The sequence below is a fragment of the Haematobia irritans genome, chromosome 5 (assembly GCF_050003625.1).
Source record: "Haematobia irritans isolate KBUSLIRL chromosome 5, ASM5000362v1, whole genome shotgun sequence".
Classification (NCBI taxonomy): domain Eukaryota; kingdom Metazoa; phylum Arthropoda; class Insecta; order Diptera; family Muscidae; genus Haematobia; species Haematobia irritans.
The window spans coordinates 52,921,901-52,993,989 of NC_134401.1; the positions used below are offsets into that span (position 1 = coordinate 52,921,901).

At 34.3% G+C, this 72,089-nt stretch overlaps 5 protein-coding genes across 6 annotated transcripts; 2 read left to right on the forward strand and 3 right to left on the reverse strand.

Moving 5' to 3' along the window:
- Positions 1 to 4,870: 4,870 nt before the first annotated feature.
- LOC142239690 (pickpocket protein 28-like) lies at positions 4,871 to 9,140 on the reverse strand. Its single transcript, XM_075311475.1, has 2 exons — positions 9,029 to 9,140; positions 4,871 to 6,174 (listed from the first exon to the last, which is right to left on the reverse strand). Exons 1-2 carry the CDS (start codon positions 9,138 to 9,140, stop codon positions 4,871 to 4,873), a joined length of 1,416 nt encoding a protein of 471 aa, XP_075167590.1.
- Positions 9,141 to 12,774: 3,634 nt separating this feature from the next.
- LOC142239290 (uncharacterized) lies at positions 12,775 to 15,927 on the forward strand. Of its 2 annotated transcripts, XM_075311075.1 has the most exons (6): positions 12,775 to 12,871; positions 14,744 to 14,839; positions 14,906 to 14,977; positions 15,046 to 15,108; positions 15,156 to 15,336; positions 15,405 to 15,519. In XM_075311075.1, the coding sequence occupies exons 1-5, from the start codon at positions 12,865 to 12,867 to the stop codon at positions 15,290 to 15,292; spliced, it is 375 nt and encodes a 124-aa protein (XP_075167190.1). In that variant the 5' UTR covers positions 12,775 to 12,864; the 3' UTR covers positions 15,293 to 15,336; positions 15,405 to 15,519. The 2 variants fall into 2 exon arrangements, with proteins under 2 accessions (XP_075167190.1, XP_075167191.1); XM_075311076.1 differs by lacking the exons at positions 12,775 to 12,871; positions 14,744 to 14,839; positions 14,906 to 14,977; positions 15,046 to 15,108 and adding an exon at positions 15,626 to 15,927 and having other exon boundaries at positions 15,235 to 15,336; positions 15,405 to 15,558.
- On the forward strand, positions 12,895 to 14,703 carry LOC142237701 (uncharacterized). Its single transcript, XM_075309099.1, has one exon. It carries the CDS (start codon positions 12,994 to 12,996, stop codon positions 14,701 to 14,703), a length of 1,710 nt encoding a protein of 569 aa, XP_075165214.1. The 5' UTR covers positions 12,895 to 12,993.
- An 11,843-nt stretch (positions 15,928 to 27,770) lies between the features above and the next one.
- On the reverse strand, positions 27,771 to 29,043 carry LOC142239691 (pickpocket protein 28-like). Its single transcript, XM_075311476.1, has one exon. The coding sequence runs from the start codon at positions 28,950 to 28,952 to the stop codon at positions 27,771 to 27,773; it is 1,182 nt and encodes a 393-aa protein (XP_075167591.1). The 5' UTR covers positions 28,953 to 29,043.
- A 20,534-nt stretch (positions 29,044 to 49,577) lies between these two features.
- On the reverse strand, positions 49,578 to 50,849 carry LOC142240458 (pickpocket protein 28-like). Its single transcript, XM_075312157.1, has one exon. It carries the CDS (start codon positions 50,844 to 50,846, stop codon positions 49,578 to 49,580), a length of 1,269 nt encoding a protein of 422 aa, XP_075168272.1. The 5' UTR covers positions 50,847 to 50,849.
- Positions 50,850 to 72,089: the final 21,240 nt, after the last annotated feature.

The window sequence follows — 72,089 nt, forward strand, 5'->3', positions numbered from 1 at the left end:
GCAAGCTAAATTTGGTGGGGGGGAGGCTATACGTAAAAGTGGACCGATATGGCCCATTTGCAATACCATCCGACCTACATCATTAACAACTACTTGTGCCAAGTTTCAAGTCGATAGCTTGTTTCGTTCGGAAGTTAGCGTGATTTCAACAGACGGACGGACATTGTTAGGTTAGGTTATGTGACAGCCCGATGTATCAGGCTCACTTAGACTATTCAGTCCATTGTGATACCACTGTGGTGAACTTCTCTCTTATCACTGAGTGCTGCCCGATTCCATGTTAAGCTCAATGACAAGGGACCTCCTTTTTATAGTCGAGACCGAACGGCGTTCCACATTGCAGTGAAACCACTTAGAGAAGCTTTGAAACCCTCAGAAATGTCACTGAGGTGGGATAATCCACCGCTGAAAAACTTTTTGGTGTTCGGTCGAAGCAGGAATCGAACCCACGACCTTGTGTATGCAAGGCGGGCATGCTAACCATTGCACCACGGACGGACATGCTTAGATCGACTCAGAATTTCACCACGACCCAGAATATATACATCATGGGGTCTTAGAGCAATCTTTCGATGTGTAACACACGGAATGACAAAGTTAATATATCCCCCATCCTATGGTGGAGGGTATAAAAAGTACTGAGAGCGCATAGATCAATGCTTCGTACTTTAGGAAAATACACACGAAAATTAATTTTGCGGTGTATGCCAGACTACGACGTCAGCTACAGAGGGTTAAATATGCTGAATTCTCTGTTCATCTTAAACGACTTCCCAGTAACCAACTCTTTACAGTTAAAATGCCTACCTTCAACCATTTTTCCTTTCCTTTTCCTTCCGTAAAAATATTCCTCTCACTTTTTATCATCAAGTGAACTATCTTTCTCGAAGGAGACCAACTTTCTCCGTCGGCTACATCTAAAGAATTTATGCTCGATATCATCTGTTCCCGATATGGTGCACGGTACCGATCGGAACTTTCGAAAGTAGCCCTGATAAGAGATCATCTTAGTTATGTAGTATTTTACTTTCCCATGTCTCCGCAGTTTCTCTCCCGCCATAATTGTATGTCAGTTATAAGTCCACATGCCCAAATGTCCTTTGTCTTGATGAAGATCCCTTGATACTGTACGGTATACTGAAGTGATTCTCAGAACTGATTTTCTTTGAACTCAAAGCAATTTGTTCGTGTGGGCACCGAGATCTCACAACCATAATAAAGTATGCTATGGGCACCGAGATCTCACAACCATAATAAAGTATGCTGTTACTCAGGACCATGAGTATCCTTCTTTTGCTTGGAAGTGCGCCTCCAATGTTCGTCATTAGCCTGCCCATTCATGTCCTTATTACAGCAACCATTACGTACTCTATCTGATTGGACCACGTTTTGGAGTTTTGAGGTCAGACTTAGTCCCGAGTAGAGGTGTGCACGTGACACGAAATTGTCGGGACTCACGAAAATTTTCGTGACTCACGCGTGAGTGTGCGTGAGCGTGATTAACCAATCAAATGTCGTGTGTGAGCGTGAGTCACGAAAATGGTATCGTCGTGAGTGTGCGTGAGTACCAAATTTCGGAAAATCACTCTCACGAAAATAATCCCGCTTACGAACATAAAGTCCTTACGAGTTGAGTTCATTTATAATTTTAGTGACATCCTAGGTGTTAAGAGTTTTATTACGCTCTCGTTTTTAATCATACTCGTGTTTTTAGTCAGGTTCTATAGGTAAATTACTCATAAAATTATTCGTGAGTCACGAGGTTTTTCGAGAGTCACGACATTTTTCGTGAGTCACGACATTTAAAAGATTTTCGTGCGTGAGTGTGCGTGAGTACAAATTTTCTTTTCGTGAGCGTGAGTCATACCTAAAAATGTGTGCGTGTTCGTGAGCAAAATATTACTCACGTGCACACCTCTAGTCCCGAGTACTTGATTGACTTGTTTGAATTGGATTTCTATATCTAGGTGGTTTGCTACTATTTGCACAGAAGCATCGAAACCGGCATTGAACCCCCTATCCTTTATATGGAAGGAGGGAAGGCTACATCTTCCCTGCTATTTACCCCTGTTCTCTTGTTGAATGTCCGGTATTAAATTCTTCCAGCCTTGTTGTTTGGCCTTTAATTACTTTTTTCCTCTTAATTGCTTCGAGGTCTATTGGGATCGCTGCTGCTATTACCAGTGTAGCTCTCCCTGATAGGTTAGGTTAGGTGGCAGCCCGATGTATCAGGCTCACTTAGACTATTCAGTCCATTGTGATACCACAGTGGTGAACTTCTCTCATATCACTGAGTGCTGCCCGATTCCATGTTAAGCTCAATGACAAGGGACCTCCTTTTTATAGTCGAGTCCGAACGGCGTTCCACATTCCAGTGAAACCACTTAGAGAAATGTTGAAACCCTCAGAAATGTCACCATCATTACTGAGGTGGGATAATCCACCATTGAAAAACTTTTTGGTGTTCGGTCGAAGCAGGAATCGAACCCACGACCTTGTGTGTGCAAGGCGGGTATGCTAACCATTGCACCACGGTTGCTCCCATATTGTAGGTCTCCTGATACTGTGCGATATGCTGAAGGAATTCTCGGAACTGTTGTTATTTGCACTCAAAACAGTTTGTTTGCACTAATTCGTCTCGGTAGGGCTGTTACTTATCTCCATGAGAATCCTTCTTCTGCTTGGAAGATGACCTACAATGTTTGCCATTAGCTCGCTCAGTGAAGTCATTATCATAGTAGCTTTTCGAGTTGCGTACTTTATCTGTTTCGAGTACGTTTCGTTTTGAATCCAGCCTTAGTCCTAAGTTTTCGATTTGACTGCCGAGTTGGGATTACCATGTCTTCTAAGTGCACCTCTATATCCAGAGGTAGATGCCGTCCTGTCAGGATTTGCAGTTCGGTTGTTTACATGACTAATTGTAGGCCACGTAGACACGCGTGATCTTCCCACGTATCACGGTTTGGGGCAGTTTGCTTTGAGTTTCGTCCGTGTTTCTCCCAGCGGCGTAGCTCACAAGGCGGGTATCGTCTGCCATAGGAATCTTCAGTATTTCATCGTATGTTGAATTCCAGAATCAGAACGGTGAGATTAGTTTTGATTACTGAAGATCGATAAACCACTGCTGAAAAAATTCTTGATGTTCGATCGAAACCGGCATTAAACGTACTACCCTTTGTATGGAAAGCGGGTCTCTTGGTCTTGGTCTGGTATCTTTTTGAATGTCCGGTATTAAGTTTTTCGCGCCTTGTTGTTTGGCCTTTATTACTTATTTTTTCCTCTTAATTGCTTCGAGGTCTATTGGGATCGATCGTGCTATTACCAGAGTAGCTTTCCCTGATACTGTGCAATATGCTGAAGGAATTCTCGGAAGTGTTGTTATTTGAACTCGAAACAGTTTTTTTCGCACTAGTTCGTATCTGTAGGGTTGACACCGAGATCTCACATTCTTAGTAGATTATGCTGTTACTTAGCTCCATGAGTATCCTTCTTCTGCATGAAAGAGGACCCCCAATGTTTGCCAGTAGCCCACTCAGTCATATCGTTACCATAGTAGCTTTTTCCGTTCCTATGTGCACCTCTGTTGGCAGAGGCAGATGCCATCATGTTAGTAGTTGCAGTTCGGTCTTTTGCATAGCTACGCGTGTCTAACCAGTCTTTCGCGGATGGTTTGGTGCAGTTTGCGTTGAGCTTCTTCCGTGTTTCTCGCTTTTATCACATCAGCGTGGACAAGAAGGAGGGTATTGTCGGGCATAGGTACCATCAATATTTCGTTATATGTTGCATTCCAGAGACTCCCAACGGATGGTTCCACGTTACGGTGAAAGCACTTAGAGAAGCTTGGAAACTCAGAAATGTCACCAACATTACTGAGAGGAGATAATATACCGCTGGTCTTTGGATCCAAAACTAGGCTTAAACCGACGAGCCTTTGCCAACGTAGACCAGTGCGCGACGTTGGCAATATTTGACTTTAGCTGCAAGCCGATAGTTGTTGCTAATTTCCTCTATGAAATATTCATCTACCGCCATTCGCTATGGTTGCATTTGCAACATTAGTAAGTACACGCAGAGAAGGAATATGATAACCTCAAACATGTTTTAAGAGCAAAATGTTATTTTTGTATGGCGACCATGTAACATGTTTGTCACTAAAATGTTATTTTCTCGTCAAATATAACCTGCTTGCCGAAATCAGAAACATGATTTCCGAGAAAATAACATGGTTGCGAAAACCATGTTACATGGTCACCACCCAAAAATAACATTTTGCTCTTAAAACATGTTTGAGGTGATCATGTTCCTTCTCTGGGTGTAAGCACATTTATGGGCAAACATTTTCACTTATTCACACTTCATTTTAAATCCCCACCATTCTATACAATAAAAACATGCAATTATTTCTTGTTTGTGGTTTTATTTGAAAGCAAAATTATTGATACGTGGCAAAGCAACAACAATATGCGAATTCAACAATATGCGAATAATCGGCAACACTATGTCATTTGCCTTTATGTGAAAAACGAATATCTTCATCTATCTCCGTAAATAGGGTCTCAAACCCAGGGATGTTAACTTATTTATGCGAAATGATATGCCTGCCTACTTTTTCGCGCGAAAAAATAGGCAGACGTATATGTTGTACAAATATGTGTGAAAATGCTCAAAACAAAGATTTCGCGCTAACGTTTTTTCTATGGAGTATAACAGTTTATCGTGCGAAAACGTGATCTTAGTACTAGGCTTTAGGGAGTGGAATAGATATTTAATTTGGCTACCCGCCGCTAGTTGGCGTACATTTTCTAAACCTACCGCCAGTTACTCTGGTAGTGCTTACACCCTAAATACGACACAGAGTTCTGTGCCACCTTTAAACTCGTCGCATATTAGACCACAAACGCAGTGTGCAATGATAGAATATTTCCACTATACTTAATATGGAAATACCCATAAATAGGCCAAAAACACCACCAAAATTTGCCAACAGCTCTGTGATACCATACAACTCGGAACGGCGAGAGGTAATGAACTCGTTTTCCTTGAAATAAATCAAAACTAAAGACATACGGCCACCAGGAAAATCTCGATTGTATTCTTCGAGACCATCAAAAGCTTCCAGAGTGTTGACAATATCGAAATGACCCTCAGAGAGTTCAGTTTCATATTCCAAAGAGGTACAAGAAGGCATGCAATTACAGTCAACTTGGCTCTGCTTCATCATATTGGCCTTACTCTGTAAACCTACAGAGAACTGCTTCAATAACAATTGATCCTTGGCCTGACGATAGCACGAGATTTTATCTGCACCACATACAGGCATCTCTATCGTTCGGGGCATTGAGAATCGAACACAACCACAGGCCTGGTAAGTGAAATTTGTCAAACACTCCCGTTGACAATTGTTTTGGCTGTAGATCTTGAAGAATCGCAGTTGGCGATCCTTATTCATAAAACATCTTCGTTTCAAGGGATCATAGGCTGCTATATCCTCTGAGGTGGTTATCATTTTGGGTTTCACAGCAATCAAAATCTCCTTATCCATGGCAATGCGAACAAAATGTTTCGATACTGAGGGTACATCATCGGGTGAGTGTAAAAGTATCTTGAAGCCCTGAACAGCTCCATTGCAGGTGTAGTCCATTTCATGCATAAAACTTTGTATTTGCAATTGCAAACCGGCTGTAGATCCAGAACTTAGGACACGAGCTGGAAAAGTCTTTAAATCATTCGTGGCATCGTAACCTTCTTCCAAAGACCAATTTGTAGATTTGTTCCATTTGCGCTCAGTGTACCTGGACGTATTTAAACTTTTTTGATGCTGTACAACATTATCTCGATACAAATCAGTGACATTCAAACTATTGAAGGTATAGCACATACCACCATCTGTATAGACTTTGGTAAACATTGCATTACATGCAGACGCGTTGCCAAACCATTTGCATTTGTAGAAATATTTTTGAAAACTTGGCTGCATTTCATCTAGAATTTTTGTATAATCCTGGGGTGTATTTTTCAGTTGAGGTATTTTCAAGAATCCATCAATTTCCGATCTACAAATATGCATTAAGGCCAAGGTATGATGAAGATCTCGCGAGGTAAAATTTTCATTAAAATTTTCTCCATTTTCCACGTAGGTCATCAGGTTCTTCAAAAGGGTAGAATATTTAGGATCTGTAGAAACGAAAAAAAATCAAATTAAAAATAATAAAAACAAGTATATATGGCCGTAAGTTCCGGCAGGTCGAATCTTATGTACCCTCCACCATGGATAGCGTAGAAACTTCTTCTAAACACTGCCATCGAATTACTTAAGTTGCGGTAACGCTTGCCGATGGCAAGGTATCTTAAAACCTCCTAACACCATCTTCTAAATTGTATGTAAGTCCATGCGTGGTATATATTAAATCAAAAAAGATCGATCCAATACGTATATTATTCAGTTTGACAAAGTAGACATACAATTTTGTCAAAATTTTCCACAGAAATAAAATTTTAACAAAATTTTCTATAGAAATAAAATTTTCACAAAATTTTCTATAGAAATAAAATCTTGGTAGATTATTTTTGGCTCGAGTGGCAACCATGATTATGAACCGAATAAAATTTGAACAAAATTTTCTATAGAAATACAATTTTGACAAAATTTTCTATAGAAATAAAATTTTGACAATGATGAAAATTTTATTATGAACCCAATAAAATTTTAACAAAATTTTCTCTAGAAATAAAATTTTGACAAAATTTTCTATAGAAATAAAATTTTGAAAAAAATTTTCTATAGAAATAAAATTTTGGTAGATTATTTTTGGCTCTAGTGGCAACCATGATTATGAACCGATATGGACCAATTTTTGTGTGATTGGACCAATTTTGGTATGGTTGTAACACCAAGTTCCTAATTTGAACCGGATCGGATGAATTTTGCTCCTCCAAGAGGCTCCGGAGGTCAAATCTGGAGAACGTTTCATATGGGGGCTATATATAATTATGGACCGATATGGACCAATTCTGGCACGGTTGTTAAAGATCATATACTAACACCATGTTCCAAATTACAACCGGATTGGATGAAATTTGCTTCTCTTGGAGACTTCGCAAGCCAATTCTGGGGATCGGTTTATATGGGGGCTATACATAATTATGAACCGATGTGGACCAATTTTTGCATGATTGTTAGAGACCATATACCAATATCATGTGCCAAATTTCGGGCGGATCGGGTGAAATTTGCTTCTCTTTGAGGCTCCGCAACCCAAATCTGGGGATCGGTTTATATGGGCGCTATATATAATTATGGACCTATGTGGACCAATTTTTGCATGGTTGTTAGAGACCATATACCAACACCATGTACCAAATTTCAGCCGGATCGGATGAAATATGCTTCTGTTAGAGGCTCCACAAGCCAAATCTGAGGGTCCCTTTATATGGGGGCTATACGTAAAAGTGGACCGATATGGCCCATTTTCAATACCATCCGACCTACATCGATAACAACTACTTGTGCCAAGTTTCAAGTCGATACCTTGTTTCGTTCGGAAGTTAGCGTTATTTCAACAGACGGACGGACGGACGGACATGCTTAGATCGACTCAGAATTTCACCACGACCCAGAATATATATACTTTATGGGGTCTTAGAGCAATATTTCGATGTGTTACAAACGGAATGACAAAGTTAATATACCCCCATCCTATGATGGAAAGTTAGTTGGTGAACTTTTCATTAAGAAGTGTCGGTAACACCAGTGTAAATTTACTTCTTCGACAGATTTAAGTCTGTCCCTAGACCCTTTCTTGTAATCCAAAAAAAAAATCCAGGCTCTCCTTGCCCAGTCATAAAACACCAAGAAATTTTGGAATATTGGAATATCGAAAAATTCGGGTAAAATTGCTGTTATCAACGAGACCTATCATTTTTGACGGAATCGAAGCGATAGGGTAGGTTTGGTTCTATGCCAAGGGACCGCCTTTTTGGTACCCAAGTCCGAACGGTGTTTCACATCACGTTGAAAAAACTTAGAGAAACCTTGAAGCTCTAAGAAGTAGCACCAGCCTTAATGAGATATTTTTTAGTATTCCTTAGAAAACGGTATTGAACCCACGACCCTTTGTATGGAAGCTAACCATTGCATCGCGATGCAAGGATCGCATCAAATGTAAGATCTACAATGAATCAATGGGAGCCACCGTGGTGCAATGGTTAGCATGCCCGCCTTGCATACACAAGGTCGTGAGTTCGATTCCTGCTACGACCGAACACCAAAAATTTTTCAGCGGTGGATTATCCCACCTCAGTGATGCTGGTGACATTTCTGAGGGTTTCAAAGCTTCTCTAAGTGGTTTCACTGGAATGTGGAACGCCGTTCGGACTCGGCTATAAAAAGGAGGTCCCTTGTCATTGAGCTTAACATGGAATCGGGCAGCACTCAGTGATAAGAGAGAAGTTCACCACTGTGGTATCACAATGGACTGAATAGTCTAAGTGAGCCTAATACATCGGGCTGCCACATAACCTAACCTAACCTAACCTAACCTACAATGAATCAACTCCTAGGTCCATTTTGGCCTAACTGTCCGTCCGTTCGTGCATTTATAGGTGAAGTTGGGGTAAGGTTGAGATAAGGAGTCAGATTTCCACGTCTAATATCAGCTAATCTGGCTTTTGGCTTGTTTGGCATTCTTTCCAACCTACATTCATCCTTCCTAATCCTATGATCTCCCTGTCTTTTATGTATACCCCAAACTACACTGGTATGTCGGGCTGAGACTCCCTTCTCCCATACTGAAGATGTGATTGAATTTGGAGAAGAGGATTAATCTTATAGCTGTCCTCCTCATTAATTCTCTTAATAACACCTATACACGAGAGGGCACTAGCGAAATATTGGTTCCAACTTGTAATCTTCAAAATCGCTAAAGACCTGAATCCATAACGAAATAGCTGTTCGGATTTAAAGGAAGGTGAACATCTTTGATCCTGACGGAATAGACGCAGATATCATTCAAGAGACCCGCAACCCTACTTGATGTGCCTAATAGAAGGAATAGAAGATGTGTAGAAGAACAACGATCAGTTCTGATTATCAAGGGCAAGGGCGACCAAGGATCGACGTTGCTGTAATGACCATTGTTCATACTGGACACATCTGGAAAGCTATTCGAAGGGCTCATCAAACCAAGACTTGACGATATTTTAACAACCTAAGGCGGCCTAGAAAACACATAGGAGGCCCTTTTCCAAGCAAAAGAAGGATTCTCATGGAGATATGCAACAGCATACTCCTCTATGGATCAGGGCGTGGACCCTACAGAGACGAACTGTAGAAACTGCTTCCAGTAGAGAAAATACCAGCTCCAAGAATCACTTCAGTATACCGCACAATATCGGAAGACAGCGCAATTTGTAATGGCAGGAACGATTTCAATAGAACTCCAGGCAATTGTGTGAAAAAATAGCATTCGAGGCCAAACAAGAAGGCGCCAGAAACTTGATACCGAACATCCCACAAAGAGAAACAAAGGCATATATATGGACACACCGACTTATTACAATTATGGCGAGAGAGAAGACATGGGGACATGTTATACTACATACCTCAGATGCTGTCAGGCCATAACTACTTTCGAAAGGAGCTATATATTCACGAAGAGAAAGAAGCCCACAACGGCGGGAATAGCTTGAAGATGAAATTGGGCATGTATCTTGGGTCTGCGCAAGAAGAACGACGCGACGACAAGATAAATTGAAGCTTTAGACGCAGACTAAAATGAGATGGTCACGGACCACTTGAGGGACCACCTTGAAGTAATACGAAAGCGCTTCCGTTGTGAACTTCTCTCTTATCAGTGAGTGCTGACAGATTCCATGTTAAGCTCAATAACATTCCGTTTGTAACACATCGAAATATTGCTCTAAGGCCCCATAAAGTATATATATTCTGGGTCGTGGTGAAATTCTGAGTCGATCCAAGCATGTCCGTCCGTTCCTCTGTTGAAATCACGTTAACTTCCGAACGAAACAAGCTATCGACTTCAAACAAGCTGTCGACTGCCAAGCACAAGTAGTTGCTATTGATGTAGGTCGGATGGTATTGCAAATGGGCCATATAGGTCCACCTTAACGTATAGCCCCCATATAAACGGACCCCCACATTTAGCTTGCGGAGCCTGTAAGTGTAGCATGTTTCACCCGATCTGCCTGAAATTTGGTACATGATTTAAGTATATGATCTTTAACAACCATGCAAAAATTGGTTCATATCGGTCCATAATTATATATAGCCCCCATATAAACCGATCCCCAGATTTGACCTCCGGAGCCTCTTAGAGGAGAAAAATTCATCCGATCCGGTTGAAATTTGGTACGTGCTGTTACTATATGGTCTCTAACAACCATGCAAAAATTGGTTCATATCGGTCCATAACCATATATAGCCCCCATATAAACCGATCCCTAGATTTGGTTTGCGGATCCTCTAAGAGCAGCAAATTTCATCCGATCTGGCTGAAATTTGGTACATGGTATTAGCATATGGTCTCTAACAACCATGAAAAAATTGGTACATATCGGTCCATAATTATATATAGTCCCCATATAAACCGATCTCCAGATTTGATCTCCGGAGCCTCTTGGAAGACCAAAATTCATCTGATTCAGTTAAAATTTGGTACGTGGTTTTAATATATGGCCTCAAACACCCATGCAAAAATTGATCGAAATCGGTCCATAATTATATATAGGCCCTATATAAACCGATCCCCAGATTTGATCTCCGGAAGAGCAAAATTCACCCGATTCGGTTGAAATTTGGTACGTGATGTTAGTATATGGTATCCAACAACCATGCAGGAATTGGTTCATATCAGTCCATAATAGAGGTGTGCGCGTGACACGAAATTCTCGTGACACGCGTGATTCACACGTGAATCACGTGAGTCGTCAACAAAATCCAAAGCAAGTCTCGTGAATGTGCGTGAATGGGACTAAAATAAATATGTCGTGCGTGAGAAATAAAATCGGTTCGTGAATGTGCGTGAATAAAATAAAATAAAATTTCAAAAAATCAAGATTTAATTCGTACTCGTATGTTAAATGAAATTAATTTAGCTCTCGAACTATATTCCATTTTTGAAGTTTGTTACCTTTGCTGATTTCCGTTTGGAAAATGTCGTGAGGCTCGTGAATTTGTCGTGAATCACGAGAATTGTCGTGAATCGTGCGTGAACGTGAGTCCTTAAAAGTAGTTCGTGCGTGAGCGTGCGTGAGTACTGGTTTTCATTTCGTGAATGTGCGTGAGTGGGATTGGCTACATCATGTATCGTGCGTGAGCGTGCGTGAATAAACATTTTGCTTCGTGAATGTGCGTGAGTGTGAGTGAAATTTCAGTCCCGCGCACACCTCTAGTCCATAAGTATATATAGCTCCCATATACACCGATCCCCAGATTTGACCTCCGGTGCCTTTTGGAGAAGCAAAATTCATCCGGTCTGGTTGAAATTTGGTACGTGGTGGTAGTATATGATATTTAACCATCCATAATTATATATAGCCCCCATATAAACCGATCCCGAGATTTGGTTTTGGAGTCTCTTGGAGGAGCAAATTTCATCCGAGTGAGTTGAAATTTGGTACATTGTGCTTGTATATGGCCGTTAACAACCATGCCTAACTAGGTCCATATCGGTCTATAGTTATATATAAATCGATCAGATAAATCGATCCCCAATCACACATAAAATTGGTCCATATCAAGTGCATAATTCTATATAAGCGACCCCCGTATTTCAATTCTGGCTCTCTATGTACCGTGCAAAAAGTCCATATCGATTCCTAATTATTTGTAGACTTAACTTTTCTCTCTAATATATACCACGTATGGACTAACTCACACTTTAGAAAACGATGTTAAGAAGTTTTAAGATACCATAACCCAAGTAATTCGATTGTGAATGACAGTCTTTCGTAGAAGTTTCTACGCAATCCACGGTGGAGGGTACATAAGATTCGGCCTGGACGAACTTATACCCAGTAAAAAATTGCACATTCTTTTTGGAGTACCTTCATTAAGAACCACTTGCTTTTTCGATTGCTAAAATTATTTTCTCGCTTCCAAAACCTGTTCTATAGAATTAGTATTATACATGATTACACAGAACATGTTTTCGAATTGCTCCGATCGTCAGAAATTGAAACATTATCTGTTTATAAATTGCAACCTTAATTCTATGGAACTACTAGAACAAGATCTATGGAACTACAAGAAAACAATCAAAAATAAATCAAATGTGTATGCGCCTTAAGCAACGCAATCAATTGCAATATTGATTCCGTTTTCCTCAAAATAGAAGCGAGTACGAAAGTGAACTTTGGGGATGTTTTTCTCAATCATTGAGAGTAACGTACAAATAGAAGAGAGTGAGAGTGTAAAATTCCATAGTATAGAATTGCCATGTCTTTTCTATTTAACGTATGAGGATGATTTTTTTGTTGTGAGATTTGGAAATTTTGTATTTATTGATAAAAATATTGAATAGGTATGTTGAAATCATTGAAATATAATAAAAAAACTTTTTGTGTCTCTGGATTATAGTCATTACGGTTCGTTATGACTTTGCGATATCCAATGTTGGTAATTGTAGCAGAAACCCAACTGCAGTTTTAATATTTTACAAATGGTAACTCTAGTTGGAATATGCAAGGGTAGAGTGGCTTCATCCAACAACAAAAGTACTCATAGTTAACGGTACTTGAGAAGTAAGTATGTTTGAACTTTAAACATCAGTAACAATTTGTCGCGTTAGTGTACAGACATAAAAAATAATTTGGAAAAGTGAAGTAAAAAGGAAAAAATATTTAAAAATGACAAGTAAGTCAACATATTATAGGAATCTAAAAAAAGAAAAAGAAAAATTGAATGATCTATTGTGTATTTCCCAGTGCGCAAAAACTATTCCGCTACAAAATGAATTTGTCGAACAAAATTCGACTATGAGAATTAATGAAATTTGTTCACCTATTCCCCTTCGCCAAAAGCTCAGATCTTGGGTTTTGGAATACAAACCCTCAGTAGCCTCATGTCGGCGATTATTTTCCATTTTAAGGGAAGAGAATCTAGATGTGCCTTTGTCCGTGGAAACTTTAACTGCCCAAACAGAAAAATGTTATATCCGTACTGTCGATCCTGGTGAATATATCCACATTGGCTTAAGAACTCAAATCATGAAAATTGTATGTTCCTGCAATACTGATATATCTGAAATATTTGTGGATATTGGCATCGATGGATTACCATTGTACAAAAGTTCTAACGTGGGGTTGTGGCCAATATTAGGAAAAGTGGTCAATTTAAAAGAATTCGATGTTTTTCTCATTGGAAGCTATATTGGACCTTCAAAACCCTCTCGGGTTGACATCTTTTTACATGATTTTTTAAACGAAGTTAAAGAACTCAAAGAGCATGGCATCGAATTCAATGGGAGAAAAATTCAGTTTTCCATTCGCGCTTTTATTTGTGACGCACCCGCACGTTCATTTATGCAAGATATTAAAGGGCACACATCTTTTAAGGGTTGTTCAAAATGTCATCAGATTGGTAAACGAATTGGATACACAAATACATACAGCCTAAAAAAAGGCATTCCAAGGTCTGATTACAGCTTTTCCAATAGATTGGACATTGAATTTCACCAAAAATATTCTCAGAGCTTTAAATTAGGTTTGGAGGAAATTGGGATCAAAATGATATCCCAATTTCCTATTGAACCTATGCATATGTTGGACTTAGGAGTTATGAAGAAAATTTTATTATTATTGTTAGACAACCAAACTAATTTAAAATTAGGTAATAGAGAAAAAACTGAGGCCTCTATAATTCTATTGTCAATGTCACCTCACATTCCAAAGGAATTCAGCCGTAAACCAAGAGATTTCAATGAAATTCGAAAGTGGAAAGCGACTGAATTTCGAATGTTTCTCTTATATACCGGAGTTGTCGTCTTCAAATATTTACTTCCACCAGCAAATTATAATCATTTTTTACTACTGCACTGTTCCTACAGAATTCTGTCAAGCCCACAAGCTCTTAAAATAGATCTGTCGATTGTTGACAAAATGATTAAGAAGTTTGTCGAAACATTCCCTAGATATTACGGAGAGTCGAGTGTTTCTTATAATGTCCATAATTTGTTACACTTGGTGGAATGCGTAGAACAATTCGGATCACTAACCGAAATATCAGCTTATCCTTTCGAAAATTTTATGAAAACTTTGAAACAAAAGATAAAAAAGCCCAAACACATAGGAAAACAAATATTTAATAATTTTAAAAATGCACCAGTTCGTGTAACAAAAAACATTGTTGGTCCAAAGAAAACCCGCGAAGGGTATGTAGCCTCATTTAGAACTGATACGTCATACTACGCTAAAACAGCTCCCAATAATGTCTGTTTAATCAGTGATAAATGCTATTTAATTGAAGAAATTTTTGAAAATGGTGAATTTATGGGAAAACAGTTTATGCGCACAGAAAACTTTTTTAAGTATCCAATGAAATCAATAGATTTGTTAATTTTTTTAGTTAATCCAAATGAATTAGGACCTGCAGAAAAACTATCTTTTGATACGGTAAACTACAAATTTTTGGCACTTCCATACAAAGATAAAATGGTCCTCATTCCTTTGATACATTCTTTCACATAACTTTATTAGTTTTTTTTTAACAAAACTCGTCCCATTTTAGCAAAGCCAAAATCTAAAGGACAATTAAAATGGGACTCTCATTCGGAAATTTCGAGTAAACTAGATGAAATAAAAAACTCTTTAAATGAATTACAAAGTGAGTTCTTACTTATATAACATATGTCAAAGATTTTCTTATATACTATTTTATTCCACCTTACAGAATCTCAATCACAATCAAGCGAAATACTTTTGAAACTAGAATCTATAAACTCAACTTTATTAAATATTAAAAGTAAGTATATCGTACTTAATTTTTGGGACTCATTTTTACAAAAAGAAATCAAAATTTTCTTTTAATAGATTTTCAAACTCAACAATCCGAGTTCAATTCTAAAGTTTTATCAACGATCGCTAATTTGAAAGGTACATTCTAGAATCCAGTATACCAGTTTTTAAGGATTTTTTTACAGATACTATATCAACCCAGAATAACGCTCTAACAAATGTTCTTTCCGAGCACATCGTTGGTTTAAGAATGTCTTTCAAGGCGCATTTGAAGCTCCAAGATTCGCAGAATTTTTCCCAATTAAGTCGGATAATGAATTAAAAAGCATCGACGAAATGATAAACGATGATAATAAGAGCGAATTTGTAAGTACCAGCATATATATATTATTCAAAACAGCTACTATATATATCAATATTATGTATCTTTTCAGGTATCAACCCTAAGAAGAGTAATAGGAGCCAAAGGGTTACAAAGAGGAATCACAAATGTTTTTTCCAATGATATTATTCTTAATTACAACGCCCGTGGAATTCAAGGAGAAAAGAGGCTTTTAGATTTCAAAAAACTTATTGATGTTCTCTTTTGTAAGTAAGCTTTAAACGACGGCGAATTAAAGACTAATAGTCTATGTTTGTTCTATTTTTGTTCCAGTGGCAAGCACTGCAGATGGATGCACTGAGTATGAATTTATTGTTGCTCTGCGCAATGCCTTAAAAGCCGCCAAAAATAAACATTTCAAAACCAACTGCCTCAAGAACAAAGTACAAAAGGAAAACCTGCCCGATGAATAAAACAAGAAGGCCGCTTTATAAATATATGTAAAATATGAATTTATTTTTATTTTTTTTTATAAGTGAACTTAATTAATTTTTAGTTTTCGTAACAATAATTTTATAAATCGTTCTAACAATATAAATTTAAATAAACACTCTACTTCATTCTTGTGGTAAAAATTGGAATTACTTTTTTTAGAAAAGGATGGAACTAATTGAATATATAAAAAAAGGAATAAATTCTTTTTCCAACCTCAATAACTAATTCCAGGAACTGACATTAGAATGCATTCTTTACTTCAATATTGGAACAACTTGAAATATGGGTATGGTAAAACTAGTTCCGGCAGTGTCATACCCTTATAAAAAGAATAGGTTCTGCAAGTTAGTTGGGAATTAGTTCGAAGCAAACTGCTTAATTCCGCACTCGATTGCCATTTTGACAATTTTTTTACTGGGTACTTATATACTTGTTTCTATAAACTTGTCGGTTGAAAATGCTCTTTTCGGATCAAATTTTGCTTCATTCACTTACCTGTTTTATTAATAGTCCTTTTGGTCTCAGGGCAAATGGTCACTGCTGGAAATGGTATATTCCATATAGGTGTAGATCTTTCAGAGAAACTCACAATTACCGGAGATTCATGCCATTTAAGATATATTTTAATAATAATCGAGCTGCAAAAATATATCGTGACAAAAAAGACCATAATCCAAAAGACGACTTCCTTCCATGGTCTTTGTTGGCCAAAATATTGAAAGCCATGTATTGAAGTATTTGAGAAGAATTCTCTGTAGATTTCTTTGAGGCCTTCATAAAGGGATTTTCTTTTTGGAATCGCCTGTGGGGTTTCTTTAGTGGCTTTTTTAGGTTGGGTCTCCATAATGATTTCATTTTGTTTACATTGCCCGCAAAGCATGATTATCTATATTGGGAGAAAAAACTGTAGAGGAAACAAAATAAAGGAAGAAAATAATTAAATAATTATGCAAATTTTATGTTTTATAGGCTACACTGAAAAAAAAAATAGAAAGTCTTTGGACTAATTAGAGACTAGGTTAGGTTAAGGTGGCAGCCCGATTTAATTTTAGGCTCACTTAGAGACTACATTCTACGATGTCGCTTATAGCAGCTATTTTGTTTCTAAAAAACAAATGCGTAAAGGGAAAATGAATGATTACCGGAACTATCTGGTGATGGTGAGTCATTATTCTCAAGCAAAAGTGATATATAGAAAAAATGACAATTTTATTAATTACTGAATTTTTTTATTGTGAATTTATTGGAATTTTATTTTATTTTATTTATTATAAGTTAAGATTCCCTACATTTTACTCTGTATACTTCACACAAAATAGATATGTTTTGTCTTCAATCACGAAATTAATTGATCTATTTAACTTTTAATTGAAATGTCTTCAATCACAGAAATGATACTATCAATTAAAAAAAAATTAATTGATACTATTAATTTTTGTTATTGATTTTTGTTTCCATTAAAAAACTTGTTGTATCAATTAAATTTTTAATTGAATATTTTTTAAAACTCAATTAAGACTTTAATTGGAAAAATTTTCGGGAATTTTTTTCTGCGTTTAGAAACAGATAAAATATGTAAATACAATTTGAATTAATTTTTTAATATAAATAAATTGTGTTACATTTCACTTTTATTTATTTTTTATTAATTAAATTTCTAGTAGAATATTCTTTAAACCTCAATTAAGACTTTAATTGGTAAAATTTTCGTGAAATTTTTTTCTGTGTCTAGAAACAGACAAAATATATAAATACAATTTAAATTAACTTTTTAATATAAATAAATTGTATTAAATTTTATTTCTCTATTTTTATATATTTTCTTATACCCTAAACCACATAGTGGTCAGGGTATAATAAGTTTGATCGGCCAAAAATGTGCCTACCAGAAATATTGATTTTAGACCCCATAAAATATATACCGATCGACTCAGAATCACCTCCTGAGTCGATCTAGCGCTTGGTGTCCGTCCGTCCATGTATTTGTTGTTCACAGGATTCCGGCCGCAATTATTAACCGATTTTGATGAAATTTGGTACAGGGAGTTTTTTTTTTGGCACAATGACGAACGCTATTGAATTTGGAAGAAATCGGATCAAATTTAGATATAGCTCCCATATATATGTATCGCCCGATTTCGACAAATGGGAATTTGGAAGAAATCGGATCAAATTTAGATATAGCTCTCATATATATGTATCGCCCGATTTTCCCAAATTTTGCCACAAAACCTTTATTTATCATCCGATCTTACTCAAAGTTGGCTAAATGTAATCTTATATAGCACTAACTATATGTGCAAAAAATCATCGAAATCGGTTCAGATTTAGATATAGCTCCCATATATATGTATAGCCCGATTTTCCCAAATTTGGCCATATAAACCTTATTTATTAACCGATCTTACTCAAAGTTGGCTTGATTCAGTCCTCTGTAGTACTAATGGTATGTGCAAAATTTCATCGAAATCGGTTCAGATGTAGATATAGCTCCCATATATGTATCACCCGATTTTGAAAAATTCGACCCTAATAACCTTACATTACCTTGACCATACAGGCCTCATTTCTTAACTGATCGTACCCAAATCTTGCACAAGGTAACCTTTTGTGGTAATAATCAAACCCGCAAAATATTATGCAAATTGGTTCAGATTTAGATATAGCTTCCATATATATGCATCGCTCGATTTTCCCAAATTTGACCATAGTACTCTTATTTATTAACCAATGTTACTCAAATTTGATGTACTAGCCGATCGTACTTATACGTACTTGTAGCTCTTATATAAGAATATTGCTCGATTTTTACAAATTTGTATTTATTACCCACACTAATTTAACGATTTTCTCTTTTTTAATAATGGGCTCAATATTAGTGGCATACTAACTCCGTAGGTGCAATATCAACACAGCCAGTGTTGCTAGAATTAGGGGAAATTCCCTATATGTAGGGGTTTTCTAATATTTAGCGTCTTGTAGGGACGTAGGCCCATAATGTAGGACATTTTCACTCAACACAATTTGTAATAATTTTTACATTTTGGTGGCTCTAGAGGAGGAAATTAGAAGCCGGCAAGGTTTGATCTTTAACAATGTGTGGTAAACTGTACTCCTGTAGAAAATTTTGTCAACATTTTATTTCTATAGAACATTTTGTCAAAATTGTATTTCTATAGAATTTTTTTTTCAAAATATTATTTCTATAAAAAATTTTCTCAAAATTTTCTTTCTGTGGAATTTTGTCTCAAAATTTTATTTCTATAGAATTTATTGTAGAAATTTTATTTCTATAGAAAAATTTCTCACAAAAATTTGTTTATAGAAACTCTTTCCAAAATTTTATTTTTAAAGAGATTTAACAAAAAAGGTTACTAATTTCTATAGAATTCTACTAACTGTGGCAACCGTTGTGGTAGTACAAATTTATATTCCAAGTTATATACGTTGCATATTCATGTTTTAAGATAATAAAGTACTTAGAACCATTTTTGTTTTGTAAATTTTTTAAATTTAACGAAAACAAGTAAGCAAAGTCTAAAGTCGGGCGGGGCCGACTATATTATACCCTTTGTAGATCTAAATTTTCGATACCATATCACATCCGTCAAATATGTTGGAGGCTATATATAAAGGTTTGTCCCAAATACATACATTTAAATATCACTCGATCTGGACAGATTTGACAGACTTCTACAAAATCTATAGACTCAAAATTTAAGTCGGCTAATGCACTAGGGTGGAACACAATTTTAGTAAAAATAAATATGGGAAACATTTAAATCTGAAGCACTTTTAAGGAAACTTTGCAAAAGCTTATTTATGATTTATCGCTCGATATATATGTATTAGAAGTTTAGGAAAATTAGAGTCATTTTTACAACTTTTCGACTAAGCAGTGGCGATTTTACAAGGAAAATGTTGGTATTTTGACCATTTTTGTCGAAATCAGATAAACATATATATGGGAGCTATGTCTAAATCTGAACCGATTTCTATCAAATTTGGCAAACATGACTATATTACTAATTGTACTCCCAGTGCAAAATTTCAACCAAATTGGGCCAAAACTCTGGCTTCTGGGGCCATATAAGTCCATATCGGGCGAAAACTATATATGGAAGCTATATCTAAATCTGAAGCGATTTCAATCAAATTTGGCACACATGACTATACTACCAATTGTACTCCTTGTGCAAAATTTCAAGCTAATCGGGATAAAACTCTGGCTTCTGAGTCCATATAAGTGAATATCGGGCGAAAGATATATATGGGAGCTATATCTAAATCTGAATCGATTTCAACCAAATTTTTCACGCATAGCTACAATGCTAAATGTACTCCCTGTGCAAAAGTTCAACCAAATTGGGCCAAAACTCTGGCTTTTAGGACCATATTAGTCCATATCGGGCGAAAGATATACAGTCGACTCCGCTTTACTGAAACGTTAAAAATGCAGCCATTTAATTTCAGTTATCCGAAGTTTTTGCTAAAGCGGACTACGGATAACTGAAAAAAACTTCCAGTAATGCGAACTTCGGATAACTGAAAAAGTTTCAGTAAAGCGGACTCCGTATAACTGGAAAAAAATCCACTCAATTTCAGTTAACCGAACTTATGACCAATGCTATGTACATAAAATAATAAAAACAAGGTGTTTGATTCCGTGTGTGTGCCATCTACAATTTTACCTTTCAGTTGATTTTATTTACAGAGTGATTTAAACTGTTTTGAAAGTGCCATCTTCACTTGAAATAAAGCGTTCTCAATACGGAGAAGAAAATGTACTCTCTCTCAATAGCGAGAATGTGGCATTTTCAGTAAAGCGAAGTCATACTAATGTGACGAAACTCATTTGAACACAAAAAACTTTTCAGTAATCCGATTTTTTCAGTTAAGCGGAGTTTCACTAAAGCGGAGTAATTTAAATGAAATGGACAGAAAAAACAACTGGGGAATGCGATCGATTTCAGTTATCCGAGGTTTTTCAGTAAAGCGCATTGCGCTAAAGCGGAGTCGACTGTATATGGGAGCTATATCTAAATCTGAACCGATTTCTTCCAAAATCAATAGGGTTCTATTCTGACCCAAATAAGGAACATGTGCCAAATTTGAAGGCGATTGGACTTAAATTGCGACCTATACTTTGATCACAAAAATGTGTTCACAGACAGACGGACGGACGGACAGACGGACATGGTTATATCGACTCAGGGACCCACCCTGACCATTATTGCCAAAGACACCATGTGTCTATCTCGTCTCCTTCTGGGTGTTACAAACATATGCACTAACTTATAATACCCTGTTCCACAGTGTGGCGCAGGGTATAAATATAGTAGGGAAAATTGTTTGGGAATGTATAGGAAAGTAGGAAACTTTTTTTGTCCTTGTAGGGTAAACCGAACATATTCCTTGGCAACATTGACTATGAGCTATAGTCAGATTGACACAAAGCACCCATAGACATGTACCCCTTAAATACCCCTTAAAGATGCAACTGCGGTTTATCTCCCAGACCTATATGTTACCCCACAAATGCTTATGATTACTAATTCTGTAATGGTGGTTTAGGGTATATATATGTAGTCGGCCCCGCCCGACTTTCTACTTTACTTACTTGTTTAAATTACTATTAATATATTTTTTATATATTTATATTTATGTATGTTTTATATATATTTTTATATTTATTTTATTAACATTCTTCTCTTTTCTAAATTATTTTATAGTAATTTTAATTTTAATGTAATTTTATTTATTATGATTAAATTAAATTTTCCTCATAATTTCTCTCTGTATAACATATTTTATAAGCAGACAAAATATGTAAATATTAGTTATGTCTATAATTATGTGTTTTGTGTTTGTTACCTTATTGTTGTAAATTTGAAATATCTGTAGGCTTCCTTTAATTCTATGTCCACATGACTATCTAGCAAAGTTAACACTGACTTATGTCCTAGTGAAAATGCTTAGTTATATACTTGTATAGTAGCAATAGGAAAACGATAACACCACCTAAACTTGGGAATGATTTAATTTTAGTAATGTTTTGTGATAATCTCTCGCATGGACTACGAAAGGACATAGAAAATAGTCATGCTTTTCCCATTCAATGCTTGGTTTTTGCTTTTGTAAGAAAATCGGATTAAAAAACTTACACATGACTACAAAATCCATGAAAATATTCGCAATGGGTGTCAATTATAAAGGACATTTTAAATTAGACACATCTATTTACATTACTATATACACGCAAAGAAAAAAAACGTTTCGAAAACGTGTACCGAAAACGTTTTTCTTTTGTTAGAGTTTTTTGAATTGCTTCGAAAAATTTAAACTTTTATCACCAAAAAAATTCGTTTGTTTCAAAATGTTTATTTTTTCAATAAAAAAAGTTATTTTTGAAATAACAACACAGTCCATTTCGTTTATATCAAACACTGTTCTTTTCTGACTTTAGGTCTTTAATAAGACACATTTTACAGTTCAAAATTTAATATAGTACAATGTAATGTTGAACATTTTTTCGGAATCTTCCGAATATATCTGGAATATATGTAAAAAAACAGAAGCAAAAAGAAAAAACTTTGGCCGAAGCAGGGCTCGAACCCACGACCCTTGGCATGAGAGTCGGACGTAGCTACCACTGCTCCACGGTGCCAAACTAAATGTTTGTTTCTGTTAAATAAACTTTGTTTATTCGGTTCGTGGGCGCCGCAAGCTATGCTATATAAATATAACTTATATGGATATTTATCTATTGATGACCATAACAGGTACATAGCTCAGTGGTTAGTGTGTTGGCTTACAATGTGCATGGTCCGCGGTTCGATTCTCCGTCCAGGCGAAAGGTAAAAAAAAAATTTAAAAATTTATAAAATCGTATAATTTCTTCTACATTGTTGGTATTACAGGAAAAGGTGTTAAGAACTAAAAATCCTCGTGGATGTGAGAAAGATGTGAGGGACAATGCAATTAGCAAGAAAATAATGTTTTTTTTGAGCTAGTCTTTATGAAATTGTTTTTACATCCTGGAAAAGAATAAACGTTTACCACAAAAAGTATATACTTTTCTTCCAAATACACTTCCTTACAGCGAAAAGCAAATGAGAAACGAACTTTGTTTGTCTAAAATTTCGTTTGGGAGGAAAGAATTATTTTTTTGCGTGTATGTATATGGAATATGAATGTAGGCCAAGATTGACTATGATGTTACTAAGACTTTTTTGCCCGAAAAATCTGGACTTTATACTTTCAGTTTCATGCAGTTATCAAGGTCAGTTCGTCTCAGGAAGTAAAATAGGTCTATATGGAGGCCTTACCAAATGGACCGATAAAAAAATCGATACAGGTTTTTGGGTGTCTACACTGAAAAAAATATTTACGCGATATTAAAGATTACGCAACCTAAATTTTAGGATGCGAAATTTACTAAATATTTAAAGAAATTGTCCTTAAATTAACTGAAATATAGAATTTTTAGATTTAAGATAAAGAAGCTTCAAATATAAGCAAAGAATTATTTTGAGGATTTAGCATCTTTGGTTTAAAGTTTTTTTTTTTTGTATTAAGAAAACATTTTTTCTTTGAAGTATCCGTTATAATTTGAATTTATAAACTGGCATTTGTTTGTAAAGAGAATGAAAATTTAATAAATGAAATAGGTTTCCTAATTTTAATTTTATTGGTCCTAGATTTAAAGACAGATAGGTCGCTAAAAAATTTCTTTATTTTAAAGAAGCCGCATCTTTGGCTCGGAATCAATACCACAAAAATCTTTGGATCCAAGTAAACTTTTTTTTGAGTGTAAGATATCATATACTGCTCTATATATCAGTATATAATTTCAGGCAAATCGGATAAAAACTACGGTTTCTAGAAGCCCAAGGAGTTAAATCGGGAAACCGGCCCATATGGGGGCTATGCCAAAAACATGAACCGATACATACCATATTCAGCACACCTAAATGTGATTCTGAAAAACCTACAGAATCTGGACCCCAAATCGGAGGCCCGATTTTGAAGGGGACTATATCAAAACCTGCACCGATATACTATATATTCGGCACATCTATTTATGGTCGTAAAATACCACCAGATTTCCAATATTAGGCAAATATGATAAAAACTACGGTTTCTATAAGCCCAAGATGTAAAATCGGGAGATCGGTCCATATATATGGCTATACCAAAACATGGACCGATACTCACCATTTTCGGCACACCTATTACGGCGCAACTAAAATACCGCTAGAGTTCCACTTTCACACATATTGGATAAAAACTACGGTTTCTAGAGTCCCAAGAAGTAAAATCGGGAGATCGGTCTATATGGGGGCCATAAGCGTAGGAAGGCCTCTGGGGAGGGGGCTTAGACCCCCCCCCCCCAGAAAACTAGTGAAAAAGTTTTTTTGGGTCTCGGAGGGGTGCAAAATTGGCGGAGAAGCGATGACTGTAGTATGAATTGTCATAGAAAGGATGTCCACAATTTCAGCAGCCGTTGCACTGAATTTACATCACTTCTTAAGGTGTGATCCGAATTCAGTATTTTGAATGTGAATGAAAAAATTTTGTAATATTTTCTCGAATAAATAATTTTTATAATTTTTAATGCATTCCAATGCTTGTCTGACAATATGAAAAAATGAGCTATAAAAAATTAATCGAAAAAAAATCCTGTGTAGTTAAAATAACTACTACTATTAGTTGCTTTATTAAAAATTAATTGTCTAGTTATGTTGATGTATGATTTTTTATTCATTTTTATAAAATAAAACATTAATTGAACCTATAAGTTCAGTCTACTAATTTTTAGCTAGGGGAGCTATAGCCCCCTAGGAAAATTGTCTAGCTACGCTATTTGGGGTCTTAAAATCGGTTTATAAGGGGACTATATCAAATATATACCGATATAGCTCATCTTCGAATTTGACCTGTCTGCAAACAAAAAATGAATCTGTGCCAAATTTCAGTGCGACAGCGCCATTATTGTAGGCTGTAGCGTGGTTATAGAAATATTTTGAATGTAGGTTTTTCAATATTCCTTAAAGTCGAAAATCGATTTTTTAAATGTAAAACAAGTATATAAGGCAGTAAGTTCGGCCAGGCCGAAGCTTATGTACCCTCCACCATGGATTGCATAGAAACTTCTACTGAAGACTGTCATCCACAATCGAATTACTTGGGTTGCGGTAACACTTGCCGATGGCAAGGTATCTTAAAACTTCCTAACACCGATTAAATTAAGTTTAAAGTTTCTATAGAAATAAAATTTTGGCAAAATAAAATTTTGAAAACATTTTCTATAGAAATAAAATTTGGAAAAAAATTTTCTATAGAAATAAAATTTGGAAAAAAATTTCTATAGAAATAAAATTTTGACAAAATTTTCTATAGAAATGAAATTTTGACAAAATTTCCTATAGAAATAAAATTTTGGTAGATTATTTTTGGCTCGAGTGGCAACCATGATTATGAACCGATATGGACCAATTTTTGTGTGATTTGGGATCGGCTATATATAACTATAGACCGATATGGACCAATTCTGGCATGGTTATTAGCGGCCTTATACAAAGATTTCAACCGGATCGGATGAATTTTGCTCCTCCAAGAGGATCCGGAAATCAAATCTGGGGAACGGTTTATATGGGGGCTATATATAATTATGGACTGATATGGAGCAATTTTTGCGTGCTTGTTAGAGACCACATTCTAACACCATGTTCCAAATTTCAATCGGATCGAATGAATTTTGTTCCTCCAAGAGGCTCCGGAGGACAAATCTGGGGATCGATTTATATGGGGGCTATATATAATTATGGACCGATATGGACCAATTCCTGCATGGTTGTTAGAGACCATATACTAACACTACGTACCAAATTTCAACCGGATCGGATGAATTTTGCTCCTCTAAGAGGCTCCGGAGGTCAAATCTGGGGATCGGCTTAAATGGGGGCTACATATAATTATGGGCCGATGTGGACCAATTTTTGCATGGTCATTAGAGAACATATACCAACACCATGTACCAAATTTCAGCCGGATCGGATGAAATTTGCTTCTCTTAGCGGCTCCGCAAGCCAAATCGGGGGATCGGTTTATATGGGGGCTATATATAATTATAGACCGATGTGGACCAATTTTTGCATGGTTGTTAGATACCATATACTTACACCATGTACCAAATTTCAGCCGGATCGGATGAAATTTGCTTATCTTAGAGGCCTCGCAAGCCAAATTTGGGGGTCCGTTTCTATGGGGCCTATATATAATTATGGACCGTTGTGGACCAATTTTTGCATGTTTGTTGGAGATCATATGCTAACACCATGTACCAAATTTCAGCCGTATCGGATGAAATTTCCTACTCTTAGGGCAATCGCAAGCCAAATTTGGGGGACCGTTTATATGGGGGCTATACGTAAAAGTGGACCGATATGGCCCATTTGCAATACCATCTGACCTACATCAATAACAACTACTTGTGCCAAGTTTCAAGTCGATAGCTTGTTTCGTTCGGAAGTTAGCGTGATTTCAACAGACGGACGGACGGACATGCTCAGATCGACTCATAATTTCACCACGACCCAGAATATAAATACCTTATGGGGTCTTAGAGCAGTATTTCGATGTGTTCCAAACGGAATGACAAAGTTAATATACCCCCATCCTATGGTGGAGGGTATAAAAAGTATATACGGCCGTAAGTTCGGCCAGGCCGAATTTTATGTATTCTCCACCATGGATTGCGTAGAAACTTCTACTAACGACTGTCACCCACAATCGAATAACTTGGGTTGTGGTAATTCGTCTTCTAAATTGGAAGTTAGTCCATACGGCAGAAATTTGGTACGCTGTGTTAGTATATGGTCTCTAACAACCATTCCAAACGTGGTCCATATCGGTCCATAGTTATATATAGCGCCCAGATAAACCAATCCCCTGATTTTACTTCCTCCTGCATACACAAATTTCATTTAATCTTGCTACAATTTGGTACTAATCACACAAAAAGTGGACCATGAAGATTCATAATTAAATATAGCCTCCGCATAAACCGATCCCCAGATTTGACCTCCGAAGCCTCTTGGAGGAGCAAAATTCATACGATCCGCTTAAAATTTGTATTTATTATTTATTAAAGAATTTAAACCCATAATTATGATATTAAATTAGATACAAAGGTTTTCGACCTACGGTTAAAACTATGTACGTGGTGTTAGTGTTGTCGCTAACAAATATGCCAAAATTAGTCCATATCGGTCTATAATTATATATAGCCCCCATATAAACTGATCCCCGGATTTTGGTTTTGGAGCCTCTTGGAGGAGCAAAATTCATGCGATTCGGTTGAAATTTGGTACATTGTGTTAGTATGTGGCTACTAACAACCATGCCAAACTTGGTCCATATCGATCTATAGTTATATATAGCCCTCAGATAAACCAACCCCCCCATATTTCAATTTTGGCTCTCTAATTACCGCGCAAAAGTTCATATCGGTTCGTAATTATTTGAATACTTTCCTATATATATACCTTTGTTTTGTCTAATATATAACACGTATGGACTAACATATAGTTTAGAAGACGATGTTAAGAAGTTTTAAGATACTTTCCCATCGGCAAGTATCACAATCCATCATGGTTGACTGTCGTTAGTATAAGTTTCTACGCAATCCATGGTGGAGGGTACATAAGCTTCGGCCAGGGCGAACTTATGACCGTATATACTTGATTTTATTAATTTGTGCTAATATAAAAATATATCCAAAATAAGAAATGCGTTTTTTTATTTAAAAATGTATTTCTTATTAAATTATTAAAATATTTACATTAATTACAAATTATAATAAATGTATAAAAAAAATAAGCAATCTTGGGCTATTGGCTTATAAAAATTTAATTTTATTAATATAAAGATGAAATATTTTAGTTTTTAATGAATTTTCTGCAAAAAATCTTTTTTCAAATTAACCTCTTATAGTTCGCGTCATATTCGACCACAAACGCAATGTGAAATGATAGATAACTTCAACAACACTAAGTATGGAGATACCCATAAATAGTCCAAAAACACCACCAAAATTGGCCAATAACTCAGTGACACCATAGAGCTCGGAACGTCTTGAGGTAATGAATTGATTCTCCTTGAAATAGATTAAAAGTTTGGACATTTTGCCACCAGGATACTCTTCATTATATGAATCCAAATCGTCATAGGCTTTCAGGGTATTAACCAAATCGAAATGTCCCTCGGATATTTCTGCCTCATATTCCAATGAGGTACAAGCAGGCATACAATTGCAATTATCTGCTGGAGCTATGCCCTCCTTGGCTAGTTGTAGGCCATCCTTGAATTGCTTCAGATTCAATTCATTCTGGGCTTTCATATAGCATTCGATTTTATTCTCACCACATATCGGGGTGTCTGCAGACCTGGGCATTGAGAAATGAACACAGCCACATTGAGAGAGAGTGAAATTTGTTAGACATTCCCTTTCACAATTGTTCTGGCTATAGATTTTATAGAATTTCAACTGGCGATCTTTACGCATAAAACATCGCCTCTTGGCCGGGTCATAGGCGGCTATATCGGCTGAGGTGGTAATCATTTTTGGTTTGACAGCTATAATAACCTCCTTGTCCATAGAGATTCGAACAAAATGTTTCGATACCGAGGGTACATCATCGGGTGAATGTAGCATTACCTTGAATCCTTGAATGGGTCCTTGACATGTATAGTCCACTTCATCTATGAAACTTTGTAAAAATACCCTAAGACCAGCTGTGGATCCCGAATTTAATACTCTAGCTGGATAGGTATGCAATTCACCCACATCGGTATAGCCTTCCTCCAACGACCAGTTCAGAGGAGCAATGTTATAGATTTCTGAGGTTTCAGTTCTCATTTTATTTCGCACTACCACATCGTGATACATATCGTTGGCCCTTAAACTATTGAAGGCATAGCATATACCCTCATCGGTATAGACACGGGTGAAGAGATCTCCACAGGTGGTTTCATTGCCAAACCACATGCAAATATAGAAGTATCTATCGAAATCGGGAAGCATTTTATTCAAAGTTCGTATATAATCGATCTCTTTCAGATAGGGCTCCCTATCCGAAGTTGCCGAGGAACAAATGTGCATCAAAGTAAGTGTTTCCTCCAAATCGGAATGGGTGAAATTTTCACTAAATTGACGACCTCCTTTCTCAAATGCATCCAGTTTTTCAGAAAGTTCCCAGAAAGTATCATCTAAAGAAAAGAATTTAAAAAAATATTCTAAAATATACCACCGTCCTTTATAAAGTATCTTCCCGCACTCTTACCCACTGTTTTATTAATGGCCCTTTTAGTTTCCGGACATATGGTAACCCTGGGAAAGGGTATACTCCATATGGGAGTACTTTTCTCCGAGAAGCTTACTATAACCGGTGTATCATACCATCTTACATAGATTTTCCCTATAATTGAGGTACAAGAAAACACGGCGATTGCAATTACCACTATCCAAAAAATGACCTCCTTCCGTGGCCTTTGTTGACCAAAATATTGAAATCCATGGATGGATGTATTTGAACAATATTCTGCATGAATTTCCCGAATGCCCTCAATAAGGGATTTCCGTTTTAACGATCCATCTGCCTCTTTGGTCTCTATATTCGATTCTTCATTGAGGGAATTTGTTTCGGCTTCGGGTTTAGCTTTTGGTGGATTGTAGAGAACGGAAGGCATGATATCTTTTCTAGGAATAAAAATAAAAACCACATAATATAATTTATTGAAATTAATTTAATTTTAACTTAAATTTAATTATAATAATTAGAATTTTAATTTTAAATATAAATTTATTTTTTATTTAACTACACTAAATTTAAACTTAATTCTAACTTTAATTTTATTTTAATGTTAATTTTTATTTCATATTGATTACTATAGAAAATTTTGTTTTTATAGAACAATTGTTGACTATATGTTTAATTATACACTACACCACATAGAAATTTCGTTTCTATAGAATATTTTGTCAAACTTTATGTTATAGAAAATTTTGTCGAAATTTTATTTCTATAGAAAAGTTTGTCAAATTTTATTTTATAGAAAATTTTATCTAAATTTTATTTGTATAGAAAATTTTGTCAAAATTTTATTTCTATAGAAAATTTTGTCAAAATTTAATTTAAAAGCAAATGATGTCACAATTTTATTTTATAAAAATTTCTTTCAAAATTTTATATTATATAAAATTGTGTCAAAATTTTATTTTCGTAGAAATTTTTCTCAAAATTTTATTTCTATAAAAAATGTCACAATTTTATTTCTATAGAAAATTTTTATCAAAATTGTATTTTATAGAAAATTTTGACTACATTTTATTTCTTTGGAAAATTTGTCAAAATTGTATGCTCTAGAAAATTTAGTCACAATTTTATGTTCTAGAAAATTTAGTCAAAATTTTATTTCTATAGAAAATTTTGTGAAAATTTTATTTCTAAGACAATTTTTGGAAAATTTTATTTCTAAGAAAATTTTTGGAAAATTTTATTTCTACATAAAATGTCAAAATTTCATTTCCATAGAAAATTTTGCCAACATTTAATTTCTGTAGAAATTTTTGTCAAAATTTTATTTCTATAGAAAATTTTGTCAAAATTGTAAAGGGTGGTTAAATTGTAAGGGTCGATGTTGAATGTGAACCACACCTAAACGCTAAGTTTTTTGCCGAATTTTATTTGATATTTCTCTATTTCAGACTTACTCAATTTGAACCATGGAGAGATACACAATCCAACAACGTATTAAAGTTATCCAGACTTATTATGATGTGGATGATCAATTTTCGAAGAAAATCATCTTCAGTGATGAGGCACATTTTCACCTCAGTGGACTCGTCAATAAACAGAATTGCCGCATTTGGGCGAATGAGAATCCAAGAGTGATTGTCGAAAAACCAATGTACCCACAAAGAGTGACTGTTTGCTGCGGTTTATGGGCTGGCGGCATCATCGGGCAGTATTTTTCCAAAATGAGGCCGGTCAGGCAGTTACTGTGAACGATGTTCGCTATCGTGAGATGATTACGAACTTTTTATGGCCCGAATTGGAAGATATGGATGTGGACGATATGTGGTTTCAGCAGGACGGTGCCACTTGCCACACAGCTAACGAAACAATGGCTCTTTTGCGCAACAAATTCAATGGTCATGTTATCTCACGTAATGGCGATTTCAATTGGCCGCCAAGATCATGTGATTTGACACCGTTGGACTTTTTTCTTTGGGGTTATTTGAAAGAAAAGGTGTACGTCGATAAGCCAGCAACAATTCAAGAGCTAAAGGATGGGATAATTCGGCACATTAACGGCATAGAACCTCCATTATGCCTCAGCGTCATCGAAAATTTGGACCATCGGATGGAGGCACACCTCCGAGGTCGCGGCGCCCATTTGGCTGATATTTTATTCCATGCATAATTGAGTAAGACCAATATATCATAATAAAATAAAATTACAATAATTTCCTAAACAGTTTGTGTTTTATTCAAAATCAACATCGGCCCTTGAAATTTTAACAGCCCTTTATTTCTGCAGAAAATTTTGTCAATATTTTATTTCTATAGAAAATTTTGTAAAAATGTTATTTTTATAGAAAATTTTATTTCTATAGAACATTTTGTCAACATTTTATTTCTATAGAAAATTTTGTCAAATTTTATTTGTATAGAAAATTTTGTTTTTGTTGAAAACTTTGTCAAAATTTATTTCTATAGAAAATTTTGTTCAAGTTTTATTTCTATAGAAAGTTTTCTCAAAATTTTATTTCTATAGAATTTAATTTAAAAGCAAATATTGTCACAATTTTATTTTATAAAAATTTCTTTCAGAATTTTATATTATAGAAAATTGTGTCAAAATTTTATTTTCGTAGAAATTTTTCTCAAAATTTTATTTCTATAAAAAAACGTTGCCACAATTTTATTTCTATAGAAAATTTTTATCAAAATTGTATTTTATAGAACATTTTACCAAAATTTTATTCCTTTAGAAAATTTTGTCGACATTTTATTTCTTTGGAAAATTTGTCAAAATTTCATTTCAATAAAAAATTTTGTCAAAATTTTATGTTCTAGAAAATTTAGACAAAATTTTATTTCTATAGAAAATTTTACCAAAATTTTATTTCTATAGAAAATTTTGTGAAAATTTTATTTCTATAGAAAATTTTTGGAAAATTTTATTTCTACATAAAATTTCAAAATTTCATTTCCATAGAAAATGTTGTCAACACTTAATTTCTGTAGAACATTTTGTCAAAATTTTATTTCTATAGAATATTTTGTCAAAATTTTATTTCTATAGAAAATTTTGTCAAATTTTATTTGTATAGAAAATTTTGTTCAAGTTTTATTTCTATAGAAAATTTAGTCAATATTTTATTTCTATAGAAAATTTTGTGAAAATTTTATTTTATGGAAAATTTTATTTCTACATAAAATGTCAAAATTTCATTTCCATAGAAAATATTGTCATCATTTAATTTCTGTAGAAATTTTTGTCAAAATTTTGTCAAATTTTTATTTGTATAAAAAATTTTGTTTTTATTGAAAACTTTGTCAAAATTTATTTATGTAGAAAATTTAGTTCAAGTTTTATTTCTACAGAAAGTTTTGTCAAAATTTTATTTCTATAGAAAATGTGGTCAAAATTTAATTTAAAAGCAATTTTATTTTATAAAAATTTCTTTCAAAATTTGTGTCAAAATTTTATTTTCGTAGAAATTTTTCTCAAAATTTTATTTCTATAAAAAACGTTGTCACAATTTTATTTCTATAGAAATTTTTATCAAAATTGTAATTTATAGAAAATTTTACCAAAATTGTATACCTTTAGAAAATTTTGTCAACATTTTATTTCATTGGAAACTAAAATTTTATGTTCTAGAAAATTTAGACAAAATTTTATTTCTATAGAAAATTTTGGGAAAATTTTATTTCTATAGAAAATTTTGTGAAAATTTTATTTCTATAGAAAATTTTTGGAAAATTTTATTTCTACATAAAATGTCAAAATTTCATTTCCATAGAAAATTTTGTCAACATTTATTTTTTTGTAGAACATTTTGTCAAAATTGTATTTCATTGTTGTTGTTTTTGATTTCAGCTTAAAACCATGCATTGACTAAACTACAAATGTAGCTTAACCAACAGTGGAAAAGAATGTTTGTCAAATTTATTTGGGCAAAGCCCTATAGACTGCAAGATGGTTGGATGGACGCACTTTGGGTTTATTGAACTGCCTGAATTTATTCTGATAATTGGTTGATAGTTTTGCTGCAAGTAGAGGATGCTGATGAGGAATGTGGTTATTCCGAAACGTGCGTCTATCCAATCACCTTGCAGTCTATAGGGCTTTGCCCAAATAAATTTGACAAACATTCTTTTCCACTGTTGGTTAAGCTACATTTGTAGTTTAGTCAAATTTTATTTCTATATTTCTATAGAAAATTTTGTCAAAATTTTATTACTATAGAAAATTTTGTCAAAATTTTAATTCTATAGAAAATTTTGTCAAAATTTTATTACTACAGAAAATTTTGTTAAAATTTTATTTCTATAGAAAATTTTGTCAAAATTTTATTACTATAGAAAATTTTGTCAAAATTTTATTTCTATAGAAAATTTTCTCAAGATTTTATTTCTATAGAAAATTTTGTCAAAATCTTATTGCTATAGAAAATTTTGTCAAAATTTTATTTCTGTAGAAAATTTTGACAATTTTTATTTCTCTAGAAAATTGTGTCAAAATTTTATTCCTATAAAAAATTGTGTCAAAATTTTTATTCCTATAAAAAATTTTGTAAAAATTTTTATTTCTATGGAAAATTTTGTCAAAATTGTATTTCTATAAAAAATTTTGTCAAAATTTTCTTTGTGTAAAAAAATTTGTCAACATTTTATTTCTATAGAAAATTGTGTCAAAATTCTATTCCTATAAAAAATTTTGTCAAAATTTTTATTTCTATAGAAAATTTTGTCAAAATTGTATTTCTATAGAAAATTTTGTCAAAATTTTCTTTCTGTAAAAAAATTTGTTAACATTTTATTTCTATAGAAAATTTTGTAAAAAATTTATTATATAGAAAATTTTATAAAAATTTTATTATATAGAAAATTTTGTCAAAATTTTATTTTATAGAAAATTTTATCAAAATTTTCTTTCCATAAAAAAATTTTGTCAAAATTTTATTTCTCTATAGATAATTTTGTCAAAGTTTTATTTCTATTGGAAATATTGTCAAAGTTTTATTCCTTTAGAAATTTTTGTCAAAATTTTATTTCGATAGAAAATGTTGTGTATTTTTTTATAGAAAATTTTGTAAGAATTTCTGTAGTAAATTTTGTCAAAATTTTATTTCTATAGAAAATTTGTCAAAATTTTATTTGGTAGAAAATCTCGTCCAAATTTTATTTTATAGAAAACTTTGTCAAAATTTTATTTTATAGAAAATTTTCTCGAAAATGGAAAAGAAAATGCCAGATACCAATCTACACAAGTCTGACTGTACTCATGTATCATCGCGGGCTTATTCGAATTACCATGGACTTTAGTATAAGTCTGGTGCGGGGAAATGATTAATTTCGGGTCTTAAAACGGAAATACGGTTTATCCCCCGAACCATTTTTACCAATATACCACAAATGCTTATGTATTCTAATTCAGTAGGGGTGGTTTAGGTTATGATATAGTCGACCGACCGACTTTCTACTTTACTTCCTTGTTTTAATTTCATTTTAATTATTTTAATGTTGTTTGTAATTATTTTTATTTAAATTTAGTTTAATTTAATTGAATTCACCAAACTCGTTCTTACTTCTTTTATTTCAAATTGATTTCGAATTATATCACTTTATAAATTTAATTTATCACTTAAAGATAATATTTATCCTATTTGATTTAATTTAATTAATTGTCTATATATTCATAGCATAGCATTTTTTTTAGAAAATGTTATAGCCAAAAAATTGTGGCTTTTTATTTAAATTATTTTTCTCTAAAATTGTATGCCTTAATACCGTCGCTATTCAATATTGCCGCTATACTAAAATTTGCAATATGTTTTGCTAGTATTAAGTAGGAACGAGGTTGTTGTGTAATTTTCCAAGGCTCTATTATTTGGCGGAAATCCCATAAGGCAATTAAATCGAGGAAGGAGTAAATGTTACAGCCTAAGTACCATTAGTGACATAGGATTGGCCATCCGATGGTATGTTAAAATTAAAAGCGGTATTTTTTCATAAAGGACTATGCACAAAAGAAGTCGAAAAAGAAATAGTTACCACAGACAAACCAACAAGCATTTTTAGCTCATTGTGGTTATATGACATCATGATAGAAGTATTTCCCAGATATTTCGAAAATACTCCTGAGAAAAACTTTGAAACTGGTTTTGATCAAAAATTGTCCCAGTGTTGCCATACCCTTACTAATAAATATAGCATAGTGACATTTTTTACAATTCTTTTACATTCATGTACTATAATACAATACATAAATATGCGAAATAGTACACCAACCTACAAACTTGTATAATTGGATAAAACAAATTTTTTGTCTGAGCCGCCTACATAATTGGATTTTCAAATTTGGTACATTTAAATTCTAAACTGAAGCAAAAACGTACTAATTAGTGAAATGTAGTATAAATCTAACAGGATGAGGTACAAAATGTTATATTTCAAACTATATTAGGGATATTAATGATCACAGATAAAATTTCTAGGGTATGGTACCAAGCTGAATACATAACATGTTATTTAAAAATTGTACATTTTTGTACTTAAACGGTAAGAAAAACTATTTACAGCATCATTTAATTTATGTGAAAAGCATAAATTATATAAAGAGCATCAAGAAATATTTTTAGGGCAACATAAAACATGTTGGATACAATGGTTTTTCATTAAAAAAATGTGTAAATATAACCATAGAGATAGGCGGTAGGCGAAACATTTTTACCGCGGCGACAATAAGCTTGTCGGCGAATATTTCCTGGTTTTCATGTTTCCGAGCGTTTTTTTTATACCCCCCACCATAGGATAGAGCTGCAAAACTATCGATAGCACTATCGATAGTATCGATAGTTTTATTTTTAAGGTACTATCGATATATATTTTCCGATAGCGATACTATCGAAGAACCCCAGATTAATAAAAATTGCCGGCTATGCTATTTACTATTGTAGATAAAAACAATTATATACAGCAATAAGTTCGGCCGGGCCGAATATTAAATACCCACCACCATGAATCAAATATAATAGTTACCTTTGAAATTTCAGGGGGGTTTAAGGACAGATCAAGCAGAGCAGTTTAACCGGTACACTTCCCGAAGATAAATTTAAAGATTTTATCTATGAAGACTATATCAGATACTGGATTTATAAGAACCATTTTTGTTTGAGTTTTAGAGGAATCATTAACATCTCTTGTAAGTGTGCAAGAAAATTATAAAATAACGTCTTGATTTGAAATCTTAAATCCGTAAATTTCATCCGAGAAGTAAAATCTGGAAATTTTACATTGAGTTTCAAGCAATTTTCATGATCAGTGCGCCTTCTATACCCTCAAGAAATGAAATCGGAGGCATTACCAAATGGACCGATAAAAACTTAATCCGATACACGTTTTTGTGAGCCTAAAATGCCAGAATTTTTACAATTTCAGGCAAATCGGATAAAAACTACGGTTTCTAGAAACCCAAGTTCAGTCGGGAGATCGTTCATATGGTGGCTATACGAAAATATGGACCGATACTCACCGTTTTCGGCACACCTCTTTATGATCCTAAAATACTTCTAGATTTCCAATTTCAGGTAAATTGGATAAAAACTACGGTTTATATAAGCCCAAGACCCCAAATCGGGAGGTCGGTTTATATGGGGACCATACCAAAACATGGACCGATGCTCACCATTTTTGTTACACCTCTTTATGGTTCTAAAATACCTCTAGATTTCCAATTTCAGGTAAATTTAATAAAAATTGCGGATTCTAGAAGCCCAAGAAGTAAAATCGGGAGATCGGTCTATATACCAAAACATGGACCGATGGTCACCATTTATGGTACACCTCTTTATGGTTCTAAAATACTCTTAGATTTCCAATTTCAGGTAAATTGAATAAAAACTGCGGATTCTAGTAGCCCAAGAAATAAAATCGGGAGGTCGGTTTATACGGGGACCATACCAAAACATGGACCAATGCTCACAATTTGTGGCACACCTCTTTGTGGTCCTAAAATACCTCTAGATTTCTAATTTCAAGCAAAGTGGATAAAAACTACGGTTTCTATAAGCCCGAGACCCCAAATCGGGAGGTCGGTTTATATGGGGACTATATCAAAACCTGGATCGATATAGCCCATCTTCGAACTTGACCTGCCTGCAGACAAAAGACGAGTTTGAGCAAAATTTCAGCACGACAGACTGACAGCCAGACATACAGACGGACATGGTTATATCGTCTTAGAATTTCTCCCTGATCAAGAATATATATGCTTTATATAGTCGGAAATCGGAATTCGATGTGTTGAAAACGGAATGATAAATTTATTATACCCCCGTCACCCTTCTATGGTGGTGGGTATAATAAACCAAAAATGAACAATTCTGATTTATTTTAATGCCTAAAGATTTATTCTTTTAAAAACAGATTCTTTTCTCCTGTAGTTGACGACTTTGCATTATATGACTTGCTCTCCTCTTATCTTGTAGAAAATATTTTTTTCCATGCAATAAACACCGGGAAGCTCAAGTTAGCATCAAATTTAGAACGTTAGGTTAAAGTGGCAGTCCGATTTATTTCAGGCTCACACATACTATTCAGTTCATTGTGATCAATTTTACAATGATTTTTCATCGGGCTGTCGGTGAAAAATCTTGGGCCTTACGTTTTTTTACATTCCAGCATCCACGGAGTCTGGACGGCTATAATTAGTTATTGCACAAAATCCGATAGTATCGATACCATCGATTGTTTTTATTGAGACTATCGAAAATATCGAATGGTACGACTATCGATAGTTTTGCAGCTCTACCATAGGATGGGGGTATATTAACTTTGTCATTCCGTTTGTAACACATCGAAATAATGCTCTAAGACCCCATAAAGTATATATATTCTGGGTCGTGGTGAAATCACGACTAACTTCCGAACGAAACAAGCTATCGACTTGAAACTTGGCACAAGTAGTTGTTATTGATGTAGGTCGGATGCAAATGGGCCATATCGGTCCACTTTTACGTATAGCTCCCATATAAACGGACCCCCAAATTTGGCTTTCGATCGCTCCAAGAAAAGCAAATTTCATCCGATCCGGCTGAAATTTGGTACATGGTGATAGTATGTGGTCTCTAACAACCATGCAAATAATTACATATAGCCCCCATATAAACCGATCCCCCGATTTGGTTTGCGGAGCCTCTAAGAGAACCAAATTTCATCCTGAAATTTCAGGCTGAAATTTGGTACATGGTGTCAGTATATAGTCTCTAACAACCATACAAAAATTGGTCCACATTGGTCCATAATTATATATAGCCCCCATATAAACCGATCCCCCGATTTGGCTTACGGAGCCTCTAAGAGAAGCAAATTTCGTCCGATCCGGCTGAAATTTGGTACATGGTATTGGTATATGTTCTCTAACAACCATGTAAAAATTGGTCCACATCGGTCCATAATTATATATAGCCCCCATATAAACCGATCCCCCGATTTGGCTTGCGGAGCCTCTAAGAAACGAAAATTTCATCCGATCCGGCTGAAATTTGGTACATGGTGTTGGTATATGTTCTCTAATGACCATGGAAAAATTGGTCCATATCGGTCCATAATTTGATCTCCGGAGCCTCTTGGAGGAGCAAAATGCATCCGGTTCAAATTCGGAACGTGGTGTTAGTATATGGCCGTTAACAACCATACCAACATTGGTCCATATCGGTCTATAGTTATATATAGCCGATCCCCAATCACACAAAAATTGGTCCATATCGGTTCATATTCATGGTTGCCACTCGAGCCAAAAATAATCTACCAAAATTTTATTTTTATGGAAAACATTGTCAAAATGTTATTTCTATAGAATATTTTGTAAAAAATTTATTTCTATAGAAAATTTTGTTAAAAGTTTATTTCTATAGAAAATTTTGTAAAAATTTTATTTCTATAGAAAATTTTGTCAAAATTTTATTTCTATAGAAATTTTTTTCCAAATTTTATTTCTATAGATGGCAGGCTTCAGTAGAAGTTTCTACGCAATCCATGGTGGAGGGTACGTAAGCTTCGGCCTGGCCGAACTTACGGTCGTATATACTTGTTTTTTTTTTTTAATTAAACATTGAAGTTGAATAGTAACATATTTGTTGAATTATTTTAAGGAAAAATAATCCCCAATTGGCCAGGCAACAATAATGCCTTGTGGTGAGTTCAATAAATTGACAAGCGATGGCAACACTAAACCATTTTCTGCCAAGGAATTAGAATAGACTTTAATTTGACGTCACGCCGATAGCCGTCACGGTATTCCGTCGCGGATTTTGGGCTTTCCATAAGAAATACACATAAATAACATAAGTGTTCGCCTACCGCCTATCGCTCTGGTTATATTTACACACTAAATTTAATTCCCTGATATTCTGTGTTCAGGTTATTATCAGAAGTTCGTCATAAAGACGTTTTGCCATACGACTATGATAATTTTTTGGTTATTTAACTTAATTAATTGACGAATCGGGAAGTCGTAAAAAAAATTTCAACAATTTTCAAAGTGAAGACCCTGATAGGACCAAGAGAATTGTAAACCCTCAAAACTGGATATATACATATAAAGGGTGGCTGATATGTATTGCAACCACACTAATATTTGTCCTATGTCCTAAGAGCCAAATGAAAGGTGCTAAAATTAGCATGATAATTTTTTTAGAACACAAATCGTACGATTACTTAATAAGGAATAGGAATGATTGGTAGAAATTGGAAATCCCCCAAAAAGGTCAGGAAAGATAGGTGGAATTTATAACTAATTAAAATGCGACAAGTATTGTATGCTATTAGAAAATTAAACCTAAATGTTATATCCTCTGGCACCCCAATGTATTGGCCAAGAGATTCCAACAAACCCCCATACCTAATAGATTGTTGTGTCTCGAAGGGTATACTTGAAAAATCACTTAATGAACTTTCTTCGAATCTCTGACCCCTTGGTCTTGATAATGGACTCAATATATAAAATGTGCGAAGAGAAGTGTTCAATCACATAATAAGAAAACAAATTGGCATTACTTACGTCCCCAGCAAAAAAAGCGTCGCCAAAAAGGCAGTGAAAATGTTCTTTTTGGATCCAGAAGTGGTGCAAAATTGGCGAAGAAGCGATGAATTTAACATGGGCTTGTCATAGGACGGATGTCCACCATTTTCACATAATCTACTGGAATTTTTGTTCCCTTAGCCTGCTCAGTGGGATTTCGTGCTAGGTTAGGTTAGGTGGCAGTCCGATGTATAAGGCTCACTTAAACTATTCAGTCCATTGTGATACCACATTGGTGAATTTCTCTCTTATCACTGAGTGCTGCCCGATTCCATTTTAAGCTCAATGACCAGAAGTGGTGCAAAATTGGCGAAGAAGCGATGAATTTAACATGGGCTTGTCATAGGACGGATGTCCACCATTTTCACATAATCTACTGGAATTTTTGTTCCCTTAGCCTGCTCAGTGGGATTTCGTGCTAGGTTAGGTTAGGTGGCAGTCCGATGTATAAGGCTCACTTAAACTATTCAGTCCATTGTGATACCACATTGGTGAATTTCTCTCTTATCACTGAGTGCTGCCCGATTCCATTTTAAGCTCAATGACCAGAAGTGGTGCAAAATTGGCGAAGAAGCGATGAATTTAACATGGGCTTGTCATAGGACGGATGTCCACCATTTTCACATAATCTACTGGAATTTTTGTTCCCTTAGCCTGCTCAGTGGGATTTCGTGCTAGGTTAGGTTAGGTGGCAGTCCGATGTATAAGGCTCACTTAAACTATTCAGTCCATTGTGATACCACATTGGTGAATTTCTCTCTTATCACTGAGTGCTGCCCGATTCCATTTTAAGCTCAATGACAAGGAATCTCCTTTTTATAGCCGAGTCCGAACGGCGTTCCACATTGCAGTGAAACCACTTAGAGAAGCTTTGAAACCCTCAGAAATGTCACTAGCATTACTGAGGTGGAATAATCCACCGCTGAAAAACGTTTTCGGTGTTCGGTCGAAGCAGGAATCGAACCCACGACCTTGTGTATGCAAGGTGGGCATGCTAATCATTGCACTACGGTGGCTCCCAGATTTCGAGCTATGCTCGGCATTCCTTTCGTGGCTGCTAATGGACTGGACGCACACAATATCCCCGTGCTGCCTATCTTTCCCCTGGCCAGTGAGCGAAAAGACGGGCTTGGCTCATCTATATCGCCTTGTGTAGTCGTCTTCTCTCATCCTCAGACATATCCGTCATATCACACGATCTGGACAGAATTTGATAGACTTCTACAAAATCTATAGACTCTAAATTTAAGTCGGCTAATGCACTAGGGTGGAACACAATGTTGGTAAAAAAATATGGGAAACATTTAAATCTGAAGCAATTTTAAGGAAACTTCGCAAAAGTTTATTTATTATTTATCGCTCGATATATATGTATTAGAAGTTTAGGAAAATTAGAGTAATTTTTACAACTTTTCGACTAAGCAGTGGCGATTTTACAAGGAAAATGCTTGTATTTTGACCATTTTTGTCGAAATCAGAAAAAATATATATGGGAGCTATATCTAAATCTGAACCGATTTCAACCAAATTTGGCACGTACAGCAACAATGCTAATTCTACTCCCTGTGCAAAATTTCAACTAAATCGGAGTTAAAAATTGGCCTCTGTGGTCATATGAGTGTAAATCGGGCGAAAGCTATATATGGGAGATATATCTAAATCTGAACCGATTTCAACCAAATTTGGTACGCATAGCTACAATGCTAATTCTACTCCCTGTGCAAAATTTCAGCTAAATCGGAGCAAAAAATTGGCCACTGTGGTCATATGAGTGTAAATCGGCCGAAAGCTATATATGGGAGCTATATCTAAATCTGAACCGATTTCAATAAAATTTGGCACACTTGACTATAGTACTAATTGTACTCCTTGTGCAAAATTTCAAGTTTATCGGGATAAAACTCTGGCTTCTGGGTTCATATAAGTGCATATCGGGTCCATATAAGTGCATATCTTGTGCAAAATTTTAAGCAGATTAGGGTAAAACAATGGCTTCTGGGGCCATATAAGTCCATATCGGGCAAAATATATATATGGGAGCTATATCTAAATCTGAACCGATTTCTTCCAAAATCAATAGGGATCTACTCCGAGCCAAAACACATACTTGTGCCAAATTTGAAGTCGATTGGACTAAAACTGCGACCTAGACTTTGATTACAAAAATGTGTTCACGGACAGACGGACATGGCAATATCGACTCAGGAGCCCACCCTGAGCATTTTTGCCAAAGACACCATGTGTCTATCTCGTCTCCTTCTGGGTGTTGCAAACATATGAACTAACTTAAAGGGTGATTTGTTAAGAGCTTGATAACTTTTTTTTTTAAAAAACGCATAAAATTTGCAAAATTTCATCGGTTCTTTATTTGAAACGTTAGATTGGTCCATGACATTTACTTTTTGAAGATAATTTCATTTAAATGTTGACCGCGGCTGCGTCTTAGGTGGTCCATTCGGAAAGTCCAATTTTGGGCAACTTTTTCGAGCATTTCGGCCGGAATAGCCCGAATTTCTTCGGAAATGTTGTCTTCCAAAGCTGGAATAGTTGCTGGATTATTTCTGTAGACTTTAGACTTGACGTAGCCCCACAAAAGATAGTCTAAAGGCGTCAAATCGCATGATCTTGGTGGCCAACTTACCGGTCCATTTCTTGAGATGAATTGTTCTCCGAAGTTTTCCCTCAAAATGGCCATAGAATCGCGAGCTGTGTGGCATGTAGCGCCATCTTGTTGAAACCACATGTCAACCAAGTTCAGTTCTTCCATTTTTGGCAACAAAAAGTTTGTTAGCATCGAACGATAGCGATCGCCATTCACCGTAACGTTGCGTCCAACAGCATCTTTGAAAAAATACGGTCCAATGATTCCACCAGCGTACAAACCACACCAAACAGTGCATTTTTCGGGATGCATGGGCAGTTCTTGAACGGCTTCTGGTTGCTCTTCACTCCAAATGCGGCAATTTTGCTTATTTACGTAGCCATTCAACCAGAAATGAGCCTCATCGCTGAACAAAATTTGTCGATAAAAAAGCGGATTTTCTGCCAACTTTTCTAGGGCCCATTCACTGAAAATTCGACGTTGTGGCAGATCGTTCGTCTATTCATGATGAAATGTCAAAGCATACTGAGCATCTTTCTCTTTGACACCATGTCTGAAATCCCACGTGATCTGTCAAATACTAATGCATGAAAATCCTAACCTCAACAGAATCACCCTTTATAATACCCTGTTCCACAGTGTGGCGCAGGTTATAAATATTTATGGGAAACATTTAAATCTGAAGCAATTTTAAGGAAACTTCGCAAAAGTTTATTTATGATTTATCGCTCAATATATATGTAAAGGGTGATTCTTTTGAGGTTAGGATTTTCATGCATTAGTATTTGACAGATCACGTGGGATTTCAGACATGGTGTCAAAGAGAAAGATGCTCAGTATGCTTTGACATTTCATCATGAATAGCCGAACGATCTGCCACAACGTCGAATTTTCAGTGAATGGGCCCTAGAAAAGTTGGCAGAAAATCCGCTTTTTTATCGACAAATTTTGTTCAGCGATGAGGCTCATTTCTGGTTGAATGGCTACGTAAATAAGCAAAATTGCCGCATTTGGAGTGAAGAGCAACCAGAAGCCGTTCAAGAACTGCTCATGCATCCCGAAAAATGCACCGTTTGGTGTGGTTTGTACGCTGGTGGAATCATTGGACCGTATTTTTTCAAAGATGCTGTTGGACGCAACGTTACGGTTAATGGCGATCGCTATCGTTCGATGCTAACAAACTTTTTGTTGCCAAAAATGGAAGAACTGAACTTGGTTGACATGTGGTTTCAACAAGATGGCGCTACATGCCACACAGCTCGCGATTCTATGGCCATTTTGAGGGAAAACTTCGGAGAACAATTCATCTCAAGAAATGGACCGGTAAGTTGGCCACCAAGATCATGCGATTTGACGCCTTTAGACTATTTTTTGTGGGGCTACGTCAAGTCTAAAGTCTACAGAAATAAGCCAGCAACTATTCCAGCTTTGGAAGACAACATTTCCGAAGAAATTCGGGCTATTCCGGCCGAAATGCTCGAAAAAGTTGCCCAAAATTGGACTTTCCGAATGGACCACCTAAGACGCAGCCGCGGTCAACATTTAAATGAAATTATCTTCAAAAAGTAAATGTCATGGACCAATCTAACGTTTCAAATAAAGAACCGATGAGATTTTGCAAATTTTATGCGTTTTTTTAAAAAAAAAAGTTATCAAGCTCTTAACAAATCACCCTTTATTAGAAGTTTAGGAAAATTAGAGTCATTTTTACAACTTCAATCAAAATTGGCACACATGACTATATTACTAATTGTACTCCTAGTGCAAAATTTCAACCAAATTGGGCCAAAACTCTGGCTTCTGGGGCCATATAAGTCCATATCGGGAGAAAAATATATATGGAAGCTATATCTAAATCTGAACCGAGTTCAATCAAATTTGGCACACATGACTATACTACCAATTGTACTCCTTGTGCAAAGTTTCAAGCTAATCGGGATAAAACTCTGGCTTCTGGGTCCATATAAGTGCATATCGGGCGAAAAATATATATGGGAGCTATATCTAAATCTGAATCGATTTCAACCAAATTTAGCACGCATAGCTACAATGCTAAATCTACTCCCTGTGCAAAATTTCAACCAAATTGGGGCAAAACTCTGGCTTTTAGGACCATATTAGTCCATATCGGTCGAAAGATATATATGGGAGCTATATCTAAATCTGAACCGCTATGGATAATATTTTGCAAGTTTTTCGAGACTCATAAAATATTAGTATGTACGGAATTTGAAGAACATCGGTTGATAAACACGCCAATTATAACCAGATCGGGGATAAATATATATGACAGCTATATCTAAATCTGAATCGATTTTTTCTAAAATCAATAGCGATCGTCTTTGTTCCACAAAACGACCCTGTGCCAAATTTGAGGACGATCGGACTTAAACTGCGACCTGTACTTTGCGCACAAAAATACATGAACAGACTGACAGACGGACGGACAGACAGACAGACGGACAGACGGACATCGCTAAATCGACTCAGAATTTAATTCTAACACGATCGGTATACTAAACGATGGGTCTCAGACTTTTCCTTCTTGGCGTTACATACAAATGCACAAATTTATTATACCCTGTACCACAGTAATGGTGAAGGGTATAAAAAGCAGTCACATTTATATTTCACCCCAAATACAACCGACACTGTACCTGAAAATATTCATGAGTTCTGCAGTGAAGCTCGAGCTACCCATAAAAAAGTTTACAAAAACTGAAGTCAACAAGGCCATCAGTAACCTGAAAATAAATAAAGCACCTGACATGACTTAATCACACCAAAAGTGAAATTCCTAAAGAAGCAATAAATCTTTTAACATTTACATATAATGCCTGTTTAACTCGTTGCTTTGTATCCTTACAATGGAAAGTTGGACAAAAAACTATGATTCAAAAATCTGGTAAACCTGCTGAAATCCAAGTGAAATCATACCATCCTATTACTAGTAGTCTTTTACCAATTTTTTCTTAAATCGCTCGTAATACTCTTTCTACAGCGACTAATGCCAATCGTCTCCCAACTAAATCTAATTCCAAACCATCAGTTCGGATTTAGAAAGAAACATGGTGCAATTGAGCAAATTCACAGACAAGTTGAGACAATTAACAATTCATTCGAGTTTAAAAACTTTTTGTACAGCTGCTTTTCGCGATATATCTAAAGCATATGATAAAGACTGGCACGAAGGGCTTCTTTACAAGATCAAGAAAATTATACAAATAAATTATTATACATTTACATCATCCTACATACATTCACTTCAATGTTCAAGGCAGTGTCCCCTACTCTATCTTTTATTCACATCGGATCTCCCGAAATCGTCGCTGTCACTGGCAGTAAAATTTTTGTCAAAATTTTATTTTTATAGAAAAATTTGTTAAGAGTTTATTGCTATAGCAAATTTTGTCAAAATTTTATTTGTATAGAAAATTTTGTCACAATTTTGTCAAAATTTTATTTCTATAGTAAATTTTGTCAAAATTTTATTTCTATAGAAAATTTTGTCAAAATTTTATTTCTATAGAAAATTTTGTCAAATTCTTATTTCTACAAAAAATTTTGTCAACAGTTTGTTTCTATAGAAAATTTTGTCAAAATTTTATTTCTATTGAAAATATTGTCAAAATTTTATTTCTATAGAAAATTTTGGTAAAATTTTATTTCTATTGAAAATTTTGTTAACATTTTATTTTTATTTATTTCTATAGAAAATTTTGTCAATAATTTATTTCTAGAGAAAATTTTTTAAAAAGTGTATTATTTCTAGCGAAAATTTTGTAAAAAGTCTATTTCTATATAAAATTTTGTCAAAATTTTATTTCTATAGAAAATTTTGTCAAAAATTTATTTCTATAGAAAATTTTGTCAAAATTTTATTTCTGTAGGAAATTTTGTCAAAATTTTATTTCTATAGAAAATTTTGTCAAAATTTTATTTGTATAGAAAATTTTGTCAAAATTTTATTTCTATAAAAATTTTGTCAAAATTTTATTTCTATAGAAAATTTTGTCAAATTCTTATTTCTACAAAAAATTTTGTCAACAGTTTATTTCTATAGAAAATATTGTCAAAATTTTATTTCTTTTTTTTTTTTGTAGAAATTCTTATTTCTACAAAAAATTTTGACAACAGTTTATTTCTATAGAAATTTTTCTCAAAAGTTTATTTCTGTAGAAAATTTTGGTAAAATTTTATTTTTTATTGAAAATTTTGTTAACATTTTATTTTTATTTATTTCTATAGAAAATTTTGTCAAAAATTTTATTTCTACTTATTTCTATAGAAAATTTTGTCAAAATTTTATTTCTATAGAAAATATTATCGAAAATTGTATTTCTATTTATTTCTATAGAAAATTTTGTCAAAATTTTATTTCTAGCGAAAATTTTGTAAAAAGTCTATTTCTATAGAAAATTTTGTAAAAAGTCTATTTCTATAGAAAATTTTTTCAAAAGTTTATTCCTATAGAAAATTTTTCAAAATTTTATTTCTTTAGAAAATTTTGTCAAAAATTTATTACTATAGAAAATTTTGTCAAAATTTTATTTCTTTAGAAAATTTTGTCAAAAATTTATTTCTATAGAAAATTTTGTCAAAATTTTATTTCGATAGAAAATTTTGTCAAAATTTTATTTTTATAGGAAATTTTGTCAATATTTTATTTGCAAAATCTACCAAAACATCAAGAATTCTACCAACAGTAAAAAATCAACATTTTGTTGCAACCGTGATCTCAACTGTTATCCTCTGAAATAAGGATTGACAACCATCCAAAATCCGCTGGGTTGAAACCATTGAAGTACAATTTGCAAAACCACAAATAATTTCAAATATCAATGTAAGATAGATCGCATTACAGTGGATAAGGGATATAAGCACATCTTATATAGTATAAATATGCATATAAGAAAGTTAATACAAACATCATACATTTCTTTTCTTCTGAAAAACAAAGTCATATAAGAAACAAAAATTGAGTATTATTCAGAGTTTCTTATGTCCGCTACCTACTGTAATAATAATACAAGTAAGGAAAGTCTAAAGTCGGGCGGGGCCGACTATATTATACCCTGCACCACTATGTAGATCTAAATTTTCGATACCATATCACATCCGTCAAATGTGTTGGGGGCTATATATAAAGGTTTGTCCCAAATGCATACATTTACATATCACACGATCTGGACAGAATTTGATAGACTTCTACAAAATCTATAGACTCGAAATTTAAGTCGGCTAATGCACTAGGGTGGAACACAATGTTGGTAAAAAAATATGGGAAACATTTAAATCTGAAGCAATTTTAAGGAAACTTCGCAAAAGTTTATTTATGATTTATCGCTCGATATATATGTATTAGAAGTTTAGGAAAATTAGAGTCATTTTTACAACTTTTCGACTAAGCAGTGGCGATTTTACAAGGAAAATGTTGGTATTTTGACCATTTTTGTCGAAATCAGAAAAACATATATATGGGAGCTATGTCTAAATCTGAACCGATTTCAACCAAAATTGTCATGCATTCATACAATGTTAATTCTACATCCTGTGCAAAATTTCAACTAAATCGGAGCAAAAAATTGGCCACTGTGGTCATATGAGTGTAAATCGGCCGAAAGCTATATATGGGAGCTATATCTAAATCTGAACCGATTTCAATAAAATTTGGCACCCTTGACTATAGTACTAATTGTACTCCTTGTGCAAAATTTCAAGCTAATCGGGATAAAACTGTGGCTTCTGGGTCCATATAAGTGCATATCGGGCGAAAAATATATATGGGAGCTATATCTAAATCTGAATCGATTTTAACCAAATTCAGCACGCATAGCTACAATGCTAAATCTACTCTCTGTGCAAAATTTCAACCAAATTGTGGCAAAACTCTGGCTTTTAGGACCATATTAGTCCATATCGGGCGAAAGATATATATGGGAGCTATATCTAAATCTGAACCGATTTCAATCAAATTTAGCAAGCATTGATAGAGTGTCAATTCTACTCTCTGTGCAAAATTTCACGAAAATCGGTAGTAAACTTAGGCCTCTGTTGCCATATGAGTCTAAATCGGACGAAAGATATATATGGGAGCTATATCTAAATCTGAACCGATTTGGATAATATTTTGCAAGTTTTTCGAGACTCATAAAATATTAGTATGTACGGAATTTGAAGAACATCGGTTGATAAACACGCCAATTATAACCAGATCGGGGATAAATATATATGACAGCTATATCTAAATCTGAACCGATTTTTTCTAAAATCAATAGCGATCGTCTTTGTTCCCCAAAACGACCCTGTGCCAAATTTGAGGACGATCGGACTTAAACTGCGACCTGTACTTTGCGCACAAAAATACATGAACAGACAGACAGACGGACGGACAGACAGACAGACAGACGGACATCGCTAAATCGACTCAGAATTTAATTCTAAGACGATCGGTATACTAAACGATGGGTCTTAGACTTTTCCTTCTTGGCGTTACATTCAAATGCACAAACTTATTATACCCTGTACCACAGTAGTGGTGAAGGGTATAAAAAAAGACGGTTTCGGTTATATGTCGCATCGGTAAAGATATTCTAACCGAACTACGAACACACTTATGTATCAAATTTGAAAATTGTTAATTTTTTATTTAATTTAAAAAAAAATAATTAACTGTTAATTTTTTTTATGCAACGCCTCATACTTACGTCTTTACAGAAAATCTATTTAAACACACATTTTTGCTGGCATTTTTATTTATTTTTTATTCATTTTTATTAATTTTCCCAAGGTTATCTCCTCCTTGGTCTAATTCAATCCATAGGTATGGGTCATATTTGACCACAAACGCAAGGTAAAATGATAAATCAATTCCACAATACTTAGTATAGAAAAGCCCATAAATAGTCCAAAAACACCACCAAAATTAGCCAACAACTCAGTGATACCATACAGCTCAGAACGTTTCGAGGTAATAAATTGATTTTCTTTAAAGTAGATCAACAATTGAGACCATTTTTGATCCGGACGAAAACTCTTGAATTCATCAAGATAATCAATAGCCTTAATGGTATTGATCAAATCCAAATGACCTTCGGATATTTCAATGTCATATTCCAAAGAAGTACAGCCAGGCAAACAGTTACAATCATCGGAAGCCTCTTGTTGGTTTAAGCCATCATTGAATTCTTTCAGCAGCAATTTGCTATAGGCGTTCTTGTAGCAATCAAGTTTATCTGCACCACAAACTGGCATATCCTTGGTTCGGGGCATGGAAAATGCAACACATCCACACTGGCTAAGGGTGAAATTCGTTAGACATTCTCTTTCACAATTATTCTGACTGTAGGTTTTATAGAATCTCAATTGGCGATCTTTATTGAGATAACAAAGTCTTTTGGCAGGATCATAGGCAGCCAGATTGGGTGATGTAGTGATCATATTAGGTTTGACTGCTATCATCACCTCTTTATCCATGGTTATACGTACGAAATGTTTCGATACCGAAGGTACATCATCGGGTGAATGTAAAAGGACTTTAAAGCCTTGTACAGCTCCATTACATGAGTAATCTACTTCATCCATGAAATTCTGAAAATGTACTGAAAGTCCTGCTACAGGACCAGCACTCAATACCCTAGCCGGGTAGGTATTTAAAAGGCTTCCCATCTCATATCCCCCCTCCAAAGACCATTTTGTCTGTGTTTTATTTGATTCATGCTTAGATTTAGTCCGCATTACCACATCCCGGTACATATCTTGGTCATTGAGGCTATTGAAGGTATAGCAGATACCCTCATCTGTATAAACTGGGCTAAAGAGCTCGTCACAAGATGCATAATTTCCAAACCAATTACAGTTGTGTATGAATCTATCCATACTAACTATCATTTTATTGAGTTTCTCCATATAATCGATGTCCTTAATCAATGGTTTTTTTATATCCACCCAATCGGCGAAACCGAACATGCAAACATGCATTAAGGTCAACGTATCCTCCAGTTGCGAATGTGTAAAGTTTTCATTGAATGTTTGATTATCCATTAGGAAGTCGTTCAATTTTAACATTAACTGCATAAAGCTGTCATCTGAAAAATAAAATATTTTGTGACTAAATAAATAAAATGAAAAATAAACAAATAATATCAACAGGATAAATAACAAATTGTATAAACACAAAACATAAAATATGAATTTGTACATAAATGTGTATATTTTTAAAAATAAAATAGATGTATTTTTACGTAATAAATTTTTTTCGTAAATACATGAGATTTTATTATTGTGCATGGATACATTCATAAAATTAATGAAACTTTACATAACATATCCGAAAATACTGGTTTTCTCTTAGCGTGAGAGAGCCGCAATATAGACTTACTCTCATATGTATACAACACAAGCATATAATATGAGACAAAAACTAAACTTTTCGTTTATTGTTAAAGAAGTTTATAAAAATGCATTTTAGTACTCGCCAATATGGGAAAATATTTATAGCTAATTTAGATTAAAGCCTCTATTTGAAATACATTGAAAAAAGTGAACCCACCAGGAAGAAAACATTTAGCAAATTTTAGAAAATTTTTAATATTTTTAGAAAAATTTAACTAAACAGTATTACAAACGCTGCCATCACGCCGTTGTCACAAAAATAAGTAAATATTTTTTGACAAATTCAAGAAAATTTATTAGACATAATTAATTTTTTTCACCTGTTAAGGTGGGTATTAAGTTCGAGTTTAGCCGCTAAAATCGCAATTTTTTCACGATTACTTTTCTTTAATAATCCATTTTAAGGAATACAAACTTTGTGATAATTTTCTTTGGAATATTCCCCATCAAGTTATAATGAAATCTGCAACAAATATGTATAATTGTATGACTTTTTTTACTGCTTTAGTTTTCACTTTAGTGAAAATTAGCGGCTAAACTCGAACTTAATACTCACCTTTAGAGAAAATTTTGTAGTTTTAAAGAAAAAATTGGATTTCAAAATTGCAAGAATGTCTTTAGTGACATACGAAGTTCATGATTGACGCATTTGTAGTAAAATTTACAAATTTAAAGAAATAATGAACTATTTTGTGAGAAGTACGAATTTGGTAAAGCTTTTTACTTCTTTTGTGTATAATTTCTTCCCGTTCAAAATTTGGTCAATATAAACTTCAAAATCAAAATCAAAATTTGGTCAATATAAACTTGACGTATTTCTTTCAATTTTGCATTTAAAAAACCTGAACACCCCTCATTTTGAAGGTGCGTGTGTGTATAATGTTGCTCCTATTTTGATTTTGGAATTCACTCTTCAGTTGTCAAAATGCCGTCCAAGCAAGAAGAGCAGCGTATCAAAATTTTGCTCGCGCATCGCGAAAATCCGAGCTACTCGCACGCAAAGCTGGCAAAATAGCTAAAAGTTGCCAAAACAACCGTTACAAATGTAATTAAAGTGTTTGGGGAACGTTTGTCGACAGCCAGGAAGTCTGGAACAGGGGGAAATCGAAAACCGGAAGCCGCTGAGACGACAAAGAGAGTTGCCGGTAGTTTCAAGCGAAACCCTAACCTCTCTCTCCGAGATGCCGCAAATAAGCTGGGTGTATCGTCTACAACCGTACATCGAGCCAAAAAACGAGCCGGACTATCGACTTACAAGAAGGTAGTGACTCCAAATCGCGATGATAAACAAAATACGACGGCCAAAGCGCGATCCCGGAGGCTGTACACGACGATGCTGACGAAGTTTGACTGCGTGGTAATGGACGACGAAACCTACGTCAAAGCCGACTACAAGCAGCTTCCGGGACAGGAGTTTTATACGGCAAAAGGAAGGGGAAAGGTAGCAGATATTTTCAAGCACATAAAACTGTCAAAGTTCGCAAAGAAATATCTGGTTTGGCAAGCCATCTGTACCTGTGGCTTGAAAAGCAGCATTTTCATAGCTTCCGGGACTGTCAACCAAGAAATTTACGTGAAAGAGTGTTTGAATAAACACTCTTCTTTTGTCTTTTGTTTGCAGGCAGGTCAAGTTCGAAGATGGACCTCCCGATTTGGGGTCTTGGGCTTAAAAAAACTGTAGTTTTGACCTGAAAGTGGAAATCTAGAGTAATTTAGGGACCATCAAAAAGTGTACTGAAAATGGTGCCTATCGGTCCATGTTTTGGTATAGCGCCCATATGGACCGATTTCCCGATTTTGCTTCTTGGGCGTCTAGAAAGTGTATTTTCGATCCGATTTGCCTGAAATTGGAAATCTAGAGGTAATCTAGGACTCTAAAGAGGCGTGCCGAAAATGGGATGTATCGGTCACTGTTTTGATATAGCCCCCCATATAGACCGATCTCCCGATTTTACTTCTATAATCCGTAGTTTTCACCCAATTTACCTGAAATTTAAAATCTAGAGGTAATCTAGGACTCTAAAGACGTGTACCAAAAATGGTGGGTACCGGTCCATGTTTTGATATAGCCACCATATTGACTGATCTCCCGATTTTACTTCTTGGTCTTCTAGAATCCGTAATTTTTACCCGATTTGCCTCAAATCGGAAATCTAAAGATATTCTAGGACCATAAAGACGTGTGTCGAAAATGGTGAGTACCAGTTCATGTTTTGATATAGCCTCAATATAGACCGATCTTCCGATTTTACTTCTTGGGCTTCTAGAATCCGTAGTTTTTACCCATTTTGCCTGAAATTGGAAATCTAGAGGTATTTTAGGACCATAAAGGGGTGTGCTGAATATATTGAGTATCGGTACAGTTTTTATAAACCGGCCCTCCGATTTGGGGTCTAGATTCTAGAAGTACAATTAAATGTGCTGAATACTGTGTGTATCCTTCCATGTTTTGGTATAGTCCCCATTACACCGAATTCTAAATTTAACTCCTACGGTTTCTGGAAATTGTAGTTTTTATCCGATTTGCCACCCATCACCCATAACAAAGTCTATATGTTATAGTTTTATCGGTCCATTTGGTAAGGCCTCCATATAGACCGATTTCACTTATTGAGGGTATAGAAGGCGCACTGATTATGCAAAATGCTTAAAACTTAATGCAAAATTTCCAGATTTTACTTCTCGTAGTCATTGAAATAATTGGGATGAAAATTCACAGATTTTAGATTTCAAATCAATGCGTTATTTCATCATTTTGTTGCACACTTACAAGAGTTGTTTATGATTCCTCTAAAACTCAAACAACAAAGGGTTCTTATAAAATCAGAATCTGATCTAGTCTTCATACACTGAAAAAAATATTGTCATGAAGTCAAAGATTTCATGTCTTTAAAATACGAATACAAATTTAGCTTAGCATAGAAGACGCATTTCTCTAAAATAAAGTTATTTTCCTTGTCCAAAAATCGATAAACTTTTCAATGAAGTCGTATTGTCCTTATAATTAAGTGATTTGACTTAAAATTGGGTATCTTAACATGAAAGAAAAAATTTATAGGCTAAGGTCAACTTGACTTTAATAATTCAGAAAAATTCTTTAAATTTAATGAAATTGTCTTTAAATTTGTTGTCTTTTTGCATCTTGACTACAAAGCAAAAAATCGTTCAAATGTAGGACACGTTTTTCAAAATTTTATTTTAAAGAAGTTTTTTACTTCAAACATAGCATAATTTCTACTGGAAGTCGAGACCTAATTTGGAAAATAAAGTTGCGGTTAACTCGTTTTTAAAGGACTTTGATAGCATATGAAGAAACAAGTAAGGAAAGTCTAAAGTCGGGCGGGGCCGACTATATTATACCCTGCACCACTTTGTAGATCTAAATTTTCGAGACCATATCACATCCGTCAAATGTGTTGGGGGCTATATATAAAGGTTTGTCCCAAATACATACATTTAAATATCAATCGATTTGGACAGAATTTGATAGACTTTTACAAAATCTATAGACTCGAAATTTAAGTCGGCTATTGCACTAGGGTGGAACACAATGTTAGTAAAAACAATGTTAGTAAAAAAATATGGGAAACGTTTAAATCTGAAGCAATTTTAAGGAAACTTCGAAAAAGTTTATTTAAGATTTATAGCTCGATATATATGTATTAGAAGTTTAGGAAAATTAGAGTCATTTTTACAACTTTTCGACAAAGCAGTGGCGATTTTACAAGGAAAATGTTGGTATTTTGACCATTTTCGTCGAAATCATAAAAGCATATATATGGGAGCTATATCTAAATCTGAACCGATTTCAACCAAATTTGGCACGCATAGCAACAATGCTAATTCTACTCCCTGTGCAAAATTTCAACTAAAACGGACCAAAAAATTGGCCTCTGTGGTCATATGAGTGTAAATCGGGCGAAAGCTATATATGGGAGCTATATCTAAATCTGAACCGATTTCAACCAAATTTGGCACGCATAGCTACAATGCTAATTCTACTCCCTGTGCAAAATTTCAACCAAATTGGGGTAAAACTCTGGCTTCTGGGACCGTATTAGTCCATATCGGGCGAAAGATATATTTGGGAGCTATATTTAAATCTGAACCGATTTCAATAAAATTTGGCACACTTGACTATACTACTAATTGTTCTTCTTGTGCAAAATTTTAAGCAAATTAGGGTAAAACTCTTGCTTCTGGGGCCGTATAAGTCCATATCGGGCGAAATATATATATATGGGAGCTATATCTGAATCTGAACCGATTTCTTCCAAAATCAATAGGGATCTATTCTGGGCCAAAACACATACTTCTGCCAAATTTGAAGTCGATTGGACTAAAACTGCGACTTAGACTTTGATTACAAAAATGTGTTCACGGACAGACGGACATCGCTATATCGACTCAAGAGCCCACCCTGAGCATATTTTCCAAAGACACCATGTGTCTATCTCGTCTGCTTCTGGGTGTTGCAAACATATGCACTAACTTATAACACCATGTTCCACAGTGTAGAGCAGGGTATAAAAAAGCTGAGAAAGCGAAAAATTAAAATTTGCTTCCTAGAAGCAAGTACACAAAACCTAAATTTAAAAGAGAATTGTGTCTTAAAAGTATCCTTACTTGTATTCTCCGCTTCTTTGGCTCGGAATCAATACCAAATTTTTTTAAGTAAAGACAAAATCTTTGGAACCGAGTAAGCTTTTTTTCAGTGTAGGTAAAATCTTTACATTTATCTGTGGGAAGCGTACTGGTTGAACTGATCTGCTTGGGAAAATATCTGTCATCAAACCCCACTGAAAGGGAACTATTATAACATATTTGATTCATGGTGGTGGGTATTTAAGATTCGGCCCGGCCGAACTTACTACTGTATATACTTGTTTAATATATATTCCCTACGACAATTTTTGAATTAGGTGAATATTGAAATTGATCTGGCCGTGAATATGCCTTATATAGACTCCCACACTACAGAGACAAAATCAGAATTACGTCTTTAGTCGATCTAGTCCTAACTGTCCGACCGTCTTTCATATTTAAAATTAATTGTCTTAAATGTGCAGTATACCACCATTTCTGTATGGTTAGTTTTGGGTATCTATTGTTGGCCGTGGTGGTTTTTGCTCTTCTTTATTATATTTGTTATTAATTTTGACTTTTTAACAAAAATTGTTATGCCTAGAAAATTGTACCAAGTGCCAGAAGATTTACATGGTGGAAAGGAAAATGAGGAACATGTTTTCCAAAATTGTTTTATTGCACCGCACATTTAACCCTTTGACTGCCGATGTCCTAAGTGGACATTCGAAAATGACTTCAAACTCTATTTCCCCACTTATGTTAGTTCCGATTAATTTCTCGATATTAGTTATTTTCTGTCTACACTCAAAAAAAGTGAATTCTCTATTTCACCAATTTAACTTTTTTTAGTTCATGGAATTATACATGGAGATAGTTTCCTTTACTCTAATAATTTTTTGCGTACGTTAGTTATGTTAGTCGGAAATCGATATTTCGATGTGTTACAAACGGAATGACAAACTTATTATACCCCCGTCACCATTCTATGGCGGTGGGTATAAAAATGTTTTGTTTCTTTGCCTTTGCTTAAAGCTATGATATTATACTAAAAAACATCCATAACTGGTTAAGAAAATTCACAATTGTGCAACTGCTCTCTCTCTCTCTCTCTCTCTCTATCTCTGTATAAAAATTGTTTAAGAAAACAAGAGTATAAGTTCTTCCTCTCACTCTCTTGTTATCACTTACCTGTTGTTTTATTTATAGGCCTTTTAGTTTCCGGACATATGGTTACGGCTGGAAATGGTATATTCCATATGGGAGTACTTTTTTCCGAGAAACTTACTATAACGGGAGATTCATACCATCTCACATAGATCTTGACTATGATCGATGTACAAAAATAAATAACTATGGCAAATATTACAAGCCAAAAAATAATTTCTTTCTTAGGCCTACGTTCGCTAAAATATCGAAAACCATGTATGGATGTATTGGCACAAAATTCCCTATAGGCTTGTCGTATACCTTGACGCAAAGTTTTCTTTTTTGGCGGTTCTGGGGAGTTTTCATTTTCAAGTTTTTTAGCTTCATCCTCATCGATTTTAGGTTTAGGTTTTGGTGGATTGTATAGAACTGAAGGCATCTTGTGGTTGTCTAGAAAAAAAAAATTAAAGAAAAATTATACATTTGAAGCATAAATGATATTTTATATTAAAAAAATTCAATTATCTTAAGGTTGAAATTAAAATTAAATTAAATGTTAATGTAAATTAAAATCAAATGTTTGTTTAAAAGTTTTCATTTTAAATGCTATTGTATATTAAATAATTCAAATTGATTTAAAGTTTATGTTAAATTAAAATTAAATTTTAATATAAATTTAACCCTCTAATGCCCCAATTTTTTTGCCAGCTGATTAAATTTTCAATGTTAACGACACGAAAGCAAGAAAAGTAAACAAGAAAAAATTATACGATAAAATTCAGTATATGCTGCAAAGCCTCACAGTTTCAACTAAGTTTTCTTTTTATTATACCCTTCACCACTACTGTGGTACAGGGTATAATAATTTTGTGCATTTGTATGTAACGCCAAGAAGGAGTAATCATAGACCAACCTTTTAGTATACGGATCGGCTTAGAATTAAATTCTGAGTCGATTTAGCGATGTCCGTCTGTCTGTCCGTCTGTCTGTCCGTCTGTCTGTCCGTCTGTCTGTCCGTCTGTCTGTCCGTCTGTCTGTCCGTCTGTCTGTCTGTCTGTCTGTTGATGTATTTTTGTGTGCAAAGTACAGCTCGCAGTTTTAGTCCGATTGTCCTAAAATTTGGTATAGGGTCCTGTTTCGGCTCAAAGACGATCCCTATTGATTTTGGAAAAAATCGGTTCAGATTTAGATATAGCTGCCATATATATTTTTCGCCGATCTGGTCATAATTGGCGTGTATATCAACCGATCTTCCTCAAATTCCGTACATCTGAATATTTTATGGGTCTCGAAAAACATGCGAAATACCAGCCAAATCGGTTCAGATTTAGATATAGCTCTCATATATAGCTTTCGCCCGATTTACACTCATATGACCACAGAGGCCAATTTTTAACTCCGATTTAGTTGAAATTTTGCACAGGGAGTAGAATTAGCATTGAAACTATGCGTGCCAAATTTGGTTGAAATCGGTTCAGATTTGGATATATCTCCCATATATAGCTTTCGCCCGATTTACACTCATATGACCACAGAGGCCATTTTTTTGCTCCGATTTAGTTGAAATTTTGCACAGGGAGTAGAATTAGCATTGTAGCTATGCGTGCCAAATGTGGTTGAAATCGGTTTAGATTTAGATATATCTCCCATATATAGCTTTCGCCCGATTTACACTCATATGACCACAGAGGCCAATTTTTAACTCAGATTTAGTTGAAATTTTGCACAGAGAGTAGAATTAGCATTGTTGCTATGTGTGCCAAATTTGGTTGAAATCGGTTCAGATTTAGATATAGCTCCCATATATATGTTTTTCTGATTTCGACAAAAATGGTCAAAATACCAACAATTTCCTTGTAAAATCGCCACTGCTTAGTCGCAAAGTTGTAAAAATGACTCTAATTTTCCTAAACTTCTAATACATATATATCGAGCGATAAATCATAAATAAGCTTTTGCAAAGTTTCCTTAAAATTGCTTCAGATTTAAATGTTTCCCATATTTATACCCTTCACCACTACTGTGGTACAGGGTATAATAAGTTTGTGCATTTGTATGTAACGCAAAGAAGGAGTAATCATAGACCAACCTTTTAGTATACGGATCGGCTTAGAATTAAATTCTGAGTCAATTTAGCGATGTCCGTCTGTCTGTCCGTCTGTCCGTCTGTCTGTCTGTCTGTTGATGTATTTTTGTGTGCAAAGTACAGCTCGCAGTTTTAGTCCAATTGTCCTAAAATTTGGTATAGGGTCCTGTTTCGGCTCAAAGACGATCCCTATTGATTTTGGAAAAAATCGGTTCAGATTTAGATATAGCTGCCATATATATTTTTCACCGATCTGGTCATAATTGGCGTGTATATAAACCGATCTTCCTCAAATTCCGTACATCCGAATATTTTATGAGTCTCGAAAAACTTGCAAAATATCAGCAAAATCGGTTCAGATTTAGATATAGCTCCCATATATAGCTTTCGCCCGATTTACACTAATTTGCCCACAGAGGCCAATTTTTTGCTCCGATTTAGTTGAAATTTTGCATAGGGAGTAGAATTAGCGTTGTAACTATGCGTGCCAAATTTGCTTGAAATCGGTTCAGATTTGGATATATCTCCCATATAAAGCTCTCGCCCGATTTACACTCATATGACAACAGAGGCCAATTTTTAACTCCGATTTAGTTGAAATTTTGCACAGGGAGTAGAATTAGCATTGTAGCTATGTGTGCCAAATTTGGTTGAAATCGGTTCAGATTTAGATATAGCTCCCATATATATGTTTTTCTGATTTCGACAAAAATGGTCAAAATACCAACATTTTCCTTGTAAAATCGCCACTGCTTAGTCGAAAAGTTGTAAAAATGACTATAATTTTCCTAAACTTCTAACACATATAAACATTCTAATACATATAACATTGTGTTCCCCCCTAGTGCATTAGCCGACTTAAAATTTGAGTCTATAGATTTTGTAGAAGTCTATCAAATTCTTCCAGATCGAGTGATATTTAAATGTATGTATTTGGGACAAACCTTTATATATAGCCCCCAACACATTTGACGGATGTGATATGGTATCGAAAATTTAGATCTACAAAGTGGTGCAGGGTATAATATAGTCGGCCCCGCCCGACTTTAGACTTTCCTTACTGGTTATTTTATCCATTTTTGTTGTCTTAAGGTGTGTTTTACTAAAAGCTTCCTTATAAAATGAAGCCCGCCTAAAGGCGGGCTTGGGCATTAGAGGGTTCAATTAACTTACTTGTTACACTGAAAAAGATTTTGTCTTTACTTTAACAATTTTGGTATTGATTCCGATCCAAAGAAACGGGAAATACAAGTAAGGTAACTTTTAAGACACAATTCTCTTTCAAATTTGGGTTTTGTGTACCTGCTTCTAGGAAGCCAATTTTAATTTTTCGTTTTTTTTCAGCTTTTTTTCTTCATATGCTATCAAAGACCTTTAAAAACGAGTTACCGACAACTTTATTTTTCAAATTCAGGCTCGACTTCCAGTAGAAATTATGCTATGTTTCAAGTAAAAAAGGTCTTTAAAATAAAGTGTTGAAAAACATGTCCTATATTTGAACAATTTTTTGCTTTGTAGTCAAGATGCCAAAAGACAAGAGACAACAAGGCAATTTCATTAATTTTAAAGAATTTTTCTGAATTATTAAAGTCAAATTGACCTTAGCCCAAAACTTTTTTTCTTTCCTGATATGATACCCATTTTTAAATCAAATGACTTAGTTATACGGACAATACGACTTCATTGAAAAGTTTATCGACTTATGGACAAGGAAAACAAGTATATACGGCCGTCAGTTCGACCAGGACGAATCTTATGTACCCCCCACCATGGATTGCTTAGAAACTTGTACGAAAGACTGTCATCCACAAATTTCAACTCACTCGGATGAAATTTGCTCCTCCAAGAGGCTCCAAAACCTAATCTCGGGATCGGTTTATATTGGGGCTATATATGATTATGGACTGATATGGACCACTTTTGGCATGGTTGTTAAATATCATATACTACCACCACGTACCAAATTTCAACCAGATCGGATGAATTTTGCTTCCCCAAAAGGCACCCGAGGTCAAATCTGGCGATCGGTTTATATGGGAGCTATATATAATTATGGACTGATAGGAACCAATTCATGCATGGTTGTTGGATACCATATACTAACATCACGTACCAAATTTCAACCGAATGGGATGCATTTTGCTCTTCTAAGGTGCTCAGGAGGTCAAATCTGGGGATCGGTTTATGTGGGGCCTATATATAATTATGGACCGATATCGACCAAGTTTTGCATGGTCATTAGAGACCATATACTAACATCATGTACCAAATTTCAGCCGGATCGGATTAAATTTGTTTCTCTTAGAGGCTCTGCAAGCCAAATCGGGGGATCGGTTAGGGGCTATATATAATTATGGACCGATGTGGACCAATTTGTGCATGGTTGTTAGGGACCATATACTAACACCATGTACCAAATTTCAGCCGGATCGGATGAAATTTGCTTCTCTTAGAGGCCTCGCAAACCAAATTTGGGGGTCCGTTTATATGGGGGCTATACGTAAAAGTGGACCAATATGGCCAATTTGAAATACCATCTGACCTACATCAATAACAACTACTTGTGCCAAGTTTCAAGTCGATAGCTTGTTTCGTTCGGAAGTTAGCGTGATTTCAACAGACGGACGGACAGACGGACGGACGGACATGCTCAGATCGACTCAGAATTTCACCACGACCCAGAATATATATACCTTATGGGGTCTTACATCAATATTTCGATGTATTACAAACGGAATGACAAAGTTAATATACCCCGCATCCTATGGTGGAGGGTATAAAAAGGCCGATTAAATACGCATATAATTCAGTTTGACAAAATTTTCTATAGTAATAAAATTTTGACAAAATTTACTATAAAAACAAGAAGGGAAAGTCTACAGACGGGCGGGGCCGACTATATTATACACTGAAAAAAATATTGGCGTGAGGTCAAAGATTTCATGTCTTTAAAATACGAATACAAATTTTACTTATCATAGAAGACGAATTTCTCTAAAATAAAGTTATTTTCCTTGTCCAAAAGTCGATAAACTTTTCAATAAAGTCGTATTGTCCTTATAATTAAGTGATTTGACTTAAAAATGGGTATCTTAACAAGAAAGAAAAAATGTATAGGCTAAGGTCAACTTGACTTTAATAATTCAGAAAAATTCTTTAAAATTAATGAAATTGTCTTTAAATTTGTTGTCTCTTGACTACAAATCAAAAAATCGTTCAAATATAGGACATGTTTTTCAAAACTTTATTTTAAAGAAGTTTTTTACTTCAAACATAGCATAATTTCTACTGGAAGTCGAGTCCTAATTTGGAATATAAAGTTGCCGTTAACTCGTTTTTAAAGGACTTTGGTAGCATATGAAGAAAAAAAGCTAAGAAAGCGAAAAATTAAAATTTGCTTCTTAGAAGCAAGTACACAAAACCTAAATTTAAAAGAGAATTGTGTCTTAAAAGTATCCTTACCCGTATTCTCCGCTTCTTTGACTCGGAATCAATACCAAATTTTTTAAAGTAAAGACAAAATCTTTGGAACCGAGTATGCTTTTTTTCAGTGTACCCTTCACCACTTTGTAAGTCCACATTTTCGATACCATATCAAATACGTCCAATGTGTTGGATGCTATATGAATCCATCCACATATATTCTGTATATCTGAGCAGAGTTCTGCAATACTTATAGATTTTACATTTAAGTCGGCTAATGTGCTGAGGTGGAACACAATGTTAGTAAGAAAATATAGGAAACATTTAAATATGAACCAATTTTGAGGCAACGCAAAAGTGTATTTATGATTTATCGGTCGAAAGATGTGTATTAGAGTAATAGAAAAATGTGAGTCATTTTGATAAGTTTTCGACTTAGCAGTGGCGATTTGATAAGGAAAATGTGGTTATTTCGGCCAGTTTTGCCTAAATAGGAAAAACATATATATGGAATCTATATCGAAATCTGAACCGATTGCAATCAAATTTCACATGCATAGTTACTATGTTGAATCTACTCCCTGTGCAAAATTTCACGTAAATCGGATTACAACTTTGACCTCTGTGGTCATATGACGGAAAATCGGGCAAAAGATATATATGGGAGCATTATCAAAATCTGAACCGATTTCAACCAAAATAAACACACCTATGCAGAACCTTAATTCTACTCTCTGTGCAAAGTTTCAAGTTCAATTCTACTCCCTCTGCAAAATTTCACGTAAATCAGAGTAGCACTTTTGCCTCTGTGGGCATATTAGTCCAAATCGGGCGAATCATATATATGGCAGCTATATCTAAATCAGAACCGACTTCAACTAAATTTTGCACAATTAACGATACTATAAAACGTACTCCTTGTGCAAAATTTCAAGCAACTCAGGGCAAAACTCTGGCTTTTGAGGCCATATAAATCCAAATCGGACGACAGATATATATGGGAGCTATATCTAAATCGGAACCGATTTTAACCAAATTAAGCACACCTAACGATACTATTAAACGTACTTGTTGTGCAAAATTTGAAGCAAATCAGGGCAAAACTCTGGCTTTTGGAGCCATATAAGTCCAAATCGGACGAAAGATATATATGGGAGCTATATCTAAATCTGAACCGATTTCAGCTAAATTTGGCACAATTAACGATACTATTTAACCTACTCCTTGTGCAAAATTTGAAGCAAATCAGGGCAAAACTCTCGCTTTTGGGGCCATATAAGTCCAAATCGGATGAAAGATATATATGGGAGCTATATATAAATCTGAACCGATTTAGCTGATATTTGGCAGTTTCTACGGGACTGGCAAAACATTCAGATGTACAAAATTTGAAGAACGTCGGTTCATAAATACGTGAATTATGATCAAATCGGTGATAACTATATATGGCAGCTATATCTAAATCTGAATCGATTTTTTCCAAAATCAATAGCGATTATCTTCGACCCGAAGAAAGACGTTATGTCAAATTTGAGGACGATCGGACTTAAACTGCGACCTGTACTTTGTGCACAAAATTACATATACAGACAGACGGACAGACAGACAGACGGACGGACATCGCTAAATCGACTCAGGATTTAATTCTAAGCCGATCGGTATACTAAAAGATGGGTCTATGAAAATTATTTCTTGGCGTTACATACAAATGCACAAACTTATTATACACGCACAGAAAAAACATGTTTGGACATAGTTGCCGCATACATTTAATGCTTATCTAGAGTATGTAATTGTCGAGAAAACCATGTATTTTGTCTATGTAAAAATAATTTTGAAGCGGAGAAAAATATATGTTGGCAATAAGCTCTATTATTTAAATGATAGAATTCGAAACCATTACATGGTCGGGGAAATCATGTACCAGACCATTCAATTTTTTTACTTTTTTGCAGAGAAAAAAGTATTTTTATACACTCAAAAAAAAGTGAACTCTCTATTTCACTAAAGCCAATTTAATTTTATTTTAGTTCATAGAAATATTATGTTTGGAGAAAGTTTTCTTTACTCTAATACTTTTTTGTGTACGTTAGTTAAATTAACTAAACCCGAGGAAAAAAATATACTCAAATGAAGCATAAAGATTAACTAAATTCGTGTCTTCCATTAAATAGATCAGAATTTCTTTAAATTTGTAAATTTTACCAAAAATGCGTCCATCGTGAACTTCGTATGTCACTAAAGACATTCTTGCAATTTTGAACTCCAAGTTTTTTCTTCAAACTACAAAATTTTCTTTAACAAGTGAAAAAAACTTAGTTATGTCTAATAAATTTTCTTGTATTTGTCGAAAAATATTTACTTATTTTTATAACATCGGCGTGATGCCAACGTTTGTAATACTGTTTAGTTAAAATTTTCTACAAATATTCAAAATTTTCTAAAATTAACCGAAAGTTTTCTTCCTGGTGGGTTCACTGTTTTTTCAGTGTAGGTTAGGAATAGACATGTCTAGAACCATTACATGGCCATAAAGACCATGTATATTTTTTCGTGACCATTTAATTTTTTAACTTTTTTGCAGCGAAAAGAATTTTATAAAAACATTGAGAAGGTACACACGATTTTCGTTTTGCGCGTCAGTCGCGTGTTGATTGTTGCTTCGAATGGACGGAGAATACGGAATTAATGTGTTTTGTGTTAATTTATTTTTTCAGAACAGGCACGTGGTTTTATGTGAACACAAAAAAGGAAAGTGTAATTGAAAAAAATTTGCCTGGTTTTTGTTCTGCATTTTGCTTATGGTATAATTTATTTTTATTTGCAGTTACATGATGCCTGCATTTTTAAATTTGATGGGCACGAAGTAAATATGGAATGATTACTTATTGTTGAAGTTGAACCAAAATGGAGTGTCTAAAAATATGTGATGTTTGCTTGCACGACATTATAAATACAAATAAACAATGAATTAGTTTATAAATAAATAAAAACAAATAAATAAAGTTAATTTTGTGTTTTCTTTTCTCAAGTGGCGTCCTTTTTTCGACGACGAAAAAAGTTTTTTCATAAAGATCAAAACATTTTAGGTTGTGACCATGTTCCTTTAACTAAAAAAAAACATTTTTGACGAATACCATAACATTTTAGATCGTGACCATTGTATTTTGATTCAAACAAAATTCTTTTTATCAATATAATAACATTTTAGATGAGGACAATTTTACTTTTCTTAGAACCATGTTCACTGAGCTAACATGGTTGCAGGTGAAAATGTTACATGGTCGCCGCAAAAATAGCTCCTATCATATTATTTTGCTCTTCGAATATAATTGTGATAATCATGTTTCTTCTCTGCGTGTACCCTGTACCACAGTAGTGGTGAAGGGTATAAAAATCTGAAGCAATTTTAAGGAAACTTCGCAAAAGTTTTTTTATTTATCGCTCGATATATATGTATTAGAAGTTTAGGAAAATTAGAGTCATTTTTACAACTTTTCGACTAAGCAGTGGCGATTTTACAAGGAAAATGTTGGTATTTTGACCATTTTTGTCGAAATCAGAAAAACATTTATATGGGAGCTATATCTAAATCTGAACCGATTTCAACCACATTTGGCACGCATAGCAACAATGCTAATTCTACTCTCTAATCATTTTTATGAGCAAAAAATTGGCCTCTGTGGTCATATGAGTGTAAATCGGCAGAAAGCTATATATTAGAGCTATATCTAAATCTGAACCGATTTCAACCAATTTTGGCACGCATAGCTACAATACAGCACTCAGTAATAAGAGAAAAGTCCACCACTGTGGTATCACAATGGACTGAATAGTCTAAGTGAGCCTGATACATCGGGCTGCCACATAACCAAACCTATCCTATATATTGGAGCTATATCTAAATCTGAACCGATTTCAACCAAATTTGGCACGCATAGCTACAATGCCAATTCTACTCCCTGTGCAAAAGTTCAACTAAATCGAAGCAAAAAATTGGCCTCTGTGGCCATATGAGTGTAAATCGGCCGAAAGCTATATGTTGAAGCTATATCTAAATCTGAACCGATTTCAACCAAATTTGGCACGCATAGCTACAATGCTAATTTTACTCCCTGTGCAAAATTTCAACCAAATTGGGGTAAAACTCTGGCTTCTGGGACCGTATTAGTCCATATCGGGCGAAAGATATATATATGGGAGTTATATCTAAATCTGAACTGATTTCTTCCAAAATCAATAGGGATCTATTCTGAGCCAAAACTCATACTTGTGCCAAATTTGAAGTCGATTGGACTAAAACTGCGACCTAGACTTTGATTACAAAAATGTGTTCACGGACAGACGGACGTCGCTATATCGACTCAAGAGCATTTTTGCCATCTCGTCTCCTTCTGGGTGTTGCAAACATATGCGCTAACTTATAATACCCTGTTCCACAGTATGGCGCAGGGTATACATATTGGAAATATTTAAATTAAATTTTATATAAGTCTGTATTCATGATTTATCGTTTGATACATACGAATTAGAGTATGGGTAAATTTGAATCATTTTTACAAGTTTTCGACTTAGCAGATACGTATTTACAAGGAAAATGTTGGAATTTTGGTCATATTTGCTAAAATGGGAAGATTTACTAAAACTTTAGTGCAAAATTTTCGAAATGAAACATTGGCCTCCGTGGTCATATGAATGTAAATCGGGCGGAAAATATATATGGGAGTTATACTTAAATCTGTATCGGGCGAAAAATATATATGGGAGTTATATCTAAATCTGAACCGAGTTTGACCAAATTCGGCAGCAAGAAGAATCAGAGTGAAATTTTGTCCTCTGGGGTCATATAAGTGTGTATCGGACGAAAGATATACAGTACTGTTCAAAACATTTGTCCACAATTTTAAGTAAATCGGTGTGAAATTTTGACTACGGTGGTCATATGACTAAATCGGACGACAGATATATATTGGAGCTATATATAAATTTGAACCGATCTCAACCAAATTCAGTATGCATATTTATAATATTAGTTCTACTCACTGTTCAAAAGTATGGCTTACTTGGGGTAAAACTTTGGTCTCTGGGACCATAGGAGTATGAATCGGGCGAAAGCTATATATGGGAGCTATATCTAAATCTGAGCAGATTTCAACCAAATTCGGTGTGCATATTTGTAATGTTAATTCTATTCCCTGTGCAAAATTTCACGTAACTCGGAGTAAACCTTTGGTCTCGGGGCCATAGGAGTGTAAATCGGACGAAAGCTATATATGGGAGCTATATCTAAATCTGAACCGATTTGACTGATATTCTGCAAAATTTGCGAGACTCGCAAAACATTCGATTATACGAAATAAGAAGCAGATCGGTTGATAAATACGTCATTTGTTACCACATCGGTTAAAAATATATATGGCAGCTATATCTAAATCTGAAAATTAAGACAAAATAAATAACATAATCAAAACTTTAAATTGTAATTAAAATAAGAGCCAAATAAACAACATTAGTATTATAAAAATTACAAACAATAACTAAATTCAAAAGAAAACAAGTAAGGAAAGTCTAAAGTCGGGCGGGGCCGACTATATTATACCCTGCACCACTTTGTAGATCTAAATTTTCGATACCATATCACATCCGTCAAATGTGTTGGGGGCTATATATAAAGGTTTGTCCCAAATACATACATTTAAATATCACACGATCTGGACAGAATTTGATAGACTTCTACAAAATCTATAGACTCAAAATTTAAGTCGGCTAATGCACTAGGGTGGAACACAATGTTAGTAAAAAAATATGGGAAACATTTAAATCTGGAGCAATTTTAAGGAAACTTCGCAAAAGTTTATTTATGATTTATCGCTCGATATATATGCATTAGAAGTTTAGGAAAATTAGAGTCATTTTTACAACTTTTCGACTAAGCAGTGGCGATTTTACAAGGAAAATGTTGGTATTTTGACCATTTTTGTCGAAATCAGAAAAACATATATATGGGAACTATATCTAAATCTGAACCGATTTCAACCAAATTTGGCACGCATAGCTACAATGCTAATTCTACTCCCTGTGCAAAATTTCAATCGGAGCAAAAAATTGGCCTCTGTGGTCATTTGAGTGTAAATCGGGCGAAAGCTATATATGGGAGCTATATCTAAATCTGAACCGATTTCAACCAAATTTGGCACGCATAGCTACAATGCTAATTCTACTCCCTGTGCAAAATTTCAATCGGAGCAAAAAATTGGCCTCTGTGGGCAAATGAGTGTAAATCGGGCGAAAGCTATATATGGGAGCTATATCTAAATCTGAACCGATTTTGCTGATATTTTGCAAGTTTTTCGAGACTCATAAAATATTCGGATGTACGGAATTTGAGGAAGATCGGTTTATATACACGCCAATTATGACCAGATCGGTAAAAAATATATATGGCAGCTATATCTAAATCAGAACCGATTTTTTCCAAAATCAATAGGGATCGTCTTTGAGCCGAAATAGGACCCTATACCAAATTTTAGGACAATCGGACTAAAACTGCGAGCTATACTTTGCACTCAAAAATACATCAACAGACAGACGGACAGACAGACAGACGGACATCGCTAAATCGACTCAGAATTTAATTCTAAGACGATCGGTATACTAAACGATGGGTCTCAGACTTTTCCTTCTTGGCGTTACATACAAATGCACAAACTTATTATACCCTGTACCACAGTAGTGGTGAAGGGTATAATTAAATAGTTTTGTGCATACCTTCCTCTTTTTACAAAAAAAAAATAATTAAATTTTAGTATAAATTAAAATTAAATAAATAAATAAATGTTTTACCTATTTCTTTGCATAAATAATTCCCAATTAAATCAAAATAAAATTAAAAAAAAAATATTAAAATAATAATAATACGAACAAGATTTTGAAATAACAAAGAACAAATTGGCAAATTATAATTAAAGTTTACTTGTTTAGTTCTGGCTTTTTCAAATTCTCACTTTAAATTTAAAATAAAATACAGTGAAATCTCTCAAACTTGAACACTCTGAAAACCGGACACCTCCCAAACGTGGCCATTTGTCTGGGGACGTTTGCTATATTAACACATTAAAATTAACCTCTCATAAGTGGACACCTCCCAAATGTGGACAAAATTTAGGAGACCGTGAGTGTCCACCTTTCATTAATATTAAGGCAAAATAAATAACATAAGCCAAACTTTAAAATTACAAAAAGCAAATTTTATTTGGATTATATATTAAATTACTTTATATTGTATTATATTAGTATAATATAATACAATATAAAGTATATATTAATTACTTTATATTGTATTATATTAGTATACAAATTAAATTAACATTAAAACTTTCATTTGCTTAGCTGATTCTGCTTTGTTTATATAATTAAAATTTAATTTTAATAATTTAAAATTTTTATATTTTTACATTTTTCTGTGAACAAATAATTTTCAATTAAATTAAAACTTAATTTAAAATTAACTCAAGATTATATAGAGTATAAATTAAATTACTCTTTCTATATACCAAATACTTCCAAATAAATTGTATTAAATTCAAATTAACAGTAAACTTATAATTTCCATTAATTTTTATTTGTATAAACAATTCTCTAAACTAAATTAAACTTATAAATAAAATTAAGAAGTACTTATTTGGTTTTGCTTACTTGTATCTGTGTTGTTTGACTCAATTCTCAATTTTTATTTTCATTCCTTTTGTGTTAGTACTGTAATTTATTTGTCTTTTAACAATTTTTACAAGTATTTATAACCACGTGAAAATGTAAAATTTTGTTGAAACAGAAAAATTAAAACACCACTCCGTGCCTTTGTCAATTTATTCCTTAATACCGTAGTCTTGCAAGTATCCTGATATACTAAATTTGCCAACTTTTTGTTTTAGAAGGTTTTTGTGTACATATTTAGTCTGCCAAAGCCCGTATCCTTATTAAGTCACCTAATTATCATGAGGCATTTAAATCATAAGTAGTAGGAAATGGCGCAACAAGGGTGCCATTAAACAAAATGGGATGGGCCAATTGGCAGTCTTATATTATGCAATTTCTGTTATAATTACAGCATAAAGAGGATTAAAAAATGGATGTGTAAATTAGCATTGAAATATAAAAAAAAAACTAAAAGGCAAGCATTCATGTCATTGTAACTTCCACATGTGACAAAAATCGTGTCAAAATGTCTATTCTAGTCAGTCAAGTTCACAATGTACACGGCGTTAGATTAGAGAGGAGGACGTCTCCATGTGGTTTTACCGCCGAAAGGCATTTCACAGCCTTTCGGACTCGGCTATAAAAAGGACATTCTAATATTTTGGAACCTTCCACCATATGATAGACGATATGCAAATATTATCATTCAGTTCAGCGAAATATTGGTCTCAAACCTAGATAAAGTGAATACGACTTTGGTCTAGGTGAAATTTTTGTATGTTTGTTGAATTACGCTAAATTCCAAATCTAAGATATTGGCTTGGCTGATTTAGGTCGGATGTTATTTGCAAATGGGCCACATCGGGTACGGTCCGGTTGAAATTCGGCATATGATACTAGTATGCGTCCTCTATCTGCCATGTATCTACCGATTTTCAGACTTCTCGTCAACACTGAAAACCATTTTGACCTTAAGGACAAAATTCGTTGAATTAATGAATGCCAGTGTTGCCATATACTAATATCCAAATTGTGGATATTTGTTGGTAAATGCGAACGATTTTCTTTATTTCTATAGAATTTTTTTTTTATTTCTATAGAAAATTTTGTCCAAATTGTATCTCTCTAGAAAATGTTGTCAAAATTTTATTTCTATAGAAAATTTTCTCAAAATTTTATTTCTAAAGAAAATTTTGTCAAAATTTTATTTCTATAGAAAATTTTGTCAAAATTTTATTTCTATAGAAAATTTTCTCAAAATTTTATATCTAAAGAAAATTTTGTCAAAATTTTATTTCTATAGAAAATTTTGTCAAAATTTTATTTCTATAGAAAATTTTCTCAAAATTTTATTTCTAAAGAAAATTTTGTCAAAATTTTATTTCTATAGAAAATTTTGTCAAAATTTTATTTCTATTGAAAATTTTGTCAAAAATTTATTTCTATAGAAAATTTTTCCAAAATTTTATTTCTATAGAAAATTTTTCAAAATTTTATTTCTATAGAAAATTTTGTCATTTCATTTCATTTATTTATAAATATCATTTTCAGTACAACAAGATTACATCTTATAAATTATAGTACATCTTATATCCTCTGGATAGGATGATAGACATTTATCTTAGAAATAGCGTCGATTCAAGTTTGCTCTCGAAACGACAGCATGCATACTCGAAGGGCAGGTCTACTGAGACCGCATTGCATGAACTAGTCAGCTTTATTGAAAGCTCACTATCTGTCAATGAATACATAATCGTGGCGTTTCGAGACATCGAGGAACGTCCATCCGAGCTCGATATTAAATGGACTGGGAACTCTGAATGTTGATCCAGGTATACTTAGGCTGCTAGACGAACTGCTAATGAGGAGACGTATTTCAGCCACACTAGGACAAGCAAACATGCAAAGATATGTGAACAGAGGCACTCCCTAAGGAGGAGTTCTATCACCTCTTTTTTGGAATGTTGATATAAAGGACCTTCTGGTTT

What these genes read in the sequence shown, in the direction of transcription:
- LOC142239690 (XM_075311475.1), bottom strand. Translation starts at nt 9,140, where the DNA reads ATGAACAATGGTCATTACAGCAACGTCGATCCTTGGTCGCCCTTGCCC. An exon ending in CCTTCTATTAGGCACATCAA is followed by an intron (nt 6,175 to 9,028) that starts GTAGGGTTGCGG and finishes TCGTTTCTACAG; the next exon opens with ATCCTAAATATTCTACCCTT.
- LOC142239290 (XM_075311075.1), top strand. An exon ending in AACTTTATTAAATATTAAAA is followed by an intron (nt 14,978 to 15,045) that starts GTAAGTATATCG and finishes TTCTTTTAATAG; the next exon opens with ATTTTCAAACTCAACAATCC. An exon ending in AACGATCGCTAATTTGAAAG is followed by an intron (nt 15,109 to 15,155) that starts GTACATTCTAGA and finishes ATTTTTTTACAG; the next exon opens with ATACTATATCAACCCAGAAT.
- LOC142237701 (XM_075309099.1), top strand. Translation starts at nt 12,994, where the DNA reads ATGAGAATTAATGAAATTTGTTCACCTATTCCCCTTCGCCAAAAGCTC.
- LOC142239691 (XM_075311476.1), bottom strand. Translation starts at nt 28,952, where the DNA reads ATGCACATTTGTTCCTCGGCAACTTCGGATAGGGAGCCCTATCTGAAA.
- LOC142240458 (XM_075312157.1), bottom strand. Translation starts at nt 50,846, where the DNA reads ATGCAGTTAATGTTAAAATTGAACGACTTCCTAATGGATAATCAAACA.